Source organism: Peromyscus maniculatus, chromosome X (genome assembly GCF_049852395.1).
Source record: "Peromyscus maniculatus bairdii isolate BWxNUB_F1_BW_parent chromosome X, HU_Pman_BW_mat_3.1, whole genome shotgun sequence".
Classification (NCBI taxonomy): Eukaryota; Metazoa; Chordata; class Mammalia; order Rodentia; family Cricetidae; genus Peromyscus; species Peromyscus maniculatus.
Window position 1 is genome coordinate 38,934,759 of NC_134875.1, and position 72,089 is coordinate 39,006,847.

Below are 72,089 nucleotides of genomic sequence, written 5' to 3' on the forward strand. Positions count from 1 at the left end.
AGTCTCTGTGACAGGGTTGAAGACTGACTTCCCTCCCATTCGATTCTGAGAAAACAGACTACATCTCTGTCTCTCCTCTACTGTATGATCCAGCCCGAAAACAACGTTTCCTGAGTCGAATGCTGCTCTCCTCAGAAGGCACAAAATAGTTGCTTTATATCATGCTCTGAAATTCCCATAGTGGGGGCAACTGGACTGATTAATCTATTTACATTTGGTTGGCAGAGGTATTGGCGAAGTAAAGCCACCAATTTTCTACTTGTAGGCATAATGAGAATGTCTAGTTGCTGCAATGGGTTACAGGATGGGAAGAATGAGGACCCAAAGGGATGTATCTCCTGATCACAGAGGCTTAGTCTCTTAATCTGGGTAAACCTTCAGTTCCCTAAACTGTGTTACTAACTTTCCTCGTCACTTAGGCAGAATACCCAACACAAACAACTTAAGGGAAGGAGGATTTCCTTTGAACCATAGAGTCAGGAATATTTCATCCAGGCCAGGAAACAGCTGGGTGTGGCTCCAGGGAAACAGGATTTGTTTTTGTTTTAGTTTGTTGAGTTGAGGTCTCACTATGTAGCCCTGTCTGGACTGGAACTCAAACTCACAGAGATCTGCCTGCCTCTGCCTTCCAAGTGCTGGGATTAAAGACGTGAGCCACCATACCTAGCACAACGTGAATTTTGGACTCAGCTTGTTCATGTCTTGGTAGAGCAAGAAGCAGAGAACCCTGGACAGAAGTGGGACTGGGCTATAACCCTCGAAGACCTGTCTTTGGTGATCCACCTCCACCCTCCATGACCCCTCCTCAGAGGTCCCACTGTCTCCCTAAACAGCACCACCAGCTCGAGACCAGACGGTCAAACACATGAGCTTGTGGGGACATTCTACCTTTAGACTGTAACACAAGCATGGCATTTTTGTCTCAGCTACTATGCCTCTCTTGGTTTACCTGCAGGTTTGTTTTATTCTCATACATCACTTACTCCCCAAATGTAGTTGGGTTTGAAAGAACAAGAATGGACTCCTCCATTCCCCAACAAAGAGGCTTATGTCTTACCAAGGTAGCAGATCAGCACGGGGTCACCGGGTCTGGGTAGCACCACCGTTTTCTAGCTCAAATATTCAAATATTCCTTTCTGTTTTCTCCCGTTGTGTCCTTTGACTTCTTGGGGCATCCCACTGGCCCTCATCCTGGGAACACTGAGGTGAAGGTCCTCCTGACAGTAGGGCAACATGATGCAGCCTTGGCCCTTTGCCAATCCTACTTGCTTCTTCCTGGAGGAGTGGGTTGTGTGACCTTCACTTGGCTTGATTTCGTAACCGTTGGTCAGCCAGCTCCCATCAAGCTCTTCTCTGACCTAGTTGTGCCTCTCAACTTCAATGATTTCATAGGTTACAAGAGGTGTGGCTGGTAGGTTGCTATGGAACCCTTTGCTCTACTGACCCTTTTACCCCCGTAATGAAAAGTTTTACACACACACACACACACACACACACACACACACACACACACATATATATATATATATATATATATATATATATATATATCCAGCAATTCAACAAGGAATTGGGTATATTTTAAGTGTAATGTTCTTTTTCACTCTGGGGAGTGCTTGAAAGCCTATACTTCCAATTCAGTTTGTTTCCTTGGGCTTTTTGTTATGTTTTGTATTTTTACACTTCCAGCCAAATATTCTAATTGAGTTCTCCAAAAGGAAAAATAAAAAACCTGGGAATTCTCCCATTTGTATATGTCACCACTAAAGGTCTATCTCCATTGTCATGCCTACATTTTACAGCCTACAAAAAAGTCAACAAAAACAATTGACAGTAGTACATGCAGAGGAGAGCTGGAACTTGGCAGGTCTGAAGTCACATTTTAACAAGAATAAATGCTGGGTATGGAGCATGCCTGTAATCCCAGCCCTCTGTAGGTTGAGAGGCAGTACAATCACAAGTCCAATGCCTGCAAGTGCTACAAGAGGAGACCTTACCTAAAAACAGACAAGCAAACAAAACCAAAATACAAACATACATGCATACATACATGCATAGAAACAAATCAGCTAAGAGCTAGCTAGAGTCCAGGCCCAAGAGATGAGGACTCAAAAAGCCTGCACAAGGTTGCTAGGCAACTGAAAGTAAGACCCAAGCAAGTAACTGAGGAACAGCATAAATCTCTTCTGAGATGAGATTGGGAAACAACTCCAGGTGTGGTAGTATTGAGGAGTTGTTTGGGGGAATACATAGACATTTTTATTTCCCTAAGTCTCTGAACATAATCTGTAAATAAAAAACAATAAAGCTTTTTTTTTTTTGGCCAGGTTTAATGGCACAGATGTTTAATGCCAGCAGTTCAGGAAGTTAAGATAAGATCACAAGTTCAAAGCCTGCCTAGGCTACAAAGTCAGTTCAATGCTACTCTGGATTACTTAGTGAGTCCTTGTGTCAAAACAACAAAATGAAGTAAAAAAGAGGGCTAGGCACATAACTTAGTGGTAGAAATGCTTGCCTAGCATGCAGGAGACCCTAGGTTCAATCTCCAGTCCCTCTCCCAACACACAGCTTCTTCACGAGGACAGCATGTGTTTTATCAGGTAAAGGGCAAACAAATGATGTAGCACAGATTTTTATTTCTGTTCCTCTATTACATATCATCTAAAAAGAAATAATGTATTCATTGTGCAAACTCAGCTTCAAGATAGTCCCCTGACCACATCAGTGCCCCCCTCTTCAACAATCTCTCCACTTCTCACTGATAATCATGCACCCCTTTACTACTCTCAATGTTCTTCCTGTATATTCTAGAGCTTTCCCTGTGTCTCAAGCTGGCCTTTCAGTTCAAGTAATGGAAAATCATAGTTTACAAAGAAATAAAGTGGAGTTACTATCTTCTATTCTTTGTGGCTAAATGTGAGACTAAGGTGGCTGAGATGGGTCAAGAGGGACCCGTTTTGGACTCATTTTAAAAGCTTTCATTCCCAACAGAGTTCACACCAAGCAAAGATCACAGCTTTCTTAGTTCTAAGGGCCCCATGTAAATCCAAATAATATGTCACCTTTGGCTTAGTCAAAACATTAGCCAAGGGGCAGGAAAAAAGAGAACAAAAGGAAGGTGGGAAGTAAAAATTAAAAAAAAAATACATCAGCCTGGTTCAGCTGTCACCACTGCCAGCATCTCCGATGCATGTAGCACTGCTCAGAGTACCTTGAGTCCTGGGAACCCTGAGGTCATCATCCACCCCTACTCTGGATGCCCCGACTTGTGTTTTTAATGTGATCACTGCCAAGATGTGGATGTAGATCTGCAGCAAAGCAGTTGAGGCTGGACCCCATCACTCATGGAGTTAGGGAGAAAAGGAATCCATTTCAAGGTTCTCAGTAGCTCACAGAGTCCCTAGGAGAACTTGGAAACCAAGATGAAACTCATGCAAGAAAAATGACCAACCCCCTACAAAAGAAAAAAAAAAGCTGCCTGTGTCCCCTGTCTTCATCGCCAGCTTGCCTCATTTTACAATCACCTGGGAGACTAAGGAACCACTATGTATGTTTTTAAGGTTGCCATCAAGGATTAAGTGAGGAGGTTTAGTACACTGTGAATATGGCTGGTGGTACTATCCTATGGCCTGGGGACCTGGATGGCATAAAGGCCTAAAAGGGGAAGGGCATTCCTATTTATTTGCCTCCTGACTAACCATGATACAAACTGAAGTGCTTGGCCATGCCTTCCCCAGTTGGATGGACTGACCCCTCTGAAACCATGAGGCAGAATACACCCTTCCTTCAATAAGCTCTTTCTGTGAGCCCCTTTGCCAGCAAGGTGAAAAAGTAACTGAACCCTAATCCATTCGTGACACTACTGCAGTGTCCACCACTGGGTGTCACCCATGGGAGCCCCCGTCATGACTCTCGGTGTTGAGCCGGAAACTGCCTCTTGACACATCTGCTGCTGCTGCTGCTGCTAGAGAGTCTCTGCTTTCCACAATTATGCATCTGTGGAGACTTCCCCAAACTCTGAAAGAGGCTTCAGGTTCAGGGAAGTATATCATTATGCTAGCTTTTTTTTTTTTTTTTTTTTTGGTTTTTCAAGACAGGGTTTCTCCGTGTAGCTTTGCGCCTTTCCTGGAACTCACTTGGTAGCCCAGGCTGGCCTCGAACTCACAGAGATCCGCCTGGCTCTGCCTCCTGAGTGCTGGGATTAAAGGCGTGCGCCACCACCGCCCGGCTCATTATGCTAGCTTTATCATAACAAAATGCTGCAGACTGAATGGGCTTAACAACAAAAACTTATTTATTTTCTCACAGTTCTGAAAGTTAGAAGTACAAGATCAAGATGCCAGGTTTGGGTTCTCCTTGGAGTCTCTCTCTCCTCTGTCTCTGTCTCTCTGTCTCTCTGTCTCTCTCTGTCTCTGTCTCTCTCTCTGTGTCTCTCTGTGTCTCTCTGTGTCTCTCTCTCTCTCTCTCTCTCTCTCTCTCTCTCTCTCTCTCTCTCTCTCTCTCTCGTTCACTGTGTACTTATGTATCCCCCTAGGTTCACATAGGGGCACCAGTTGGATTGAATTAATGGCTTCGTTTAAACCTAATATCTTCTAAGGATTTATCTTCAGTCACCTTCTAAGGTACTAGGAGTTATTGACTTCAACACTGGATCTGAGGTTGGTGACACAATTCAGCCTATTACAAGGAACAAAATTTAGTTCCTTGTGATTGCTGCCCTGCCTTGGGCACTACCAGTTTGAAATGGCTCACTGCTTCATTCTCTCCACATCTGCCAAAGGCAAACCAGGATACCCACTCTCCTACATCTTATCCATTGCCAGTTACATTTACCTAGACTACTATGTGGCAGCATTTAACCAGATTAAAACATCTAGAGTTCTTAAACATCTAGATGTGACAACTTTTGAGATGATCTTCTGGACTTCAAATTGATCCATCAAATGGCATTTCTTTCCTGCATAAGTGTCAACTCAAGATCCAAGAACCAGCTGACTATCATGTTCCTCAGGATAAGCTTTGGATGAAATGATCCAGAATGTGGTCCCTTTGAACTGCCTTTGAGAAGTTCACAGTGGGTATGCGGCACTGTTGTTCTAGAAAGGCCAAGCTACATATAGGAGCCATGTTTTAATGATCAGAAATGCATTTTTCAATATCCTTCTAGGTCAGTGAGGAGTGTTAACCAAACAGTTCCTATTTTGCAAATTTCCTAAACCTTTTTTGGTAATTGATATTAATTTTTTTCAATAGATGGCCATTGGTAGAAGTGGGCCTCTCTTAACAATCTATTGAGATGGTTTTGTATATATATATATATATATACATATTCATTCTTTTCCTTAACTAAATAGATTATTCTCCAATTAGCCCTGCAGCTAAGGGACTGAGGAGTAGGGAAGAGATATAGTCCTACTTTTGAAGAAGGGAGCCACTGGAGGATAGCAGACATCACAACTAGATTTGTAACACATATTTTTTTCTGAGTTTGTGGGAGTGTTTTTTAGAGTGTCTTCTATTTGGAGTGGTTTTACAGAGCATAAATCTTCAAGGATCAGGTAGGTAACGCAAATGTACATTGTGATATCATAGGAAACTTTAGGATTAGATGACAAAGCCCATTCAAGGGCGATGTAAGGTGCCATCAGCAGGGACAGTCAGGGAGTACATGGGCATGCAACACTCAGAGATTGCAGGGACAGTCAGGGAGTACATGGGCATGTAACACTCAGCGATTGTCTGTGGGTGAATGAGCTGAAGACAGAGGCAAAGCAGTGTGATGTTGAAGAAGGCAGTGGGCAAAAGTAGTCTTATGACTGGACCCAAATGGGTGAGTCCAACTGTGGAGAGCCAAAAACAGTAAACTCTAGACAAAAAAAAGTGATAGGGAGAGAATATCCAATCACTTTATTCTAGGTTCTAGAGAAGGAGAGAAAGACTTCCCCAAGGGGCACAGATCAGAAGCCAGAGAGCAAATGGAGCAGGTTGCTGAGTGAAATGTATGGCAGGGACTAGAAGGACATTCCAATATAGCTGCTCATGTATATGGCTTTGTTTCTCTAAGGCAGAACAACCTACTATCAATGTTGTTTGTACAGAATGGCCCCTGAAAGAGTCAATGAATATTTTATATTTGATTGTTGCTAGGATTCTACCATGTCACCAAATAGCCAGCATATTTGGTAGACTAAACCAGAAAAGTGGGGTCAGTCCTCAAACTCGTCAGACTAGAATAGGCAATCATTTAAAGACACACCCAGATGTAGTACGCAATCTTGATATGCTGGACCTCCAGAAAAATCTCTGAAATATTATAGTGATCTCAGGTTAATACAACCTGAACTGTCTCAAACAATTGACTATAGACTTTAGTGTGCAGAGAGGCTTAAATAGAGTATATAAATGGGATCATTGATAAACTGCAGGTAAGGTACACGTGAAGTCTCATGTGTGAGCGTGTGTGTGTGTGTGTGTGTGTGTGTGTGTGTGTGTGTGTGTATGTATGTATGTTTAAGAGAAAAGATACATGTGTTCCACATGTGTGGTGATATCTGCTTAGGTACAAATAGTACAGGATGATGGGAGAAAGTCAAACCATTTGCTAAGATAACAAAAAAAAAAAAAACCCTTAAAAAGACACTGCCATCTCCTGGAAGGATTTTGGATTGGGGCCGGGGTCTTGTTTGTTTTATTTTGTTTTGTTTTGCAGAGTAGAAATGGAACCTAGGATTTTGCACACGCTAGGCAAGTGATCTGCCTCTGGGATTCAACTTTAAGTAGTCCAGGTGGTTCGACTCCTAAGAACCTCTATTCAGATAAGGCGGGGACCTTGGCTGATGTGGCAGAAAAAAAAATCAGGATGAGTCAGTGTGAAGAAAGTCAGGGTCCACTGAGTAAAGATGAGTTAGTATATACCCATGCAGGCTTCTCAGCAGAGCCAGATGGTCATGCCCAACTGGCTTTAACAATAGCTATACAGGGTTTGGGTTTTGGTTTTTGAAGTTACATTGATCAAAGGATGCAGTTATAACCAGGCTCAAAGACTAAAAGAAAGCTTAAACATTAGGCAAAATTTTAAAATTAAATAAAAAGTATTAGCTTGTTTATTTCATCTATAAAAATTTCCTTTTGTAGATGAAATCATGAGTTGGTTTATGAGGTACAGTTACATTATTAAGATTTATGGAGGATAGAGGAGTGCTGATAAGGTAGAAACTCAAAGGTCACATTTGTTTTGCTTCAGCATGGCTTACTCAATGTTTCGATACTCTTGTTTGTGATAAGGTCCAGAAAAAAGAGTATCGTGTCTGCAGGCAATCTTTTCAGGAGTCTTAATTTGGTCAGTTGTGTTGAAACTCAGCAAGAAACACAACCTAGATTCCAAACGGGAGGGGCGTCTCCTCAAGCCTCCTCCTTTTTTCCCTTTTTACATTTTAAATTGATTTTTGTGATTAACACTTTAATAGTGGACTTTATTAATATATTATCAGATGTACTATTGTTCCTAGCTCATATTCACCCATTACCATCTGTAGCCATTCTACCCCCACCCACCAGTCCCCTTGGCTTCCCCAAATAGTCTTCTTTTGTGCCAAAGATTGATTCTGCATATCAGTAAAATGTGATATTTATTTCTCCCCTACTATCTCAGTGATGAAACACCATGACCAACCTGGGGAGAAAGGGGTTTATTTCACTCACAGTTTCACATCACCATCATCATCAAAATCAGCAAAGACAGGAACTCAAGCAGGGCAGGAACCTGGAGGCAGGAGCTGATGCAGAGGCCATGGAGGGGAGCTGCTTACTGGCTTGCTTCCCCTGGTTTGTTCAGCCTGCCTTTTCTTATAAAACCCATAATAGTCTGGGACCCTCTACATCAAGCACTAATTAAGAAAATGCCCTACAGGCCTGCCTACAGCCTGATCTTATGGAGGTATTTTCTCAATTGAGGCTCCTTCCTCTCTGATGACTCTAGTTTGTGTCAAGTTGACATAAAACTAACTAGCCAACACATTTACCATTACACTCTCTCATTCACCACCCCCTTTTATACCTCTTCTTCCCTTCTCATAGTTTTCCTACTTTCATGTCATATAGGTATATCTGTATATATACATAAATATTAAATATTAAATCTACATAATCTTCTCTGTCTATCCTGCCTCACATACTCAAGGTGTCAGTAGACATCCCGGTAGCCTAAAGGGGCAGTTATCCTACCTCTTCCTGTGATTATTGACTAGAACTATACTAAACCTTTAGCATCCCTAAGAAGCCAGATATTTGTAGAATCATTGGATTTAGAGCAAATGAGCTATTTTGAGGACTTAATTTTGCTGAACGTTAAGCATTTAGACATTGTTGATACTTACTCCCAAGAAGGTAGGTAGTATTTGCAATGAGGTACGATTTTGGTGGCGCTGTGCTTCAATAGATGTAGGAAAAATTTTTCAGTGCTTGTCAATGCACCAGTGGTATGTGCTAGTACATATATGTGTAAAAGTGGAAAGGAAACAAAGGTGGCCAGTCAGTGTGACTGTAGGTCAGAGCGGGAAAATTGGTAAGTAAGCAAAAATCTGGAGAGTGGTAGGAGGTGTGGAGATGTTAAGGCTTCTTGACGAGGCTACACATCCACCTTGAGATGACCGCAGATGAGTCTCCTCCTTTCCCACCCTCCCTCAACCTTTCCTGGGGATGAAGAAATCAAACTGTTAGAAGGTGGTCTTGTGGCTTTGGGGAGCCCATGAGCTTAAGGCACTTTCCTCCATGTCCTGGGCCTTCATTTTGTCACTGGGAGAACTTTCTAGGGAACCATATTTGGCCCTGGAAAACTCAAAGGAGCCAGAATGGATCCCAGAGGGGAGGCAGAAGAAACTGACAGCTTTGGATATACTTGAAGCTTCTGGAACAACAACAAATAGGACTGGCTTTCCTTACAGATGGCCCAATCCAGTTCTCTAGAGAGAAAGCTATGCGGCCATTCTGGGTGGAAGAACCGCCTTAGAAAGGGAGCTTGCGCCTTTGGCTTAAGTGTAGTGTGTCTCCTGTGAATAGAGACAGTCAGACTGGACACAAGCAACCATCCCTGCTGGGCCTTAATGGGCCAAGAATTTTGATTTTTCTCGATTACTCTATAAGTCATGTTAGAACAAACAGGTTGGGCCCAAGTAGACAGAGTTTTCCCATCATTTTATTTTGTTGTTTTTAAGACTGAATCCATGTTTCCCAGGCTATCCTTGAACTCATGATCTCCATACTTCAGTCATCCTGAGTAACCAATATCATAGGTGGGTAACAGCATGCTTGGTTTTTTTTTATGCTATTCTCTACTTCCCTTTTATTGTTTTGAAAGAGGGGTTCTCGTTATATTGTCCAAAGTGGTCTTGAACTCAAAATCATCCTTTCTGGGCCTCTCTAGTGGGCATTAGAGCTGTGTGACAGTGAACCTGGACTATCAGTTCTTTTTTCTTTACTGGGAATTGAACCCATGGCCTTGAATATGCTAAGCAAACAATCTATCACTGAGCTATATCCCAGTCTTTCAATTCAATTTTTCGTTCCTTCCTTCCTTTTCTTTTTTTCTTAAAAAAAAAAAAAAAAGTCTCAAGAATCCCAGGCTACTCTTGAACTAGTTATGTAATGGAAATGACCCTAAACTTCTGATCCTCCTCCACCTCCCAGGTGCACCATGCCAACTTTATGTAGTTTTGATTACCAAACCCAGGGCGTCTTGTATGTTAGGCAAGCACTCTACCAAGTGTGTTACATCCCCAGCTTCAGCTCATTTTTTTCATCGTTTCATTCTTGTGTCCTTTTTTCAGTGGTAGAATAAAAGTTGCATAAATGCCATTAATTGCACACCACAAAAATCAGCAGTGCAGAGAAAATGGGACACGTTGCTGAAGCGCTCTTGCTGGGGCCAATTTGGCTAATATAACACATTGGCCCAGTGACTTTTTATCCGTTTTCCCATCATTCAGTTCGTGCTGGGCTGAGGATAAGCTCAGCGGTAGAGCACTTGTGGGGCCTGTGAGATCCTAGGTTCTATCCTCAGTGCCATAACACTGGTTCATGATTTGGCTTCACCTTTAAGCCAAGCTGGAACTCGCTCTGTAGACCAGGCCGGCCTCGAACTCACAGAGATGAGCATGCCTCTGCCTCCTGAGTGCTGGGATTAAAGGTGGGTAAGGTGGGTACCACTGCTTCCTGGCTTAAGCTATTCTTTTTTTAAAAATCATTTTGTTTATATCTGTTTAGTTAGTTAGTTAGTTAGTTAGTGTGTGTGTGTGTGTGTGTGTGTGTGTGTGTGTGTGTGTGTGTGTGTGTTTTGCGTGTGTGTTCCAGGGACTGAACTCAGGTCATCCAGCTTGGCAGCAAGTGCTTTTGCCCCTTCAGCCATCTCCTCAGCTCCCTTTAAGCTCTTCTTGATAAACCACTCAATGAAAATAAAAGCATTTACATTTTTAAAAAAATGAAGAGATAAAAAGGTTCATCAAAAACGTTAGCCACGGCATGAGAAGGTAACAGCAAATCTAGCTTTCTTTCGTGACAATGACAGTGGTGAAACAGCAGGCAGGTGATCTGCTTGAGTCAGCCACAATACAAGACTGTTGTGTTTACAAAGAAATTAGACCGATAATTGGAAAAACGCTTCAACCCTGAGCTGAGAGGCTGCTGACTACTGGAGGAGGAAGAATCATCTTCCTTTGGAGGTGTGGCCTCTGGTAGGTTTCCCATCCCTCAGTGGATGGCCCCACATCCACACACACACAGGCAGTCCTAATTGCACTCAGTGGGTTAGAGAGAGAGGAAAAAGAGGTAAGGTTTGACATTGGAAAGGAAACGTATCAGGGGAGGCCCGGGAGGAGTTGGAGGAGGGATAGGGTGTAGGGGACGGAAAGGGTCAAAACACAGTGGATTCGTCTATGGACTTACTGAGGAGTAAAAGAAATGCTTAAAACAAAAGCCACGAGATAAATGCACAAGTGGATAGCTGGAAAAGAAGAGAGAAAAATGCTTAAAAATAAGTCCTTAAATATAAGCAAACCTTTCCAGTGGGTTTTGGTTGTTGTTGTTATTTTGTTTTGTTTAAAAAAAAACACTCCATTTATAGCCAATGTTTCAGAACGTATTAGTCATGTTAATCCATTCACACCTGCCTCATTGCCATGCATGTACGTGTTTGCTGCTGGGGTGCAGACCTGGTTCCATAAAGAGTTGTTTGACTTTGCATTGACTTTATAGGGCTGTGGGTTGAATTACGGACCTGACTCATGCTAGGCAAGTGTTCTACCGCTGAGGTGCATACTCAGTTCTTTAGAGGGTCTGTCATCATGATATGCTACAGTGCTGCTGAAACCAGCTGGTTACTTCTTTTTCTTTGATCTTTCTGTGTAATTTGAATGGAAGCCAGGGCCTTGTGTATGCTAGGCAAGTGTTCTGCCTGAGCTGTATCGCCAACCCTTTTTAATGGTGTTTATTTATTTACTTACTTATTTATTTTTGAAACAAGATCTCACAGCATTGTCAAGGTTGGCCTTGAACTCACTCTGAAACCCACACAGGCCTTGAACTTGCAACTCTTCTGCTCCAGCCTCCAAAGTAGCTGGGATTACAGGCCTGCACAACTAAGCCCAGCTTTTAGGTTTTGAGACAGGGTCTATATTCCCTAGGTTGGTGATGAACTTGTGATCCCCAGCCTCAGCTTCCCATGTAGCTGTGACTGTAGCCCTGGAACACCAGGCTCAACCTGGCCAGTTAATTACTTTTCTAGGATAGAATACACTTTGGTAGATACAGAGACAACAGGAAACCTTTGTTTAATGAACAAACAATTTTCACAGAGACTGTCTATATCACATTGCGATTACAACGTAGATGAGCTGAAACTATTTTGTGCAGATTTAGAAGAAGGGAACCCCTAAAAAGAAACCAGGCATATAGAGGTAGTTGAGTAGCATTGGTGGGGAGGGAGCGGCATCTTAATTTCCCTTCAACTCATGACTGTGCAAAAGCAAAATGGCTGCTTAACAAACAAATGGAAAGCCAACACATATCCACACTGTTTTAATCCTGGCGTTACAGAGAACTGCATACAATAATGAGACTCATTTATCTAACATCAGCCAATGGTGCCACGATGAACTATTTGCTCTTCTTTTTATCTCATCAGTTGTCCTCGTCACCTGAACAGTAGATGAATGCCAGTGGACTTTTAAGATAATGCACAAGGTACAGTGTTGCTTTGTAAACTTCTGTTAATCACATTTGTGGCTGCAAAAGGTTTTTAAATGCTACAAAGTCATGAAGCCAAAGCTTTAAAGTGACACCAGGAACAGTGGTTCCAGGCACTTCTCTCTGGAGGTTAACTTAACATGTTTGGAAACACCCACTTCTAGGTGAAAAGTTCTTCATTTCATCTGTGGATGTGTAAACCCCAGAGTATTAGGTAGTTAAGCAGTGGAGTGGGTGGGATCTGCCATTCTAAAAGGAATTGGATGTGTACACTGTGCATGGCTCCTTTCCCTTCCTGCTCTCTGCATATTAGAAATGCCAGAAAGCAAAGCTTTTAAGAGCTGTCTTCCATCCAGAATCAAAACCTCGTTCTTTAGGCCTAAGAATGAACTTAGAGCCTGCCCGTTTCTACCTGGATGAGTAGAAATGGACACACAGTCAACACGCTGGGAACCCAAGGAATGAATCTAGGGCGAAAATGCTGGGAATGGAGTTGGCACAGGGCATTCAGGCCCCAGTGGGTTGCAGTCCATCAACAGGACACAACCTGTTGGCAGTAAGAGACCTCTGGCTTCAGTGGCCCAGCCATGGGAGTTCTGAGGCTTCTGTGGCTAATCACAGGGGGTTATCTGAACCCAAGTCAGCTCCACAGGCAGAGATGGCAGCACCACACGTGCCAGAACTCAACTCTGCTACTGAGGCAGTACTGAACTTGAAGCAGTTGGCCTCCAGAAAGGCAAGCTATTGGAATAGTTCTCTGCTCCTCAAAGTGAGGAGCAAACACCCCTTTTTTCAAATTATCCGCTGAAAAGTAGTTTCTTCATTTTTCACTTTCTACATTTTGCTGGTTTTTAGCTAGCAGCAGTAGACGGTACAAAGCAGAAAGGCATAAGGTCTGCTTGCTACCTAGTGCATGTGTGTGTGCACGCGCACACACACACACATAGATACATACACACAGAGAAAATAATCTACAAGGAAAGGACTGGGTCAGCTATGAAGTCACGGTAGAAAGGAAGACTAACCCAAGAAAGTGGCACTGTCTACAAGGGGGAATCTTGTCCTTCCGGTTGAGACTTAGCTTTCATCTCTATACTCATCCTTACTGTGCTTAGAAGCAGAACCAATCAATCTGTAAGTGCTAAAATGGTCAAGTTCAACTGATTATCCCACTCATGTACATCCTGAAGAAAGTTAACGCCTACTTTCCCACTTCCTGCCATCACTGAAACAAAAGCTGGCTGGAGAACAACCCCAACATGGATTCAGGCTGCTCAGAGGAACACACTATTTAGGCCAGCCAAGATTTCCATGTGCTCAGATTGGGTACCCTCTTATCAATGAGATTTTATTAAGAAGCCGAACTTCCTTTTTCTCTTAGATTAAAGGGAGATGTTTTAGGCAGTTTCACCTGGAACTTCTCATTTTGAGTTCTTAGGGTATTTTGTGATTTGGCTGCCATATCTGTTGAATAAAACATGCATGACAAACTATTCAAAATGTTGAAAGATCTGCTACATGAAAGGTAAAGAACCAAGCTTGGCCACTCATTGGATGAAAATGTTACATAGGCATAGTCTTTAAAATTGCTGAGCCTCTGTTTTCTTATCCATATGTGGGGTTAGCAATGCTGTCTAAAAGGTTATTTCATTTGTTCAGGTAAATGATATCACTCAGTTTAGTACCTGGTACATGTTCTCAACACATCATTGTAGAGCCTGTTATTTGGGGCAGCATAAAGAAATAACATTAGCTATGTGCAAAACTCCTAGATGGTGAGATCTAATTATTCTGGTATAGTTGAAATTTTCAACACATTTTGAAGAATAGGGAGGGATGGTTTGGTTATGCTCATGGAAGCTAAAACTTAAGGCTTCCATTCTTTCAGGAATTCTAGATGCCCCCAAATACAGCATTACTTTTTAGCCCTTATTAAAATGGAAATTATTTTCTTGGCATAGGAATCAGTCCCTACTTCTAACATTCATTTGTTCTCCCGTCCTTTCATTTTCTCATATTTTTACAGTACTGAGGCTAGAACCCAGTGACCCATGCATGGAAGGCAAACATTAGCAACTGAGCTGTATCCCCAGGCCTGCTTTCCTAGTTTTAACCACAATAGGAGTTACTTGCAAACCATCAAGTTGTGATCCAAGAATCAGTGGTTTCGATTTTCCCAACCAAGCTTAAAGTGGCTACAAATGAGTATTGTAAGCAAAGGCAGCGCTTCATGTAACTGTAGGCCATGGATAATGTTCTACAACATGGCTGATAATAGTTACAGTTTATATCTCCCATCATCAAGGTACTGCACTAAGTAATTTCTGACATGTCCCATTTAACATTCCTAGGAAGCCTATATGCTATTAATACCACCACTATTCCATCTTTTAATAAAAATCTAGAATGCTATCCAAATTTGCATACCATCCTTGCAAAGAGGCTGTGCTAATCTTTTCTGTGTCATTCTGGTTTTAGTATATGAGCACCAGTACCATTTCATACATGAAGAAACTGGAGCTCAACGCAAGTTCAATTAATGCCAAAGTAAGACATGTAACAAGTGGAGGAAGCTTTTGACTCTTTTCTCTGTTGGGTTTGTACTATAGAATTAGGAAACAATCATACTAGAACACTTTGCCATGATCGTATGGTCGGGTGTCAGGTGTGAGAGGAAAGCATCTTCATTTCCTGCTCTCTGAGCCCTCTAGACTTAACTCAGATAGCACTCCATCCTGTATTTCCATTCCATACACTTGCATTCTTCACCTGCCCAGATTATTCCAAACTTCAAAGCTGGTAATGCTCTGACAACACAGCCTACATAAGCAAGTGCAGATGATCATTTACTTTCTGCTTACATGAGTCTCTTTTACAGCATCTGGAGATCACCTCTGTCTAACACAAAAACCCCACCTCCTTCAGGTTTCTTGTGGTTACAGAAGAACCCAGACTAAACCTTGAATCTCTCTCTCTCTCTCTCTCTCTCTCTCTCTCTCTCTCTCTCTCTCTCTCTCTCTCTCTCTCGTTAACAGAGTGGAGGGGCTACACGTGACTAACACACCTTAGCTGTCCAAAACCACCTGGGAGTAGTTTGAGTAAGAGACAAATGCGACCATTCACTTTTCCCGGCTCTAATTTTCCTCTGCCATTATAACACTCCCACGATCTATTTTTCAGCTTTCTCTGGCGCCAAAGGCCTCAGACTAGCGCTAAGCAAGGTAAGCGGCCACTGCTGCCCCTTCTCTTTCCTTTCTCCCCCTGCACTGGAATCTTTGGCCCATTGTTAGCAGGAGGGAAGGCAGTGTTTACATGAAATCATGGATGCAGTCTCTGGTTCTTTTATAGAGATTTAAAGGGATTCTAACCTTTCTGATTTCTTTACACCTTTAAGAAGGAATAGTCCCTCAAGTATTTCAGCAGATGCTGGTACAGGTCTTGATGTCATTCTCTCTGAAAAACCAGATAACTATTAATCTTATCCTTAACTGCACTGGAGAGAAATTAATACACTTCTAACTAGATTGCCTGAAACAAATACCTCTAATAGATTGTAATAAAAGACACTTCTAATTCATCTCTCCATTCCTAAAGAATTTTTTCAGCCTTATTCTGTATTACACACAGAAAATGGATTATTTCACTTTACTCTTGCACACACCACAACTTATGCCAAATCAATTAAGTATTTTCTATCACTTAAATCAAACTGAAAGAGTGGAATCTGTGAAGACAAATTACCTTAGAAGCCTTCCAAAATTCCTTGAAACTTAGTTCACTAGGATAGACACGAACTATATAAAAATGGCCCAAGAATTGGGATCAATTCAGAAAAAAAAATTAAAGAACATTGCACATGTTTAGTACTGTTATTCCCCCTACATACATAGTCAACCACATCAATAAATAAAGCAACGGACTTTTCAGTAATGTACACTTAAATAGTTACAAACGTACATGTAGAAAAAGGATACAGTAGTGCAAAAAATAAATTATTAAAACAGAAAGAAGTATGAACATTATTTTACACAATGCTCTATAAAACCTGAACCATTTGAAACGAGACCTCAAGTCAGTGAAAGAATGCAGTGATGTTAGCATCTCTGCTTCACATTTCAACCACACAGTCACTCAGTTATGAAAGACAGGTCACATTCGACTTTCAGAGAAATTGGTGCTAAACAACTTTTTCTGGGCTCTTCCACACCTCTGGTTGTTTGTGTCAAAAAGCATCTAAAGACAGAAAGTCAAACAGGTGACATTCTTTTGGTCTTCCTACTCAATTTCTGTGTGGTCAAAAAGCAGAGTAACATCTCTCTAGGATACTCTCTTCTGTTAAGGTGTTATTGCAATTAGATATATTTACAAGAACATCGCCCCAGGGCAGTAGAGAGGGTGGAAATGCCTCTTCCGCAATCTGCTTCCCACTAATTTTGGTTTCTGGATATGAAGGCCAGGATCCGCCGAATACCGTTGAGTCTATCCTTTAAGGACCTCATTGCTAGGAAGGGGAGCTGAGCTCTGCTTTCCAGGGGAAGAACCGCTAATGTCCACCAGCACCAGGCTGGACCATTTGGATTAACCTGCAACAGAGAAACACAGTTCATTGATCCTATTCCCATGCGGTCCACGTACAGATGTTCACATGCATCGAGTAAACACCCCATGTGGAACTGCTTCTGTGTGTGGCAGAGACTGCTGAGAGTCTCCATCAGTTTTTCTCCTCTTTTGTTTCAGCTGAGCATACAGCCACATGGTAGTAGGGGGTAGGTGACATTATTATTTCCCAGTGTTTCTTGCAGCTAGGTGAAGCCATAGACAAAATGTTGGCTAAAAAGATATAAATAGAAGTGATATGTGTAAGTTCTGGGAAAAGAGTATGCAGCCTCTGCCTTCCTTTTTCCTCCCATTTCTTTTCTTTTGTAGTTTTTATTATTTTATGTGTATAGTGTTTTTGTCTGCATGTATGTCTGTGTGCCACAGAGGCCAGAAGTGAGTATCTAATTCCCTTGAACTGGTGGTTATGAGTCCCCACGTTGGTGCTGGGAATTGAACCTGGGTCCTCTGGAAGAGCAGCCAGTGCTCTTAACCTCTGAGCCATCTCTCCAGCCTCTCCTCCTTTCTCTAACAAGATTGAAGTCATGGTGAGGCTCAATCTTCTTCAATCAAGAAAAACGAACTCTCTAAAGACGGCTGAGCTCTGTGATGGAAGAACCTGGGTTGCTGGATGCTCTCTTGGAAGAGAACTGCCTTAGTCCTCCAGGACTGGGGTCTTCTCTCTGTTGACTCTCAATCATCTTTACTACTTGTTAAACCAAGCGAACCAACATCTTAACACATACACTGTGCTCCCTAGGCAGTGTGCTTTTACAAGCTGGAGTATTCACTCTTTTGTCTCTTCTACTTCTAAGGTTCTGGTCAGGTCCTTTGGACTGATCCATTTCAAATCCAGGCCTTTAATCCTACGACTCTTTGGGCTTGGCATGCCTTTTAACGCCCACCATTTTCTTACTTTGGTGGAAGGCTGTAGTCTAAATATACCATGTCACAAACAGAGCCATAGTTATCATCTCCCCTGAAGGCAAGAGCTATGATTTCCAGTTTCAAAGAACAGCAACCAAACATTCCAATTAGAAAACACATTCCTGTTAACCCTCGGGTTTTCTTTTTGACACTTCTCATCCCTTACCAATCCTTCACTGAAATGCTCTTTGTCATCAGCTTCCTGAGCACACATTTTAGACATGTATTACTAATCCTCAAATGAGTTTTCTTCCCACAACTTTCAAAAGGAGTCAGCTTTCCACTTGTAGAGAAGCCCATGCTGGTCTGAGATTATTTGACTCGAAACTGCTTTGTGTGTTTCTCCCTGAATGTTCCTGAACGACACTTGGTTTTTCTGTGCCTCTGGCTTCATCTGGACACCCCTGCCCACCCCACCCCCTCTCTCTCCCTCACTGTAGTGTGCAAGGTATTTTCTCTTACAATCACTTCTGGATACCAGGTTGCTATTCTGAACTTTCTTTCCCAAGATCACCAGCAGATACTTAAACTGATGATGTTAATACTGTGGCTGTTTCTAAGAAACCTCCCACCAAGTTATGATACTCTTATTCGTGGAACTACTACTTGGGGCTGCAAAATTAGATACAGCAAACTGGATGAGTTTTTGCTGCTGCTGCCACGACCAAGGCAACATGATAACAAAACTAATAAGAAGGGAAATGATTTGGGCTTGCTATGTCATTAAGGCCCTATGAATCACACTGAGGCACCTGGGTTTTCTCCTGTGGAAGATGTGGTTAGCACTGTTGATCTCTGTCTGTTTGCCTGACTGGAAGAGAATGTTCCCCGGCATGTGAAGGGGAACATTAAGCTTGAACATGACCTTGTTCTGAGTTATGCTGTCTTCTTGAATCACCATAGCCAAGAGCTGGGTCACCAGGAAGCACTTGCTGGCTTTGCCTTCCTTAGAACATGTGAGTCCTGCCTTTGTATGGAGGGAGAAGAGCCACTCTGTGGGCTGGAGGAAGCAAGACTCTTCAGTCCATTTGGAAACTGACAGGTGTTTTGAAACCTCAGAATGGAGGAGGAGGAGGAACTTTAGACTCCTAATAATCCTGTCTGATTTTAGAGAAAAATTGAGAGGGGGAAGGGATTTCCCCAAGGTCACACTGCCGTCTTTAGGCAGAAAGGTCAGAATATGTATATATATATATTCAGATTTTTCTATTGTGATAGAATCAGGAAGCAGAAACTAAAAAAGAAATCAAAGAAGTTCCAGGAGTGATTCTGTGGGACAGCCAGCTTAGAATATGGGGAAAGGTAGCATTAAGAGAATAGAGCTGCCCCGGCCTTCTGTTCTCCAAACTGGAATTCCCCATGAACACTGCCTGATTGAAACAAGGCAGGCAAAGTGTGGTGAAAGCAAACTCTGCCCACTGCCTAGTGGACTCTGGATCTGCAGCCTGAGCTCACAGAGACCTGTTCCTCAAGGGAGAAGAGCAATACACTAGAACCTAATGAACCATGTCCTGAGGGCCAGTTTTCTCGGGACCTGCTCAAGCTAGGAACAACGGTGAGGGTCTAGACTTGCAGGGCTATGCGTAGATGGGCTGGATTTGAAGGTTTCTGCAGCTGGACTCTTGTCGTGTAGGTGATCCTACCTCCCAGCTCCTGCAGGACTGGAGAAGGGGACATGAAGCTGGCAGGAAGTAGCAGCCTTAGTTAGCGTCTCTTACTCCCTGGCCTTTGTATGTATCCTGTCGCCCTAGCATTACCACGGCGCAGGTCTGGGCTCCCCCTGGAGGTTCTTTGGTCACTGCTGTTGCTGTCTTCCTTGCACCTCACTTATTTCTCAGTATTTGTCTTAGTTCCAAGTCCCTGCTTGGACTACAGTTAACCCAATTCTGACTTGGGATCCTGTTGGTCTTACCCATGCCACTCACTGGCTAGCTACACAATCCTGTATTGGATCTGTCCTCTTCTCCGCACTGACTTGATGGATGACAGCCACACACCCACCTAATCACAAAGCCTGGACACTCCCACCTGCTGGGGCCAACTATTCTGCATAGATATTCTTACATACCTGGGGATCTTCATCTTTCTCTGGCATTGGACCGAAATGATTTAGTATCCGATTCTTCAGAGATGTTTTGAGCGAATGAAACCATGAGGATGCTTGCTCATACACACAGTTATGTAAGCCCATGAGTTCAGCACAATCTTCTCCCTGAACCTGAAAATGTCAAAATGAAAGTGAAGCACTCTCTACCTTCTCCATCCACCTCAGAGTTGTTTTTGACACCTGACCTTCTTTTGAGAATCTGACCTGCTTTTCCTTCACCCATCTGGCTTTCTCCCGTGTAAGATATGGAATACCCAGCAGCCAGGTGCTGGGTGGAGTACAAATGTGGCAGAGAGAGCAGGAAGACAAAAGGTTTAGCTGAGAAAAATGCCTGAAACAGTAAGCAGAGAGACAGCCAGAAGCTTGGGCTAGCTCAGGTGAAGGCATATGAATAAAGTGCATTGTGCTGGCTTATGCCCCTTCTCTTTTTATCTTTACATCTTTTTCTTTCCTTATTTTTATTATTTTACAACACCATTCAGTTCAACATAATAGCCACAGATTCCCCTGTTCTCCCCCTCTCGCCCCCCCTCCCCCCAGCCTACCCCCCATTCCCACCTCCTCCAGATCAAGGTCTCCCCCGAGGACCGGGGTCGACCTGGTAGACTCAGTTCAGGCAGGTCCATTCCCCCCCTCCCAGACCGAGCCAAGTGTCCCTGCATAAGTCCCAGGATTCTACTCACTGGGAAGGTAGGTGTGAATATATCTGTGCCTCAGTGCATCTTCAAGGTCAAATTGTTTTATCTATTAATCATGTATTAATCTACTACATAAATAATATAAATGAGCATGGGATTACTGACCTCTTCATCTCCCCATTAGCTCAGAAACACCAAGGATTAATTGGACATGTGACATTTTTTTTTTTTTTTTACTTTTGGGGAGGGTGAATGACTCTGATTTAGGAATAGTGTTCTGGGGCAAGTTGCACATTTTTAAAATGCAAATTTATATTTAAATCTACCATAATCTCAAGAGAAATGCATTGGAAAATATAAATCAATCCATAGTTAAAATACTTATGTGTACACCCCTTTCTAAATCAAGCCCCCTTGGGGAGGGAGGAGGGGAGGGGCGGGAGGACTATGGATGCAATTGGGCAGCAGTCCCAATAACATTCATCCAGTAGCAATTGGGTGAGAAATGCCAAGGCCCCAAGACAATTCTGAGAAACCCCTTTGCAATCATCTTGGTATATCAAACTACCGTGATAATTTGGCTGTTAGGTTTGTTGGCACTGGCCACCCTCACCTTTTGATCTTCGATATATTCAATATCAGCTGTGTTGTAGCCATCCCGCTGGCCCTGGTGGAGCACCTTGAAGCGCCTCTTGCCTATGCTGTCAACCACCGATCGGCCATCAGCAAAGAATTGGACATTTCTGATCTCTAAGATGCAGCCATATTCTGCAAACCTGTTTGTTGAGAATCAAGTCAAGAGAGTAGATTGGTGATGAGTTCTATTGTTCCCGGCCTAGACCCCAGCCATTCCTAGCACCTTGTGCTGTTTGCTAGAGGACTTCTGTGCCCTGATCTACAACTGCAGCTATACAACAGGCAGCATCTATGAAAACAAAAAAAAGAGAGCTGAACATAATGGTACACCTGCTACCATTTGTTGAGCACATATTATGTGCAGTGCTATAGTTTAAATGTTTGTCCCTCTCAAAGCGTGTGTTGAAATTTATTGTCATTTTAACACTGTTAGGAGGCAGGACCTTTAAGAAGTGATCAAGCCACAAAGGAGTGATTACTGCAAGAGTGTGTTCATTATTAAGAGGAAGGTGGGACTTCCCTTCGCTCACTTCCTCTTTGCCTTTCCACCATGTTATAACACAACAAGGCCTTATCACATCCTGAACATGATAGCATACAATGATAGTCCTAGCTATAAAGGAGGCTGTTAACAGGTGAATCACAAATTTGAGGCTTGCTTGGATAACTTAGTCCCGCCTGGTCTCAAAATAAAACAAAACAGGCTTAGGATATAGTTCAATGGTAGAATACCTTCTGTAGTAGTTTGAATGTAATTGGCCCCTATAAGCTCATAGGGAAGGGCACTATTGGGAGGTGTGGCTTTGCTGGAGTAGGTATGGCCCTTTTAGAGGAAGTGTGTCACTGTGGAGGTGGCCTTTGAGGTCTCATATATGCTCAAGCCACACCCAGTATCTCAGTCCACTTCCTGTTGCCTTATGATCAAGATGTCTGCCTGTATGCTGCCATGTCTTGCTACCATGATGAACTAAACCCCCCGAAACTGTAAGCAAGTGACCCCAACTAAATGTTTTCCTTTATAAATGTTGCCTTGGTCATAGTGTCTCCTCATAGCAATAGAAACCCCAACTAAAATACCTGCCTAGCATATACAGGCTCTGGATTCAGAAAAAAAAAAGCCAAAAAAAATGACTATTACGGCACATTGGCTGTAGACTTCACAGTAGGCATAAATTTCTAGTGCCTGTGGTAGTTCACATCTGTAATTGCTTATAAATTACTTACTACACAGCATTATATTACAGTATCCCAAATGGATGCATTTAGACAGGGACTGTGTTTAGTGCTTGGAGTACACCAATAACTCATAAGTTCTCCCAATAAGGAAGACCAGTTAGGTAGGCATACCATCATGTCCACTTAACAGACAAAGAAATTGGGGACAAAAAGGCTATATGATTTGCCCAACATCAAAGGTGCTCCAAGGTCAGCACTCAAATATAAAAGTGGGTAGTTTAGCTCTAGGGCTAACACACTTAACAAAACAATTTTGTTTGTTTGTTTCTGACTTTTGTTTTTAAGACAGGCTCTCACGTTTTTCAGGCTGTCCTTGGACTTCATATGTATTCTCTGGCCTTCAACTCTCCACTTTTGGGATTGTAGGTGTGCAACACCACTCCAGGTTTATATAGTGCTGAGGATCGATTCCAAGGCTTTGTGACTGGTAGGCAGGCTGAGCTGCAACCCTAGCCCACAAGACAAGTTTTATAATGTATGCCCCCTGCTTAATGAAATATTACTTCTAGGGTTATTTTAAATAGGGAGCCTTTCCTACTGTAAAACAGGCCCCAGAAGGACTGTGATCTTCACAGATGTTTTGGTGTTCTGAGCTGGCTAACCTCATGAACTTGGTTGACCGCACCTCTAGAACCCCTCCAAAGTAAAAAAGAAATCCCTCTCTGCCTAACTTCCCTATTCCCTACATCTCCTCACTTACCCTTTGACAGGATCTCCAAGGCACATGCCAAACTGTTTTGTGCCTGTCTCAATACATCTCCGAATCATCAGTCGGTAACAAGGCTCAAAGATGTGCAGGGGACAAGGAACGGTGGGATAGGCCATGGTACACACGAAAATAGGCACGTTCTTATTTAAGCTGTTGGGAAGAGAATACGAGGTGGATCTCAAACCAATGGGGTAGAGCATAGATCAGTTGATCAAATGTCACAATATGATGTCCCTTGGAGTAAGACAAGGAGTCATCAAAGTTTAATGGATGATAGAAAAACACTGAGGTGCAGTTGATGCTGTAGGCCAAGTTCCATGATCCAATGTGGAGACTAGCCAAATCTGAAAGCCTAAACTGGCATTGCACACATTCTAAGTTTATTGATTAGATCTCTATTACTATGAACAGTGGGTGACAGCCATGCTGCCCCTCCCTTTCTTCCTCCCTTTCTCTGCCCAAATGGACCAGTTCAGGCACTTTTCTTGAGACATGAAGAGTGGCACTGATGGTATAAATGCACCCAGCTTTCCAGAGGGGCAGTAAAAACCTGCCTGCAATGTCCTTACATGCATTTCAAATTTGCCAAGCCTCTCAGAGACTATTCAGAGTAGACCCAGCTAGAAGGAGCACTCATCAAGAGGCCAACAAGACAAATGTGTCCCAGTGATGTTCAAATGCTCATGGACATGAGAATAATGGGGGACTCTCAAATCTAGAGACTCAGCCAATACACCTTCAGAGATACTGATGCATTCACTCTGGAGTTGCAATGCAGGAATCTGCTTTTCAATGAATACCCTTGAAAACTCAGGGACATGACCCTATGGGAAACCCCCAACTGGGCCAGCTTGTCAGAGAGCCCGGTCATCTGAATCATCTAGTAAAGCCAGTGAAGGAACAAAGCACCTAAATGGGCCAAGAAATGTAAGGCCATCTGTCTAAATCTTAAAAGGGGTCAGGCCTGAGATGCCTTTAAATAGAAAGCCCCTCAGTATGTACTATTGATTAGTACAATCTTAAGTGACAGTGAAAAAAGGACTCAGAGAGGTGCAGCCATTCTCAACCTGTGGGTCATGACCCCTTTGGGGGCCAAACAACCCTTTCACAGGGCTTGCATATCAGATATTTACATTTTGATTCATAACAGCAGCAAAATTATAGTTATGAAGTAGCAATGAAAATAATGTTATGGTTGGGGGTCACCATGACAATAGGAGCTGTATCAAAGGGTCGCAGCATTAGGAAAGTTGAGGACCACTGGATTAAAGACTAAGTGAAGAAGCAGGAAAGAGATAAAACTGTACAGAGTAATTTCGATGTAAAAACCAATGAGAACCAAAGAATTCTAGTCTCTGAGAAAAACATGCCAAGTGAAGGCACATCCAAACCGACGGATGCGCAGTTCAGAAATGCTCTCTCCCCAGAGGGCAAATAAACTGAGGCGATTTTCCCCTCAGGAAGCCTTCAGAATGCTGTGGGAACTCTTTGGGAGGGCAGGGAGGAGGGTAGCAGTCAGAGGCACAGGACTTCATTATTATGTCCTGCTTTTTCTGCTAAGTGCAGACCAGTCAGAGCCCTTGAAGATCCAATTATGTCTCCATCCTGCCCCTTCACCTCTCACACCATGTGTGGCAGAGGAAATACACACCAAGTATAGGCACCATGGCCATTCATTAATTGCTTGCTGTGCACCAACTCATTGGGGTCTCCAGAACAAGTCCATAATGTAAGAGCTGTCATCTTCAAGTCACTGGCAAGGAAACTGACCCCCAGAAAGGTGAAATAGCATGCCCATGATCACGAAACATACTCAGATAGAACTGGGTCTTAACCCCAGGTATGGCTCACACCACCATTTAAGCCACTTAAAGGCATCTTCCAGTTGTCTCATGAGGTCTCCTAATTAAGCGACTCCTTAATCCACTCCTTCCCATAACATGCACTTACTAGTGCTGAGATGGGTCACGTGGCTCTGTGGTTTGGCTGGTGCACTCTTCAGAGACCTGCTGGTAAATGTTTAACAACTGCTTCCGAGAGGGATGGGAGGGGGCTTTGCTGACTTCCATGATGTAAATAACCTTACCATGGCCATTTCAAACTAGGAACATGATATCACTGAACAAGGAGCTAGTAAGAAGTGTGTCAGTTTCCGTGAGCTGAAGTGCATGAAATGGAAAACAGAAACATGCATGTACATACTTAGAGAGTTCTTCCATTTCCTCTTCGTAAAGCCTCCTTCGTTCCTTGAGTTCTTCTGGCAGGAATTTAGCTATTAGTTCTTCCATTATTACATTTTTGCTATACTTTCTTGATGGCAAGCACTAGAAAAGGAACACGGTAGTGGAATATTGTACAGTCCACAGAAAAACACAGAGAATTGTATAGCCCAGAGTCTGATGTAGTCCAGATAATAGTGAAATTACTCATGTGTTGTAATTTGGACCCATAATTTGGAAGCTAATACATCCACAATATATGTATCTTTTGGATGTTAGAGTTTTGATTTTCTTTAAAAACATGAAATTGAACATTTATCATTAAAAATATTTTAACAAAGAAACATTGCATTAAACTTTTGAAAATCTTGCAGTCAACCTAAAGCTTTAGATTTGAGATGTTCATGACTGAACTAAAGAGGGGTGAATCATACTTCCTTTGCAGTTTATTGCTGTGCTTACAAGCCCTATCTGGGAAGTGCTGAAAGAATCTGGTCAAAGGATTCAGAGAATCAAAAGGCTATGTTCATGTATCCTGCCCTGCCCTACCTCCACTCCAATTGAATGTCTGGCTCCTAGATATTGCCAAGTCTCTATGTCTTAACTTTAGTTAAAATAAAAACCACACATACACTAACAGCCAAATACAGGTGACTGTCTACTTGCTAGTTTATGACACCATCTAGTTATCACTGAAATTCAGAAACAGACTTAGGTTAAAATGTCACTAGTTTGTCCTTCCCAAACATCCATACCATATGTATACATAGAGATCTATAAGTAGTGTGTATTTAATAATATGGACCAAACAATGAATGTTAAAATATATGCTCATGAAGCAATGGAACTTAGAGGAGAACCTATTACCTCCACTTTCCTAAAGCAATATAATGTATTTGTAATTGCATTCTAAATAATTATCCTTACACTCACAGATAAGTGTAGCTTTCAGCCCTCACCAAAGAAGCTTCTCTTTGCAGCAGAGACCATTACAGAAAGCTATAACTGGTCAAAACGTACATTAACAATCTGCTGTGGGGTGCTCATCCCCAGTTGATACAACTACAACACAACCCCTGCATGTAAGACTCGGGACATCACAGAAGAGAGGGCGGAAAGATTGTAAGAGCCAGAGGACCAGGATGTGTGCTTCCTTCTCTATATGATAGAAAACATGTACCTCCATGAAATCTGAACAACACAGTTCTTTAAACAAGACCTAAACAAAGGACAACACCTGAAAATTTGTCAGTGTGGGAGGAGGAAATCCCATGAAGCCCTACGCCTAGATGAACAGCTACAGGCAATTAACAGCTGCTGGGAGAGGAAGAATCAGTCTTCCCCAGGGAGAAGCCCCCTAATTGGTTATCCAGTATCAGTGGCCAGCCCTAAGAGCAGATGCATATGAGCAACACTAAACGGACTTGGGAAGTTGTATTTATATATTTATATGCCCGCATATATGAAACACTAGTTAGAGAATAGGAGATCACAAAACGGAGAAGGAGTGGGGAAAACACAGGCAGGGGTGTGTGGAAAGTGAGAGGGAAAAAGCAAGTAAATACAGCACGCGTATGAAATTCTCAAATAATAATAAATAAAAAATAAATAGCTACAGAGAATTGATTGCTGTGGGACTCAGCAGAGGGAGCTCCTGAGTACCAAACTGCTGGCTTCAGACAATTTTGTTTCTTCCCCAGGAGTCTCTATTCTGCCACGAATATGATTGGAATATGTATCACTTTGTTAAATGGTAGAAGTATGGCCTTGTATGAATACAGAGATAGATGAGACTATCTTCTAGCCTCTGAGTCTGAGATCCCACAGCTTCTGCCTACTGGATGTCTTATCAGCTACTGCCATTGCCTGGCAACAGGAAAAAAAATCATAATGTCCAGTGAAGGGCTTTAGGGAAAAGCAGTGACTCAAGAGATAGACAGTCTAAGTGGGAAAGTGATCCCTCTGCTGATGCTAAAACAAAACTCCAAGAAGCAGACACCCTAAAATGGTAACGGTGCTTTTCTCTAAAGGCTGAGCATATGACAGACTTTCTTCCTTCTGTTGGTGTGAACTCTGTAGTGTTAACACAGCATGAATGTCTTGTTTAAATAGAAGGACCATGGAAATCTTATCAACAATCAGGTTGCAAATCCCACCTCTTTATCTAAGGGAAGCCATTACTTTAGCACTTTCCCATTCTCATTCTCAAGGCTACTCTGGATGATGGGTTCACTCTAGCTCCTTATTGTCAAAGTCAGAGTTAAGGGAGGCTCGGCATACACTTCTCTGGACCTACAGGAGCATATAAATAGTCCCTTTTATTCCTGAGAGACAAGATCTTACTGTCTCAGGTAGACATTGAACTCACAATGCTCCTGTCTCAGCTTCCCAAATCCTGGAACTACCAGCATGCATTACCATTCTCTAGAGATAACCCAGCACCTGAAACCTGTCTTCAAGGATGATAAGGGGGAAGCAATATTAATATTGTTTGTAAGCTGAGATACCCAAGTATCTGAAGGAAGGAAAGCAAGACATATTCCTTTATTTTGCCACAGGAAAGCCCATAAGGCCCACTTGAAGATGTAAGCTTAGGTAGTTAATTTTAAAGAATCTGAAGTCTTCAGAGCTTTACAAGCAGCCAAGTATCTGCTAATAGAACAGTGGCTCCTGAGGAGTTGTAGAAAGACCACATTGACAATCTGAGAGGGTTCTTGGGTGGGGTGGTGGCTGGAGCCTTAAGCAGCTGACCTTTTTAAGCACAAATAAACATCATTGTATGCAGAAATCAGAGCTATCTAGTTCAAGGATAGTGGAAACAAAATTCACTCAAGATAATTGTTTATGAGGTACCACAATGGGACCAGAACCAAGATTTGTGTTTATTATCTATTTCGTGTTTTTGCCTCTAACCTAAATGAACTTCATTACTGACAGTTATTGAAAAGCTACATGTTGCCTCATTTTCCTGAAGGACTTTGTGGAGAGAGAAAGGATGTCTAGGAGACAGCAGAAACAAACAAGGGTGGGGGTGGGGGGTGGTATTTTGGTCAAGCACAGTACAGTGGTTTAGGACCCACTTGGGCACTGAGTTAGTACAAAATGAGTTAATGCAACCAAGGAAGAAAGAGTGGTTTACCTGTAAAAGAACGTCTTTGCACAGTGGACACTTTGCATTATGATCTAGGCATCGCTCAAGACATTTCAAGCAAAAGGTGTGCCCACAAGGTGTTGTGACTGGCTCATAGAATAATCTGAAATTTAGGAAATGAAATAGGAGAAAATTGTAAAAAGATTTTTAAAAGATAGGGGAATTCATGGTTAAGGTTTCATAGAACTGTTCGTCAAAACCTGTGGGACGGGTACTCTTTTCCTGTTTCATCACTGGTACTCTTACACCTAAGGAAAGCATTTTCTTTTCCATTTCTGAATGATATCTAGAAAGATGCATAGGTTCATATTTAGGGCATAACTAAATCATTTTGTAACAGTGGTTCTAGCCTTTTCCTGTTTGGTCCAAGAAAAAAATCAGATTAGAGCTCAGAGTGTCTGAATAGATTCCATTATTAAAAAGTATTTAGCCAACCTGTTTACCTGAGTATATTGTAAGCACACAGATACACACAGAGAGATACACACATGCAGACACACACAAAGACCCTGTTCATCATATTACTACAGGGAAAAACTCAATTTGTTTGCTAACCTTTAGTCTTTTCTTCATTTAAGTAATGTTTGGTGCCTGAAGGCTCTTACAACTGTGACAAACGTGTGCCTGTCTTTTGTGTGAATAGATAATTCTCCTAGCAGTAGTAAGTAATATTGTTACTGTACTTACTCCTATTAACATATACATATATGTGCATATATCTATCTATATACTCACATATAAAAATACGTTCACATGTACCATATTTCCAGTAGATCTTATTTTAATTGCTTTCGGAAGGGAGGATGTTTTTAAATCAATCTGGGGACCCTTAATAAAAAGTGTTCTGCACATTCAGAGATGCATAGATTTACTTTGTATAAAGAGAGATTCACCTGAAGCAGGACCAGGAGTTAGGGTCAGCTGGTGATGACTATTAAGGAGTGTGGTTCACATTTAACAAGATGATGAGCACAGAAAGAAGGAAGACAAATCTTGATCAGCTTCTTTTGACTTCCCAAGAGTGTTCAATTTAGAGCAAGAAGTTGTCAGCCTCCTATTATATGGTACCACACATACTTAATTAGAGGCCAATAGAAGAAGAGGTCAATGATTTGAGAAGGAGGAGGAGGGGACACAGGAGGAGTTGGAGGGGGGAAGGGAGAGGTGAAAATGATGTAAATACAATACTCAGATATGACATTCTCAAAAACATCAATTAAAAAAAGAACTATAAACATTTGGTGAGTCTCAATACATCCCAATGAGTTACATTATTGGTTGATTTGTTTGAGAGAAAACTTGGCAAGTTGCTTTCTAAATGCAATAAGGAAATGCAAAGGGCTGAGAGCCAAGACACATCTGAAGAACAAGGATGTGGGAGGACTTGCTCAACCAAGCATCAGAACTTATTATAAAGCCATGGTGATTAAAACAGTGTGTACTAGCACAAGGACAAATAGACTCATGGAACAGAATAGAAAGCTCAAGAATAGACCCAGGCATGGATTCCTGACGTATGGCAAATGGAACATTTTTAAACAGGGCCACACGAGGACTTTTAATGCACAAATAGCATTCCCTATAAATGCTATAATGGCTATCTGTATGGGGAAATGAAAGTGGACTCTTCTACATCATACACAAAAATCAATTCCAGGTGATCTGAAAAGGTAAATCTGAAAAGGAAAACAATACAGTTTTCGGAGCATATAAAACAGGAGAACATCTTTTTTTTTTTTTTTTTTTTTTTTTTTTTGGTTTTTCGAGACAGGGTTTCTCTGTGTAGCTTTGTGCCTTTCCTGGGACTCACTTGGTAGTCCAGGCTGGCCTCGAACTCACAGAGATCCACCTGGCTCTGCCTCCCGAGTGCTGGGATTAAAGGCGTGCGCCACCACCGCCCGGCAGGAGAACATCTTTTATGACACAGAGATTTAAAAAAATCAAGAAAATTCAGAGACACTGAATGTAAATGAAAAGATTGCTAATTTCGACGGTGCTAAGATTAAGACTTTTTAGGTTCATTTAAAAGCATGACTATCAGGCAGACAAAATACATAGTAGGAGAGAGTGCTTGAAATGCACAGGTAAGAAAAAGCTTGTATCTAAATTCACCTACAGCTTGTAAGAAAAACACACCTAAAGCAGTAGGAAAAAGAAATAATCTAGTAGAAAAATGGGCAAACACTGGCACATGCAAAAACAGTGACCATTCGTGATATTTCCTAACTAGAGCCAACCCGAGCATCCATCTAGAATAGAATAAAGAGACTGTGGCACACGCACACAACGAGATGCTATGTGCTAATGAAAATGAACAAACTTCACTTACATGTTGATATTGAGTTCAAAAAAAGCAACCCGGTTGATGAAATACATTAGAATTCAAAGTTTTAAGATTTAGGCCAAACTAGATGATACCATTTACATATTTTTATATATCTATATAGTAAAATTATAAGGAGAAACAGAATAGAACTCAGGATAGTAGCTTGGGGGTTGGGTTAGTTACTTTTATATTGCTGTGAGAGAACACCATGACCAAGGCAATCTTTAGAGAAGACAGAGTTTACATGAGGCTTATGGTTCCGGAGGTTAGGGTCTGCAAGGACAGCACGTGACAGACAAAGTGGCTGGAGCTGGAAGCTGAGAGCTCACCCCTCAAACCTCAAGCAGGCAACAGAGAGAGTAATCTGGGGATAGCAGGAGGTTTGGAAAGCTCAAAGCCTACCCCCAGGGACGCGCCTGCTCCAGCAAGTCCACACCTCTTAAGACTCTCCAAACAGTGCCACCAACTGTAGACCATTCAAATGCATGAGGCTATGGGGATCATCTCATTCAAACCACACAGGAGTTGTGCTTAAGAATGGTCCTGATTGAGAAAAGGCATATGGACAATTTCTGGGATCTTGCTGATGTCTTAATTATTAAACCAAGGGGTTACATGAGTTACAATGTTTTCTTCAGAACATATATGGTTTACAATACAAGATGGGTTTCTGAAGTATGATTTCAGGGCAGGTTCAGGAAGTGCTGAGGTGAAGTCTGTGCATCTGACTGTTTTGTGGTGTGTGTGTGTGCGTGTGTGTGTGTGTGTGTGTGTGTGTGTGTGTGTGTGTAAATAAAACTTAAGGCCTTATACGTGTGAGGAAAGTGTTCTATCACTGAATCATATCTCCAAATCTTTGTTTGGGTTTTTTGTTTGTTTGTTTGTTTGCATTTTTTTAAATTTTTTGAGACAGGATTTTTCTATGTAGTCCTGGCTGTCCTGGAACTCACTTTGTAGACCAGGCTGCCCTCGAACTCACAGAAATCCACCTGCCTCTGCCTCCTGAATGCTAGAATTAAAGGTGTACACTACTACTACCCATTCTTTGTTTATTGTTTGTTTTTAAGATAAGGCCTTGTTATATAGTCCTGGTTTGCCTTAGACCCCTGGCAATCCTCTTGCCCCAGTTTCTCAATTGCTGGGATTAGAACTATGTGTTCCCTCCCCTAGATTCCTTGGTGTTTTTCAAGGGTAGGCTCTTACTCTGTAGCTCAGGCTGGCCTGTAACTCCTAATTTACCTACATCAAACTTCTGACTATTGGTATTACAGGTACATACCACCATACTCAGCATATCTGAATACTTTTATATATCATTTGATTATACATATGAGGATGACTGATGAATCCTATCTACTACTAATATGCAAAACTTTTTTTTCCTGAGAACTTTATGATTGAGACTACTGCCCTTTTAAGAATATAAATATATTTTCTTGCTATATTTCTGGCTGTGTGCAACGCTGTTTTTCCATTAAAATTAACTACATATTAATAAGTGGTAATTATGATTATTTCTATTTTACTGCTGAGGAAATGAAAACTCAGACGGGATAACATGCAGAAGATTATACAGCTAGCTGGTACACAGAAAGCTTGGAATGTATAATCAAATTTGACTCCACAACTAATCTTCCTCCTTCAGTCTACAAGACAGCCAGGACTGCATGCATCAATACATTATATACATCCCAGTCAGCCAGCCGGCCGGCGATCCATCTGCATACACACACCCTTCCACAAGCACTTTTCTCCTTCCCTTTCAGTCACTCTCCCTCCTTCCTCTGCTCTCTAGAAAGAGACACAAAGATTCTTACCTAAGAAGACAGAGGTATATATGAGGATGTCTGTCCTTTTTCCATTTAACAGAAAGATTTTGAAAGTACTTCAGGGAGACAGTTTTAAATCAGAGCAGGGCCAGCTTGTCTCACAAGAAAGCATTTCACATTATCGGAGTGATGGGGTCAACAATAGGAAGAAAAAAATGCCTTCCGTTAGATGTCCGTCCAGATCAAATGTCTGGCTTATCTGGAAAGAGCTATCTTTTCCCACCAGTGACAGCCTTGCACTGTGTTCTTTTGCTATCAGATTACAGCACAGAAAGAAAAAGAAGGGGGAGGGAGAGAGAGAAAGAAAGAAAAGTAAACTACCTTAATACTCAGTGACTTAGGGAGCTATAACTAGATTACATATAAAGCTATCCTTTTGCTTATCACCAGTGCCACTGGGTCATCGGAGAACTAGTCAGATAGCAAGTATTCTCACTTCACATCTCAAAATATAGCATTATCCCAAAGGTATCGCTTTACAGCAGCCCAGAGATGAGCCCCAATGGCTAGGGTGATATGTGCCAGGTAAACCTCCAGGAGAATTTCATGCCTCTCATGATTGCAGGGCAGGGTTCTGAGGTGTTGGGCTTAGGGGGAGGCTTCCCTTAATGGAGTTCCTCCAGTTCAGCAATGGAGACTTGGAGATTGAGAAAGATTTCATTTATGTACTCTCTAATTACTCTTTCATTAAAAAAAATAGGGCCTCATGTAGCCCAGGATGGCCTTGAACTCACTGTGTAGCCAAAAATGACTTTGAACCCTTCCCCTTCCTACATCTAGGTCCCAAGTGCTGGGATTACAGTGTGTGTCTGTACCACTACACCTGGCTTCCAGTCACACTTTCTGCCCTTTCCCTGTGAAACTTAAAGCCTGATCAATTTTCTCTCTCAAATCAAAATGTATAAATTCATGGTTTGTCTAACTTTTCTCTGCCAGGGCAATACCACAGGTTTAGAATTCAGTCTAGAATCTTGTACAGATGGTACAAATGTCTAATTCATGACCAAGCAGCTTGAACTTATCTGTGATTTTAGACCTGTGACGATTAATGCCAATTGTCAACTTGACAGGATGTAGACTCAGCTAAGAGACAAATCTCCAGGACCCTTGTGAGAGATTATCTAGATTAGTCTGAGGTGGAAAGACCCATCTTAACTGCGGGCAGCGCCATCCCATGGGCTAGGATTTAGACTGACTCCACAGGAGCCAGTGAGCCAAGAACTACACTCATCACTGTCTGTTTCCTGTGTATTGTGAAAGCAGCAGGACTCCTGATCTTACAGCCACACTTTGCCCACCTGCTGTTAGGCCTTCCTCACCATGAGAGAATGATCCCTGCCAGTGGTAAGCCAGAATAAACACTTCCTCCCTCAAACTGCTTCTGGTCAAATATTTAGTCAGAGCAACAAGAACAGTAACCAAATACAAAGGCTCTCCTCCAAAGACACATGAGGGCCCAAACAAAAGCCAACAACAATCGTGACAAAAATAGCAATGGCTACACGTGGGAAAAGGAACTTTTCATGACTAGAAAAATACAGGCAAAGACATCCACACAAAACCAATTCGATCAGCATCTGATGTGCAACTTACAGACAAATCCTGTTGGAAGGGAATCCACATGTTTCTTTCCAAGGGCTGAAGTGTTAAGGGCTTCAGATCAAAAAGCCCTTGAGGCTAGCCAGGTTCCTTACACCACAAGGCAGTGAGAGTCTAGCTATAATTTAGTAGCCTACATAACAGCTACTCTGGGCAAAGATGGAACAAGGGGTCAGGAAGAGGGACACAATGGCTTTTAAGCTCAGGGGGTGTGAACTAGAGGGGGTGCTTATCCTCTGTGTGTTTATTTCTTGGACCAAATTCCTAACTCTTCTACAAAGTCCCTTGTGATTAGGGACAAAGAAGATGAAAGAGGAAAAGAAAAGGAAGAGGAACAAAGGAATTTCAACCTCAGGATTTTTATTCCGCAGGGAAAACACAAACAGGATGAGTCTGTATGTTTGATTTTGGGTCGCCTGGATTTTGGCAGGAGTGTTAAGGAGGGTTAAGCAGAACAAAGAGCTGCTCTTTCTGAGTAAGCTAAATTAAATCGACTTCACAGTGCCTATCACGGGCTTTCGAGCCACAGCACTGCTGTGGTGGCAATCGGGCCCAGTCTCTGCGTGAAAGCAGGTGTTCGCTATCTCACATCTTGGCTTTAGCGTGCTGCACTTGGCCCTCTGTTGGGAGGGGCTGGATGAAGTGGTGCACAGGATCTGTTTCTACAGTTCATCCCACTCTGGTCCACACCACTTAAACAGACTCCTGACAGTGTGTTTGAAGCTTGGTTTGACGATATCTGTGCTGTATCTGCTGAGCTGGCTGACACCTGCTTATGCTACTACAGATTTTTTGTGTATTATTATCTTACTGTTATTGTTATTTTGTTGTTATTATTATTATTATTATTATGATGATGATGATGATGATGATGATACTGATTATTGAATCCAGGACCTCATGAATGGTAGCCAAGTGCTCTGCCACTGAGTTATTGCCCTAGACCCAAGTATATTTTCTCTAAGAAAAGTTCATATTTCAGGTAATAGTTGGTTTATTCTTATTCAGATGATAAAAAGTCACTCAGAACATAAACTCACATGACCAATAGGAGAGAAATAAGGGCTTGCAAAAGACAGGCCAACATTTGTTCAAGTGTCTCAGTTCCATCTTAGTACTTTTGAAGAAAGTCACCACATTTGAGAATCTAATGAAAGCTGTATGCTTCTATCTTAGAAACACACACACACACACACACACACACACACACACACACACACACACACTTTTACATATTACTTCAGTGAATTCATGGATCTATTTGAATGTATACATAGAGATTCCCCAGAAGACTATGGATCTAACATTAAAGACTTCTGGGTAAGAAGAAAAAAGAGAATTAATTTTTTGGAGTACTTACTGTTTTCCAGGCATTACTCTAGGCATTGAATGGTTTTTCTTAATTAATCATCACAACCCATGGAGTACGCACTATTGGTTTCTACTTTACTAAAGAAAAAATAGTGGAGGCAAATGTCACTTGCTCTAGGACAGGGTCTGTGGGCGGAAAGAGCTAGGGTTCAAACACTGTCTTCAGAGCCCCTTCTCTCAGCCACTAAATCACAGCGACGAAATGAAACAAACTTCAATTTCAGACCACAATCACGGAATCTGTCTAGTTGTTCTTGAAGAAGGAGAGACAACATACACAACCCAATTTAGGCTACCATTTGGCATTGATATTAACCCTTGAGCCTTGAGTTCTTAAAGGAGTGGTTTAGATTCAAAGTCACAAATTCAAGTAGCTCTAAGGCTCAAGCAGTAATGTGAGACAGGCTGATACAAGTCAATAGGATCATGACAGGCTGGAAAGCATATATCCTGTTTCAGCACAGTCATATATAACGAAATCAAATCTAATGAGGACCAAATAGACATGTTCAACTTGTGGTCCATCAGTTTTTGACCTTTGTTGCCTTGTCACTCCCTAGGTCTTTCTAAGTCAGGATTTAAGGATGTGAAGAACACCATTTGTAAGCTGGGGACACCAGAGGTCTCATGATAATGTGGTTTCCATTTCATCTGTGCCATGATTTTACACACTAACTAATTCAGTAGTTACTAGAAGAAAGGCCCAGATACCAAGGAGAAGGAAGTACCAGGCAGTAAGTGATGGCCCATATCACATACCTCATACACAGTGAGCATTCAAGGTCCGAGGCATCAAAAGATGCAAGCGGAATACTGAGATCTGGTTTGGCCACTTGATGAGCTGGAAGATCTGTGATTTAGAAAACAGTTAAGTCAGAGCTGGATCAACTTGGTTTTATAGTCAGTACTTCTGAGGGAAAAAAGTTTTTCAGATTTTCAATTTCAAACTTCCCCCAGAGTTCAGTTTAGTGGCTGCCTGAGCAATTGCCAATGGGATTCCCTAAGTAGGCTCCCAGGGGTGTTTTAGCAGTTCCCCAAAGACAGAGCAGTCCAAGGCTAGAGCTCCTGGGGGATGTTCAAATTCGGAAGGCACCTCACTCAGCAGTAGCAGCAGTGGCAACTCCAAGGACTGAGCCAGGCCTTCAGAGCTGACACTGAATCTTGGTGCTGTCAATCTCTCTTGGAAAGATAGGAGGCCATAGCTACTGCTTCTCTGAATACAACTGGGTGAGACCTGACCGTACCTCTCCCAGGCTACATTCCCAGAACAGGGATGAGGGCAGGAAATAGTTGGTCTGGAAGAAAGTGACATGATGCAAAGCATGGGATGCCTGCCCCAATGTCTTGACTATGAATGCTAATTATCATATGTGATGGGTACCCTGTACACTCTCATGAAAACCTCATAGCAACCCCTGGGGTTTCATAGCTGGAAAGTGCCAGAGTTAGGTCATAAACTCAGAGCCAGAAGAGCCCCCAGACAGAGGGTAAGTATATATGTCAGTGAGCCCAGTCATCTGCATTAAGCTACTTTCTCCCTGGGTAGAATTAGTACCTTGTTTGGAGACTTTATTGTGCATGTCTGTATCTTCTTGGTTTTCGTCAATTTGGCAATGGTTCCTTTTTTTCCCCTGGCATTTGCCAGACCTGATGGAGGCCGCATCCTGCTCGTCTTCTTCCTGATCTTTCACACTGTCTTCTTGACCACCCACCTTTACTTGAGTTGAATTCTCCATGTTGCTGCTGTCTCCCCCAGCTGCTGCTTCCTCCTGACTAGAACAATGTGGAAGCTCTGGATTTTCCTAGATGAAGCAAAAGCCAGACATCAAAATCTACTTGAGACCAATATTGTCCTTCAGTAGTCTTACCCTGAGGGGACAAATAGGAAGTAACATAACCGGGACCTTCACTCCTGAACACTCAATGGATACACAACTCAACGGAGGGGCAGCCATGAGGCTGATTGCTCACATCTAATTTATGTCAAAGACGTGCTTAGCTTAAGTAGAGTTAGGGGACTTCCCTAAGCAAGGACAAAGGGCACACGGGAGGAAAAGCTCCCTGGGCAGGGGGGAAGGAGGGACTGCAGGGGAAGCACCACTCTGCCCCCCTATCCAAACCATTCCCCAGTGGTCTGTGAGGAAATCAAAGCAGTCTGGGAGGGGATATCCTGTTACTGGATACTTCCTCCCCCCCACCCCCCGTCATTCATAGCCACTTTTCAAAGGGCGTTAGGTAAGGCTTTGGGCCAGCTTTGTACAGGCCTGCCAAGGCAACCTATGCTTCACAGCTATATGCTATTTCCATCAGAGGGACAGGAGACAATCCATTCCTTTTCCTCAATTTTGAGTGAAAAGTCTGAAAAGGAGACAAAAATAATTTGGCTTAATAGCTTGTCTTTAGCCTTTTAGAGAATTTCATCCAGGAGAAGGATATTGGAAAGTGGCACTAGAAATAATTCCGAAGGTGGGCTTATATATTTGACAGCAAAATGGTCACCATCATTGTTTCCCTCTCCACCTGCCAGAACTTCTAGTGGACACAGGCGAGAGGACACAATGAGCTGGAGAGGAGAGGGGAGGATGTGGGTTTTCGCAGTCCATATCCCAGGATGTTCAGGGGGGTTCAAGGACTAAATAAAACAGTCCTACAGCCTTGCCTTTTCATGAGCCCAGAGCACTGTCCACATAAGAACCCAAGGCCTTGGAAAACAAAGTGTGGGTGGAAATGCACTCGTGGATCCCCAGTTGGCTTACATCGGATCACCAGAGGTTCTGATTCCTTCATTTCAGACTGAATTTCAAGTAGAAGTCCTCATTCCTAGTGTTAGCTGTCTTAATCATGTACTAATGACCACTAGGGGCTCTCTGATTTCAGGAGATACTCCAAGTTCTGCCTTTACCAAGAAAAATCACCCGCCTTGCTTTTCCTTATTCCTTCTCTAGAACAGGGACAAAAACTGGGAAGATGTGAGCATTCAGGGCTTATATGCAAGTGAGTAACTTCAGGTAGAAATGGAGAAGAAACTGCTCCCCAAAGGTGCCCAGGAATTCAGCGTTAAACCTCTCTTTAAGTCTAGTCCTTTTGAGCCCCAACTTCTGCCCACTTACCCTGTGGCAAAAAGGCCAGCTCCCGAAATCCACCCCTCTGTGTTCTGTTCCCTTGTTTTCAAAGAAAACCACAAATACTTGTTTTCATTCTCAACTTAACTCTCGTACCCCTACTTTGCTATAAATGTACATGAGAAGCCTACTTATGTGGAAGGTATAAACAAGAACAAGAAATCCCCTCCATTTGTTTCCCAAATGGAGTTACCCTTGCACAAAGTTCTCACTGATGCTCAAAGGCCATGAGCTTGAATCTTCCCCAAAGCTAAAGCCAATAAGCACACCCCAATTACAGGGTTTCAGGGGAAGTGGGTCAATCTCTTTCTACTTCTATCAAATCTCTCAGTTTTCTGGATCTGACCAAGAGTACAAACACATTAATAACTAAATAAACTTTTGACCATGCCTGAAATTCCCAGTTGTAGCTTTAAGCAAAGGACACAGCCATTATCAACTCCATCTTTCTTTTTCCCTCAGGAACCAAAGTAGGAAAGGTCGGGCTCTCTTCTCGTGTGCCCACAAAAGAGCCAAACGAAGCATCATGAGCGAGCTGGGTGAGTTGAGTTTTACCTGTGACAACTTTGGTAGATTATGGCTGGTGCCTTCAGTAGCCATTGACTCTACGTGTTCCTTTAATCTAGGGTGAGGTGCCAACAACTTCAGGATATCAGGAGAATGTTCCTGAGAATCCCCCGGGACTGATGGTGTAAAGAAACTAAAGAGAAGCTGTGACATAAAACAGAAGACTTCACTACTCAAGTTTCTACAGGTGCTAGACTAAGGTGAAGGGGGTGGGAGGGGACCAGAGAGCACACAGCTTGCAAGGCACAACTCCAATGAGGAAGCCTTGGAGCAGTGTCCCTAGACACACTAAGGAGAAGTTGTTACATCAACACACATCAGAACCATCTAGGAGTGGGGGGGGGCGGAAAGATTGCTTAGTTATTAAGAGCACATACTGTCCAATTCCCAGCACACATGTAAGGTGGCTCACAACCACTTGTAACTTCAGCTCCAGGGAGAGCTGACCCCTCTAACCTCCAGAGGCACTCATGTGCAAACACCCACACACAGATTCAAACACACACACATATTAAAAAAAATAAAATACACCTTTTTTTTTTTAAAAAAAAAAAAAAAAGGAGTCACCTAGGAGCTTATGAAAATGTCAGTTCCTCGGTCCCACTCCAATCTCCCCAGGTCTGAAAGTATGACCCAGGAATCCGAGTTTTGAGAAGACATGACAGATGCCTTTGTTCCTTAGCCAAGGTTAAGAGCCATCTCTATGGTGGCATCACTCTGTAGAAATACCTGCAGCGGGGCTTTAAAATCCATGTGAACCAAAGGCATCTCAGAAGAGATGCGTCCTGCACTGCTTAGTTTTTTTGTCGAGTTGATACAAACTAGGTCATTCTGAGAAGAGGGTGCTCAAACTGAGACAATGCCTCTATCAGATTGGCCTGTGGGCAAGTTTGTGTGGGTATTTTCTTGATTAATGATTGATGCAGGAGGGACCAGCACACTGTGAGTGTATGAGAAAAGCAGCTGACTGTGACCCTCAGGCTCAAGCTAGTAAGCCTCTGCCTGAGTTCCTACCTCCAAGTCCCTGCCTAGAGTTCCTGCCCTGACTTCCCTCACTGATAAGACTGTGCCCTGGGGTGTGTAAGGAAAACAAACCCTCCCTTTCCTAAGCTGGTTTTGGTCATGGTGTTCATCACAGCAACAGAGAGGCAAACTAGGACACTTCCGTTGAAGAATGCAGAGTCAAGTCTGCAACAACTCAGTGGGCAGAGAAGCTCACAAATCTCCACTGGGTTCCTTGCTGCTGCTTTTCTCTGCCTATCTGTTTTGCACCCCCCCCCACCATCATCACCCCTGTATTTTAATCCCTTTGGAGCTGGGGACCTGAGTACTTATATGTTAAGAAAGCAGAGCTTAGACTTCCTCTCCCCTTCCAGCCTCTTCTTCTTCTTCCTGGTCATCAATACAGAAAACGTCAGGTTAAGTTCAAGTACCTAGGGGCAGGTAGGTTCACTTCCAATCGGATAAATGGAGAAGGGAGAAGGGAGTAGAAGAAAATGCTCTAGGAGTCAAAGACAAGCATCTGAGTGCAGGCTGCACCGTTAGCTGTCCACGTTCTTGTTTCAGCTCTCCTCTATGCCATCAGGGGTTAGGGACTGCACGTAAGTATACATCTACCTAGCCATCTGCGTGCGTGCATGTGCATATGTGCGTGCGTGCATACGTGCGTGAGGCACCAAGAGGGAGGGCATCTAAAACACAGTGACATGTTTGGAGCCCACTATAGAATGTCCGACAGTGTTGTTCAGTCTACACAGTCGAGAGTGTTAATTTGTCAAGAGAATTTGAAAGAACGCTAAACTCAAAATTCGGTTTGTTCTCTTGCTTGTCCTCCGAAGTTTCTCCATGATGTTCCTTCCTGCGTCAGCACTTTCCCTGCACAGAAGCCCTACTCAGCCTTTAAAGTTCGGCTCAAGTGCTGCCTCACCTCCAAACTCCCATTTCCCTGACCTCACCTGTCCCTTCACCTTCTCTACAGACCATCATACTGAGCCTTAAACGACACCATCTTACTGTGCACTGTGTCACAAAATAAGTCTTCCTCTCTAGACAGAGATAAATGCCTAATAAATATACATCATACTCATGGAAATGATGAAGGCATTTATATATCGAGGGGATCAAGAAGAAATCTAGCACTCAGGTGTCTCAAATCCTCAGAGAGCTGTTTAGGTTTCCTAGCATTGCTAAAGCCCGTGGTTTCCAGGTTTCAGTTGGCAAAGGTGGGAAAGGCACACAATGCCCAGGGTCATAAGTATCATCTTTCAGAGCTCACTCATCCCCAGGAGTCAATGTTGGTTCTCAGAAATGCTACTCAGGGACCCCAGAGGGGGATATCCACTTCTGCGACAGTCTCCCTGGAGGGGCCATATAGGAGCCAGGTACAAGGTTGGAAAGACAGAAGGTAGCATGAGGAAAAGGAGGCCGGGGTTAGAATAAAAAGAAACAAGGCAGGGATAGCAATTAGTCCATCCTTAAAAGCAAACTGGAGAGAGAGGTTAGTTCAACTGATGATACCAGAACTTCTTGGGCCACCTGAGGAATGAAAGAAAGGTAAAGAAGCATGTGGCCTCAAGAAAGTCACTGAGCCTTAGATGCCTCGTCTATTCATCTCATCTATAACATGGCAAGAAATTAAGTGAGGTTATGGGGACTAAATGGAACCTTCTACAGAAAGTACTAACCAACTGACTGGCACATAGGCAATGCTCAGGTAATGTTATACCATGGGCTGACTACACTTAAGTTTTAGAAAAGGTCCATAGATTGCTAATAATTCTGCCTGAGTCATGCCCCTTTCAATAGAACCTTATCCACATACACAAACCAGGTCAAATGTTTTTCCAGACAGGAAATTCCATGCCAGAGTCAGAAAATCCTGAGTCCAGCCTCTGCCAGTTTTATCAGTTTTGCTAAATATTCCATTCTAGAGTCTTCAGGGACCAGTTCTGTCTCGCTTTCTTCCTCCTTGTCCCAGTCAAACCATTACACATGGATAGGAGGGCTTGTGGCCTGGTGTTAAATGGTTGCTTGGGGACAGGAAACCAAGTACAATCACTGAGTGTCAGCATCCAACTTCCAGACACCAGAAGAATATATTAGAGTAAATGACGAAGCTCATCAAATCAGGATGTTTGAGCCTTCAGTCAAGATCTTGGTATTTCTCATGATATTTGTTTTACAACCACAATCTCCTGGCACCCAAGAGTTGGAAGGACTAATTAGATTGTTTCATAATGAACTTCGACTTTGCATTTGGGAGATACTGGGTTTAGTTTTCTAGCAGAAGAGGTAAAGATTTGAGTTCTGTATGTGGCAAGCAATATGGAGACCATCAGTATCCTTTCCCAGAAGCTAGCCTCCATGTGTGACTGGTGAAATGTGCGATTCAGCCAGAGAAAAGTTATACAGTGGTAAGCAGTCCCCACCCCTGGCCCCTGATCTCATCAACAAGTAGACTGTCCTCAGTGAGCCTTCATGCCCAGGTTAGCTTACTTGGTTTAGTTTGGTTTATCTCCCACTGATTCCAAGTCAAAGCATTCATCATTGGTTCCTACAAAAAAAAGTAGGACCTGCCAATTTGATAGTACATACCAGAACAGCGGGGCTTCTGGGCAATTAGTTGGCATCTCTCTCATGCCCTTTAAACCCAGAGAACCACCCATTCAGCATCACAAATATTGAGGAGGGTCACATCTTCATCCTTCTCCCTAGAGAAGACAGAGTGGTGGGGGTCCACTAGGTAGCTGACCCTGCGACACTCAACTCACCCTTTGAGCTTCCGCTCTGGCTTTCTTGTTTTTTCCGTCAAGGGATACACAGTAGAGAAATTCTCTGAGTGCTTCCTCCACCTTGCCTAGGGTGGCTAACGCTTGTGCTTTTCTGAAGTGTGCCTGGAAGAAAACATTAGCAGTCAGTCACATCTTCTTCATCTTCTCAATGTAGCCACTACTAACAGCGATTGCTGGGTGCTTCCTGAGCAGTCACTCTCGGGTGGAGTGTTGTCCAAAGACTTGGATTTTCATCCCGGTAACAATGGCTAACTAGTCTGAATCCCATTTTAAAGACAACAAAAGGGGGATCCAGAGAAACAACTTGATCCAAGTACAACAGCCGGAAAGCTGTGGAGTCCAAGTTTAAACCTGGGACTGACTATATACAAAGCCCATACTCTTAGCTTCTATGCTTACTACCTCCTCTCCACCCCACAGCTGAGGATCACAAACACGTCAGAGCCTCCATTTAACCACAGACTACAACAGTTCAGTTTCCACTGCTCATCCAGAGATGACTTGCCTCTCTTTGAACTGGTCTGCAAGACACTCAATCACTTTTACAGAGGCCTCAGAGGAAGACCGCGGCTCCTCCAACATCTCAAAGGTCCCTAGCAGCAATCTAGAACTGGAACTGTGCCCTCAGGACTTCCAGAGCACTCTTCCCCTCAAAGGAAGACCACCTTCCACAAGTCTGACCAGTGAGCGAGCCAATGCTTTTGCTTCTAGAAACTTGGCTGTCTTTTTCTCTGTTGCTGCACATTTTACAGTTATAAGGAAGTTTTATGGCCCAGGATTCAAACCCAAGTGCTCTGGACTAAATTCTGTAGAAGGGCCTGAGCAGTATCCTGAAATGGGCAAGAAAGGGGAAAAAAAGTAAAGGGCTGCTTTCTCTTTGTGCCTAGTATGAATGAAAAGGCCCAGATGTCACTTGTCAGGCATTCCCCTGCTTCCTCTTCTAACATGTGTCTGCATGGTGTCAGGGCCTGGCTAGGAGCTGCTTTCTTGAGCAGTGGCCACAGCCACAAACCTCTTGGGGACCTCTATCCACACCCTCACTTCTTTCTGGATCCTGAGCTTGGCTGCCACATTCGCTTGTTGCTCCTGCCAAGAGCAGCCTTCTGGAGAAAGGCTAGCAGGACATTGCAGAGCAGCTTTAGGGTGATAAGTGCTGGAAAACTGGAGAGGCCTCTGGCTTCCTAATAATCAACGCAGTAGCAACTCACACGGCCCACTTTCTCACGGTGGCCAGCTTACCCCACTGACAGCTGTGCTACCAGCAAGCTGCGACGAGTGACATTAAGCCCGGGATAGATGGATGAAGTTTGGCTGCCTACTGGACTCGCTCTCTTATGGCATTTCACCCAGAAATAGTGGGAAATACAAGAATCAGAATGTAGAGGTATATGCATTAGACCCCAAGACAAAAGAGTTCTCTGAACTTTCCCTTTTGTCCCAACTGTGTGGAAATGAGACCCCTCAAGTACTCACACCAATTCTTCCTTCGCTGTAGAAACCCCTTTTCTCATCTAGAACATGTTTCTCAGTCCTCCTCCCACCACAGTATCTAGAGTTAGTGTTCCTTTTAGTGGAAAAGGCTGCAAGAGAAACCCCTCACCCCAAGGCAGCTCCCTGGCTTGCATGTTAGACAGCCTGTCCCCATGGCAACTTAAGGCATTGGTGACTGGTATTAAGCTGTAAATGTGTTCCTTGGGAAAGAGAACACACTGACCTATCACCGTCCATGAAAACTCTCTCATGAAAGACCAATAAGAGTTACTTGAATATTATAAGCTTACTGTAATACTCCAGGCTGGCCTCAAACTCATGATCCTGCTTGGATTACAGACACATGCCACCATGCCCAGCTTAACAAGACCTTATCTGAAGTTTCTAGATCTGTAAAAACTTCTGATTATCCAATGTTTTCATAGGATTAACATCAAAATTCATTAGGCAGCAACATCTGAACTAAACTGATGTAAACTGTTTTGTAGTATTTATCCTATTCAGTGTTGTTTTGCATGTAAATTGCTGCAGAGAGTGTGTTTAATTAGACCGACTGGGAGGCTGTCTAGAGATTACTGAAGGTACTGCCCAATCCAAGGTCTTTCTACCATCAGGAACATTCTGGATTCAGAGGACGCCTGTTCCCATGAGATTCAGATAGCCACAGTGACCGTGGTCTTGGAGACACTGCTTTTCCCACCCTCAGGCTGAACACAGAGGACCTTAAACCAAGATCTTGTAACATTTATAGCCATTCTCACCCGTGAAACAACCATGGCAGATAGCAATAACGCCATTTAACAAAGAAGAGCACTCGAGTGTCAGAGAGTGTAGCTACTTCCCTATGGTCACACTTTGCAAACATTGAGCTCCAGACCCAGTTCTAATCTTCTAAACAAAATACAAACATGTGGAGGAGGCTGGTCCTGAAGTCAGGCAAGGTTGCCGAAAGTGGTACTTTGTATTCAGGTATCCTCTAGCTTGATGTCTACCCTGTCTTCCTTCTCACCTCTCCCTTGTGACCTAGATTTTTTGAGGGTATACATACTGACATGTCAAATGACTGTATTAATGATTCAAAAATGGCACAACCATTGTGCAAATAGGAAGATCTCTTTAAAGAAACTGTTTAAGCTCTCAAGAAGCCTGGCTATCAGTAGACATTCTTAAGGACCAGGGCAGCAATATCTTTCTCAGATTCCTCGGCCTATTGTCCCTAGGAAATTATGAGTGATGGTGATGGCAGCAGTGATAGCAAACACATAATGCTACACACATTGTCCCAAGCATCTTCCCTACATGATCTTGTAGGATCCCCACAAACAACCCTATTCAGTAGTTGCGTCGAATATAAGAATATTATAGATGAGGACATCAGACACAGAGAAATTAAGTAATTTTCCCAAGACCGTACAGTTAAGAAAAGTTACAGAGCTGAGACATGAAGTCGGGCTGTCTGGCTACTGATTCCATATTTTTTTTAAAATATGAAGACCAGGCTATCCTGAAGGTCACCAATTGAAGGTAGATTTGAGACCCCTTGCAGACTTAGACCTCCCTTGACCAAGGGATGCCGTGCACTGTCCAATCATTTAGAAAAGCTTTTCCCTGTTCTGTCCAAGTTCTAGCATCTCCTGCCCCATAGGGACAGCCCTTCCTGCCAATCCTTGTCTGCAGTATAGTCCCTTCCCATCCCTCCTGTCCCACACTCACCTTAAAACCCATTGGCCGAAGTTTACATGCTATTTCTGCATCATGCAGTGCATCCTCATGAGACTCCAAGGTGAAATAAATTTGAGACCGATTGCTATAAAGCAAATGATCATTTGGAGCTGCCAAAATGAGAAAAAAAAAGCCCTCATTAATGGCCCCCAGCACAAGCATGTGATAAGTCCTGTATGAAGATGGATCTTGAGGAAAGAAAAGTTTCCTAAGCTCTTTCTACTGGATCCAAAGGGTTAAGTGTCATTTCCAGTCCTAATATTGTCCTGACTTTAACACCCTAGCTTCTCCGTGCAAAGGAGTAATGCTGCCCTCCTTTTTCAAGTGGGTCCTAGGGGGTGTGGTGTCCATAATGCATTAGAAACTTTCACCTAGAGGAAATCCCGGCACTGCCAGATGGATGATGCACATTGCTAGGGTCCAGCAACCTGGTGTCTGAATGAGCTACTATCAAAAAAGAATGCAGCCAGGGAACAGAGAGGCAGCCAGATGTGACCCCTATTTGGACCCCCCAACAAGACAAGTCCATGTTAGCATTCTAGGCAGGATTATCTGTGGTATTAACACCACCTCTCCCTCTTCCCAATGGCCAGTGAATATGAAGCTTTCCTGGAAGAAGCAGATATGCACTTACAAGGTCCACCCTCCTATCGATGGCCAAATGAGAAAGTACCTTGACAAGGCTTTTAGGAGTCTTACTCTCACCACCCACTCTTTAGATAAGGAAAACAAGGCCAAGGAGATGAAGTGATGGGGCTAGAAGTCACACCAATGCTAGTGGATGTTAACATTTTGAGCCTTAGGGAGAGGGAAGCTCCTTCTTCTGAGTGTGGGCACAGCATTTAGAATAAGAAACCACTAGCCATTCCCAGGATAAATACAGTCTGTTGAAGAGGCCTCTTTGCCTCTTAGGAGGGCGAAGGTGGTATTGACAGTTTTGCCTGCTCTGAGGAGATTAACAAAGGTATAGGGAAGATCCTCCTGGGGAAAGTGGTAGCAGTGATAGAAGGGGAATGCATGGGAAGGGGCTTTCCTGCCCAGCACTTGGGGAATGGATGAAAAGAATACAGCCTCCCTTAGAATTCCATGCATAAGTGGCCAGAAACTATTTCATTCATATTGCTGCATTCTTCCTCAGGTTCTGGGCTACAGCTTCTATTGCTTGAAACAGGCTTTGGCGTCTGCCTCTACTCCATCCCTCAGACGTAGGCTCAGGGATGATCTGGGTGCCCATTATTTGCTCTTGCCTTTAGCACAGAGTTTACAGTCTTCTCTGCCACGTTGCTGAAACACACAGCAGCAGCTCACAGTCTGTTTTGTATAGGCACGACAGGATATGTGTTGTGAGTAGGTTTGTGTCCCTCAGTCCTCACTTCCTGTCAACCCTGGTTTTCTTCCCTCCAGCATTACCTGTTGCTGGCTTGAGTGGGATTCACCATGTGGAGACTCCATCCCATCCCTCCTCCATCCCTCAGAGATTACCTAGGAGACCCTAGGATCCCACAGTCCTGTCTGCTTAGCTTCACTGCCTCCTCCCCAGCAAGCTTATCTGGACACTGCGCCCTGCCTGCCTGCAGAGGTGCTGGCACCAGCTTGTGGTTCCAAGGCCACTTCCTGGGTCTGAGTGGGAGGAGGCGGATGAAGCAAACAGGTCCCTGGGAGAACTCCTGTGCTCCAGTCCAGGAGAGATGTGGGACTGCCCGGGTTGCCCTTGAAGCTACAAAGCCCACCCTACCTCTTCAGGCAACTCTTGGAGAAGGTAGACAGAGGCCCCCCCTTTGTAGACCGGCCCTTGTTTCCTCGGGAATCCCGAGAAGTTACCTGGTCCTGGCGCCCATTGGGTTAGAGGGGTCAAAGGGTTCGATGTCAGGGCACAGGCTGTCTGACTCCGGCGGCGGGTGGAGGGGGGTGGGGTGGGCAAGTGCATCTATTTCAGCCAAGGATCGTGTGATAGGAAGCAGTGACAATGAGTCACAGGGCAGCGGGGAGCGAGCCCCCCCTTCCGCCCCCCGCACACGCTCGCGGGATGGTTTCCGAGGCGAGCGTGGCCCACTTCGGTTACCTCAGCGTTACACAATTCCCGCCTGCCCGCCTGCCCGCCCGCCCGCCCGCCCGCGCGGAGGAGGGGCCGCCGGCCCGGGCGGCTCGAGGTCCTTATGCAACCAGTGCTCTCCTGACCTAATTCCAGGCCGGACCCACCCCACAGGGAGCCGCGGCCCCGGAAGGGGCAACTCCCAGAGACGGGAGCCGCAGACTCCGGCGGGCGCCGGCGGCGGGCCACCTCGGGCTGGCAAAAGCCAGGAGGACCGCGCGGGAGTTTGAGAAATAGTGCCAAGTTCCTCTCCCGGCAGCAAAGGTGCCGGCAGGTGGACGAGGGAAGCTCTGAAGCGTCCAGGAAAAATAAAGAAATAGAGACGCCGACACCCAGCAAGACAGAAACAGTGACAAAGATGAGAAGACACGCGCAAAAAGAGGGGAACAGAACGAAACTGGGACCGGGAGGCGTAGAAGCACAAAAGCAAGCAGGAGAGACGGGAAAGACCAAAAAAAAGCAACAGAACCGGAGAGACTGAGGCACAGCTAAAGTAGAGAAGACAAACTCCTAGAAATGTCCCTCCTCCTCCTCCTCCACCTCTTGGGCCACAGGCCATTCCCTTCCCCCCCCCTCCCCCGTGCGCACCCAACTCTGCCCTGGTCCATCCCCCATCTCGCAGCCCGGCTCATTCTCCCGCCCCCTCGCGTCGTGACCGAGCCCTCGCGGCCCGGTAGCGGCTGGAGGACTCACCCAGCCGAACTGCCTCGTTGTATTTGAGCAGAGCTGCCTCCACCTGGCGCTCGCGATACAGCCGGTTGCCCTCGTGCCGGAGTTGCGACGCCCGCGCCGGGCCCGGGAACAACTTGCCCAGGAGGCCGCTGAGTACCACGTTGACTCGCAGTTGCAGTGGCGCCGGCTGCTCAGCCCGCCGCGTCCCGCGTGCCCTCCCACTGGCCATCATGAGAGCCGAGAGCTTGACCCCGCACAGCGCACAGCGCCGGTCGGCGGCCCGCCCACGTTCCAGGCACAGTTTACAAAAGGTGTGGCCGCACCACAAGGACACCGGGTCTGAGAGAAATCCGTGACACTTCCGGCACTTAAAGCCATCCCATACCTCGGGGGCCACGGCTGCAGCCTCCCCTGCCTCTTGCACGGCCACCTTGCAGCAGCTTGAGGTGCCGCTCTGGTCCGAGGGAGCTGGCGCCACCGGCTCCTTTTGCGGGACGCTCTCAGCCAGACAGCGCACCAGCTGCTCCAGCTGCTCAGCCACGAGCTGCTGCCTCTCGGAGAGCTGTCTGTACACCTCGAGGGCTTCCCGAAGGCGCCCCCCGGATGCCAAGGCATCTGCCTGTGTGAGCAGGACTTTGCACTCGGACGGCGTCGAGGTCCCCGGAGGCTGTGTTTGCTCCAGCTCTTGGGTCCGGGGAGCTTCGGAGCTCTCGGGAGACTCGTCTGGGTGGGCCTCCGAGTCTCCTCCGGACACCGATGCCGCCCGCTCTTCCGGCTCCGCCAGCTCCGCCAGTTCTAAGTTGTTGCCGCCGAGCTCGGCGGGCAAGCTCAACATCTGTGCAGTCTGAAATGAATCCATAGAGAGAGGGACCTGCGGAGGTTGGGGCGGGGGAGGAGGCGTCTAGGAACAGGGAACTAAGAGGAAAGAGCGACGGCTGGAAGCGAGCTGCGCTGCCATGAACGCGGGATCGCAGTGCGCCCGGCTCTGCCTCGCCTCCTGGAGCTCCATGCCGGCTGCCCCGCGCCGCCTAATAACTGTCTTGTCTCAGCAAAGTGTTATATAAAACGTCACCACGTGACGCCCCACCACGCTGCTCATTGGCCGGCAGCGGGGAAATTGTTACAAAACCAGACAGTTTTGTAACAGCGTTGTGCTTGCTTCTTTTGGCTTAGGGTTTCTTGGCTTCTTTTTTGAGGTTGTTTGTGTTTACTCTTTATTTCCCACTCGCGACTTGGATCATTTATGAACCGGGGAGAGGAACGCAACCTCTTCTTCCACGCTTTTCCATCTCTAAACTCTATCCCATCCCACCTCCAAAGTAGCCAGCAAACAGGTCCGCTCTGCCAGCCGCTTGCTAGAGTCCCCTGCCCCGGAGAAGCCAGTCCCAATGGGCTCTAAGAACAGGATCTGCTGGAATGCCAGGCTCGCTCTCGTCCGGGGGGGGGGGGTGATGGCTGCTGTATGCAAACGGAGTGGATAGCTGAGGGGCACCCAAGAAGTCCTCACCCTTTGTTCCCTAGAAGTACTAAGTGCCTCCACTGAAGCTCCTGAGTTTCCTGGGGGAATCCCCTCAAAGAGACTTAGGGCAGTTTCGGGAGAGCTCTTTGTTTCCCACTTAGACTGCGAATCCCAAGCAGCGGGTCTAACGGATGAAAAAAGTTGGGCAGCCGGTGCTGGGCAGCAAGGGAAGCACGAAGATCGGGTTGCTGACTCGGACGGACCCCAGAGAGGTGCCCTCTGGCCCTCCTCTTTTTCTCTCCTAATTCCGGAACCAGTGCTGGAGCGAGCAGTGGGCACCCAGCTGGAGATTCACGGGCTTCAGGACCCAGAGACCAGATGGGCACACCCTGGAGAGCTGAGTTTATTGAGTTTGGTGGACACTGGGGGCGTGAGAGAGTAGCGGGCGGAGGATACCAGCCCAAGGCACAGCAAATCCAGAAGAAAGTCCGAGGGTGCAGACACAGCCCAGCTACCTAACAGCCTCCAGGTTCACCAGAGCTGACTTCTGGCAGTGGTGCCTCGCCATAGGGGTTGCACCCTTGGACTAGGTTGGACTCCAGGAGTAGTGCCTGGCTTGGGCGGGCAGGGGTAGGATCTCGACCAGGCAAAGTTTTAAAAAATGCCAGACTGGGTACAGACCACACAGAGGTTTACTGCCAGCCCCTGCATTTCAGACAAGAGCCATGAACAAAATGAACAGACAGGTTTCCATACATAAAGGAATGCTATACTTCAGGGAGAGTTGTGCTGCTCCAAGAAGGAAGGCAGAGTTCAGGCTTGCTCTCAGTTGGCCTACCCCCTCCAGCGCCTAGAGGTCCTGGACAGTGCTCAAAGTAAGAGTCCCAGCAGAGTGCCACCAAGTTGACTCCTGCTGTGGACATTTAGCTGGGGGACTTGGGGCAATATCATCTAAAACTGTTATTTTCACTTCTAAACAAACAAACGTCTGGGGTGGTTTTAGCTGGGGTGAAATCTTGTTTCAGAGCTGGGATGTCTGACTCTCTCCCAGCACTGAGGTCCTTAATCCAGCCTTAAGCCAACAAACACCAAGGTCCTAGAGAATAAGTACAGATACTGGGCAGCACACTCCAGAGCCCCTCTCTCGGTCAGACAGGACAGTAAGCATGGGACAGAGAAGAGAAGGAAGGCAATTTATAGACTAAAAAGGGGCAAGAAATCAAAGTAGGCTCAGGATCCAACCAGGAAGGCAGCATGTAGGAAAACTTGGTCTAGTCTTAGCTGTCAGACAGACCCTGAATAAATCCTTGGGGGTCCTAAGGTTTCCTCCAGCCCTAATCTTGAGTGTTCTTGATCCTAAAACCAGATTTCAGGTGTTAACTCCTGAATCCAAAATAACTATTCCATATGCTATGGCGGCAGAGGGCAGGGGGATGCTTGGAACTTCAACAGTAGCAAATGCTTGTCGTCTATCAGAGTCCAGCCTGAGCTGGATATTGAAGATAGGTAGCCCATCAGGAGATGGAGAAGATGGAGATAAGTCAGAAGGGAAGAAGCTGCAGCTTCTGGTGGCTTGCTCTCTGGGACTGGGACATTCCTTTCATCCCTTAGTTTACTGTCAAATGGAATTCCCAGAACCAGTTATATGCCTACCGATTCTGGCATATAAGAAAGTTATATGTATAACTGTTTTTCTTATAAGGAAGGACAATCTGTAGGGCATGAAGAGATTCATATGAAAGGGCCATGACACCAGTAACAATGAAACCTCTTAATTTAAAAGCATTATCCGTTTGACATCTCCAAAACATTACACCAGATTGTTTTCCAAAGATGAAGGGGGGGGGGGAGGTGTGATTTGCTTCTCAGACCACTCTGTCAAGTAAGCTCCTTAACATTATCTCTCCTTAACCTGTTGGTGATGGGGAAACAAGGATGTCGGACAGGCTGGCCAGAGGGTCACAGTCCTACAAACATGGAGAAAGATGTGCTCTCTAGGGAGACTTGGACACGTGCATGTACACAACGCTGACCGTGAATTTGGTTAGGAATATTTCTGATTGTCAGGGTAATGTAGGGTGCTCTGATGTAAAAGGCAGCTGCACCTAGCTGGCTGCTGACCATAGCAGACTCCACAGGGTAGCTTTTTACACTGTGGTCCACTGAAGTTGACTATACCCAACAAGCATTCTACTGCATGCTGGAGAAACTACCACACTATTTTCCTTTCCTTCTTATTTAAGTTAAACAAACACTAATCTCATATACATTTGTGGATTAAGGTGGAAATCTCCTACTGAAAACAACTTCTTCCATGCTCTTAGTAATAACTGGGGGATCCCTGGAGTGAGGGTGGGTGGAGGGAGTTGGCAGCATTTTCTTTTCAGATACACATGTCCCCACTGAAAGATCATATTCTATTTATTTTGTTAAGATTGTACGTGGCCAAAAGGAATTGGGAAAAGAGCAAGAATTGAAACATTTCTCATTTCTCCTGGATACAAGAAAAGTTTTCCAGTTAGGCTCCGAGGAACCTTCCTGGGACCTAGAGGGGAGAGCAAATAGGACTGTTCCCGAGCTTTCCTCAATCAAGACAGTATCATATCCAACTCATTCATGTAGTGAACAAACAGGACTGGTCCCTAGCTTTCCTCAATCAAGACAGTATCATACCCAACTCATTCATGTAGTGAACTTAAGACACAATTGCCTTAAAGATGTCTCTTTAAAACAAAAGGTTTGAGAGGCATGGACATTTTCATTCACTTTCAGATATTTATAGTGAGTATCACCTGTGTAGTAGCAGACTCTGTTCTATGTACTGGAGCTTTCTGTAAGCAACCCTTAGTTCCCAGGTAGTTCTTTATGGACAATAGCACATCCCCATGTCTGTGTACCAAATTTCTGAGTAAATCAGATGCTCCATGAAAGAAAAGAATACTGGTGTCTTGTGTCCTCCTTGTCCTCCTTAGAACACATTACTTGAACAGGTTTTATCAAACATAATAACAAACATTTTAGTCCAGACTAGAAACATGCAGAGGGACAAGCAGAAATCCAGCTGGGATGAACCTCTACACCAGCTCATTCATAAAAAGACTGAACAAGCATGAAGATAGTGAACATTTCACATTCCTAGGATGGAAGTGTCCAGTCAAAGCCAAGAACATGGATGAAAAGTGAGCGACATTCTCCTCTCCACACACACAATGCATAGAACCGAGGCCAAATCACATACTTTGATCTCTACCCAAGTTTCTCATTTCGGAACCTGGAATCGATTTACACTTTTAAAAGACATTCACACCTTCACATGAGAAAAAGACTGCCCATTGCTATGCAGAATAGCCCAAGCCCAGCGCTAACATGAAGCTTACTTATCAGCCCTGGCTTCACATATGAGGAAATTAAATGCCAGAGAAAGCTAGTAACTTACTACAAGTCACAATGGGAGTTTAGGACACAGCCAGGATCGGAAGCCAGGGCTTCTGTCTATGAGAATTTTCCCATGTGATCATTTTGCTTCCAAAGGACATGGAGCTTCTGTCCAAATAAGTAAGAAATTATGTCAGATTTCCCATCTACAAGACTTCCATCATTTCAACTCATGTGCACCAAACATGCGCTGTGTGCTAATGAAGCTGGCATTTTGGAGCAATATTAATAGGATATGGTGTACATACTCCTTACTTTCCAGTAGCTTTTTGAGGATATGAGAAGCAGAGATCTGAAGCAGTTAAGTAAAGACAACAGGCAGTATGTAATAAGTGCCAAGACTGGAGGAACGATGAGTTTATGGGAATGCTCAAACACAACAGACCGTGGCACTTCCCATCTCACAAAGAAGATGCCTGTCAGCTAAGTGACAGGGGCTTTCAACAGCTGCTTCTAAACTCAAGGGGGCTCCATATTGGGGCTGGGCTCCCTGGGGAGAGCAGGGGGTAGGTAACATTCCAAGCTGAGCTGGCCAAGCCCCAGGGTATCTTTTTGTGATGCTGGGGCCTGAACCCGGAGCCTTACACATGCTCAGCAGGTGCTCTCCCATTGCGCTGCACTCCTAGCCCAAGCATTCTAGTTTTAAAAGTTCTCCAGGAGACTGTGCTGCTCCAGTTGGCCTGATATTCACCTGTGGAAAGGATGAAGCAGATCCTTCTTTCCCTACTTCGTCCTCAGTATCCCCAAAGGATCCCAGGGATATCAAGAGTTCTTTGCTACATTTGAGTGGAGGGTAACCTGAAGATCTAGTGATTTTCAATGGTGAGGCCTCCTGCCAAGCAGGAAACAAAGCGAGATCATAAAATACCAAACTGAGGAAGGTTTCCTTTACTTATCACCAAGACAATTCAGACCTGCTTCCATAGCCAGTGAATCTGTTGTACAAAGTACAAAAAAAGAGAGCAAGGTTGTGGAGCTGGCAGCCACATCGGAAAGCCCGGGTGAGGTTTGTTACAGGGAGCATGCTGTTTCAACTTCACTGTGTGACTCAGCCCAAGCCACTTTCCCCTTCTCTTTATGTCTCTTCTTGACCTATTAATAATGATGTCCAACGTCACTGTCAGGATTAGCTCCCAGTGATGGAAAAGGCACAGTGTAGCTAGTCCTGATGTCACTCTTGGGAACAGAAGGGATCCACAGCCATCTGCCAATGGTTATGAGTAAAATGTGTGTGTGCCGCCTTCAGAGTAACCATCTTCTTCCTAGGAGGAGAATGAACTAGACATCTAAGTTTGGGTCCCACCTTAGGACACAGTGGAACACTGACCGATGTGGAAGGTCTAGAGGCCCTGGCAGGGAGAATTCTGGCCTTAGGAGAGAAGAAATAAAATCCAAATTAAAAGATTTATCAGGAGTGAATTTTCTGACATTGGTAAGACTTGGAAATGGTTAGAATTAGGGGTTAGCTTTCCCAATTGTACTCAAATCAACATTTAAAGTTTTATACATTAACCATTGGAAGGGCATGGTATTAAGTATATTCACACTGCTAAGAAAACATGGCCACTATCAATAGCTAGAGCTCTTTCTTTCCCACTGTGAAAAGTACTGCACATACCATTCAAAGCTAACTCCCTATACCCCATCCCTCACTGCTGCCACCACCCTTCTACTATCTGTCTGTGTCTACTGCATTATGATAGTAGCTCAAATAAGAGGATTCATATGATTTTTCTCTTTTTATGGCTGAATTATTTCAGTTCAGTACTGTGTCTTTTGGTTTTATCCATATCATGGTATATATCAAGATACCCTAACATTAAAAGAATGAATGATATTCCATTGACTGTCTACACATTTATCTATTCCTCCATTAATAGACACTTAGACTGCATCACTATTGAGCTATTGCATATAATACATCTGTAAATTGCAGTGAGCAAATGTCCCTTTGAGATTCTGTGATTAACTCCATAAAGTATATACCTAGAGGTGGAATTGCTGGATCATGTGGTGGGTACTTCTATTTTTAAAGGAATCTCCATACTGTTTTTCACAACAACTGAGGCATTTTACATCCCACTAGCAATGCACAAGGGTTCTAACTTCTCCACTTCCTTGTCAACACATTTTAAAAATAGAAGCCACCCTAATGGGTGTGAAGTGTTATTTCATTGTCGTTTGAATTAGCATTTTGTGGTGATCAATGATGTTCAACATATTTCCATATGCTTTTTGGACACTTGTATATCTTCTTTATAGAGATATCTACTCACGTTTCTGTATTCATTTTTAATATCCTGTTGGAATTGTTTGAAATCACTGAGTTCTAGTAGTTCTGTGACCTGTCAGTAACTCAGCAAACACACAATTGACAGATGATTTTCTCATCTTGTGAATCATCTTTTCACTCTGTCAGCAATTTCCTCATTTGAAAACTTTGTAAGGACTAGGATTTTGAACTTGTAATCTCTACATCCAAAATCTGTCTGTGAAACTAGGCATGGTGGAACATGCTTGCAATCAGAATCTGTAAGACTGGGCACAAGGACCACTCACTGCCAGTTCAAAACCACCCTGGGTTTCAGAGTAAGTTCCAGGCCAGTCTGGCCTGCAGGGCAGATCTTGTCGAAAAAGCAACAATAAAAACTTAGCTATGAGACACTGGGTAAGATCCTCAATGTTTTTAAACCAATATTTGTAGACTTACTTTTTTTTTAATCTGAAAAATTAGGATGATTCTTATAGGAGAACCTAGTTTATAAGATTGATATAATGAGTAAGTGACATCATCACATCAAATCTTATCTCAGTCTCAGAGTCCACTTTAAATGTTCACTAACTGGAAAGCCTTATTAAGTAATCAGCTTTAAGAAAGAACAAAAATGACATAACTGAAATGTGATATTAGTTACTATCAAAAAGTGTTATCCAACAATAGTAAATAGCCAAGTTGAACACGGTAATATTATGCAACACTTAATGCTAGTACAGCAAGTTGCAGTTTCACAAAACATTTAAACATGTATCATTCATTCAACAGGCTCTGCTGGGAATATGATCACGACTAAGACACATTCGGGCAGAACTGAGTGGGAGAAATGAACCAGGAAAAGGGCAGTTTCAATCAGGCTGATGAATGCTAAGAAGACAGAAGCATGAAGAGGAGGAAGCAGAGAGGAAAAGCAGTTCAGATTGGGGGAGGACCTCCTGCGAAGATAATAAGGGCACAGAATTCTGCACAGTTCAGTAGCTAAGGGAAAGAAAGGGCAAGCTGGAAAGACTGAGTGTTCTAGGTACAGCAAGAAACTAGCACAAAGGCTAGAGGTCAAAGAGACTGCCTTGGGAAAGAACCATTAGTTTGCTCTGACTGTAGTCTAAAATTTAAGCAAAGAGAGGTGTGGGAGAACCTAGAAAGTGCAGCACTTGTCAGTCATGAAAAGTGTTTAAGACTAGAGTAAGGGGTTGCAATCTTTTCTTTTCCTTTAAAACAAAACAGTAGCTCAGGCTGGCCCTCCAACTCATGGCAATCCCCCAAGAGCCTACATGAGCTACTACATTCAGCAATAGGAGTTGGAATCTTTATCTTGTAAATGACAGAGAGGGATTAGAACAGAGAGGGAAATAACCACAGTGGAGAGATTAGAATGTAGAAAAGGAAGAAGCACAGCATTTGAGAAACAAAGAAAAGGGAGCAGAGGTGGGGACTGAATGGATGACCTTGATTGACACTCTGCTGGTTAGACACTTAGGTGTTCCCACAGTTTCCTTCAAGCTGAGCAGTTGGGGTGGAGGACAGCTAAGCAGATTGTACAAGGTCCTTCAGTCATATAGGACTCTGGCATTCTGCACTGACATCTCTCACTCACTTCATGAGATGAAGCTGGGAGACAAGTTTCTATATCTACATGTACAAATCCCTTTAAGGTCTCCAAGCCCTGTTTCCCTGATGGCTGCTATGCAATAGTAAGTCATTTCAGAAGTGATTTATTATTTTTCAGTTGGTTATCAATGCACTAAGGCTTTAAATCCTTAACCTTCAGATCTCTTCGCTTCCATCCAACAGAGTGTTAAGGGGGTAAGAAGCCTACAAGAGAAACTTTTCATCCCCGGGAGGCTCAGAAAGAGTCCAATAACGTCATCTGCAGGAAGATGGATGCAACTGGAAATAATTGTATTAAGTGCAATTGACTGCAGACAAACACGTTTTCACCAATTTGTATATTCTGGATTTTAATATCACACATGCATATAGAACCTGAAAACAGAAATGAGACTGCTTAGAGGAAATGACTAGGAATAATAGAGGGAGAGTGGAAAGGGAAGAGAGAGAAGAAAATATAATCAAAGTGCTTGATGTATGAAAAAGTCTTTATGAAATCCATCACTATGTACAATAAATAGATACCAACACAAAAGATCACTTGATTGTAGCCAAAAGGCCAAGAAGTGATAATGAGAATTTTATATTAAAAAAGTTGATGTCAGCCACAAATAGCTGTGAGATACAGCTAGTCACATTTATCTTATAAATTCCTATCTGAAAACCAAGGGAGAATAGACAAAATGTACTCAAATTCAATAACTTTATGAATACCTCTTAAAAATAAATGTGCTTTCAAAGTAAGTAAACACTCACCTAACAGTATGCTCAGCAAATGGATTTTCTGATCTAATGTCCTTGGAGTTGATAGAGATTTTCTCCAAAACTCTACTGTTTGTTCACTTGGGAATATGTCCCCGTCCTGGAATTGCTGAGCATGGTGTTATCAAACCCAAACTGTCAACCAAGATACATAGGTATGTTTCTATCTGGGACACTTGTATTAAGAAGATTTTATTTTGGCGAGGATGGAAAATTCACTGGGAGAAGAAAAATGAACAGGGAGGTGAAGTTACAGCTAATGCACCTACCCCGAGGCATCAAGATGATGGAACAGTGTCTGAGTGAATGGCAAGGCACTGCCCGTGCAGAGGGTGATGATGACAGCATTATTCTTTCAAAGCTAGGAAAGTCTCTGAGTGAAAAGGAGATTTGGGTGATACAATGCACATGGGCTACAAGCTGCTGGGGTAGCAGTTCCCACTCAACAGGAAGGGCAGAGTGGTTGAATGCAACTACGTTCCCAGCAGTTGAGTTGCGTAGGTCACAGAGTCTGTGAAGGTGAATGTCCTTGGAATATGAAAGTCAAGGTTGAGTCTTGTGAGAGGCCAGTGTTTCTTATGGTCTGCTGCCCTTCCAAGATTTGCATGATCAGCAGGAGAGGCAGTTTGAGAACCCCGGGCTCTTTACTCTCTTTCTATGGAGGAGGTGCCCTTGTATAGGTGTTTCTTTTTGAGCAACACCCTATCCCTGCAGCATGGTAACTAGGAAGTCAGCAAAAGGCCAAGGGATTTTTTTCTGCCATGTGTGTGAAGTAGAGGCAGGATCACATATCAAGCATGACATCCTCCTTGTCTCAGCATCCCAGGGCAATCACACCTAGCCACAATGGTGGTCATCTCACTTGATGCCCCTGAAGGTTATCTAAAGAAATAGAAGAAGTGATGCAGAAAGGCCTGTGTGCACAGTTAGGCCCTGTGCAGGTGGAAGAGAAACAATACTAAGCGTGATAGGGGTTCCAAAGCCCCAGATTTGTTAAAGGGACATTTTTCAAATACTCATCCTGTGCAGAATACCATAACAGGTGCCACAGGTGATAAAACCATGATGAAATCTTTGGCATGACCTTTCAAAAGGCTGTGATTTCCAAGAAAAGCTGAACATTGACCTAAGCACATCTTTCTTAGTTCAACATAACATGAAGGAGTGAGCATATGCAGAAAAGAAGTCTACCAAACATGGTCCATTTTCAGGCAGGATATAAAAGAGAGGCTTGAAATGTTCCCTATCTTTCCTGGCTCTATATGTAAAGTCCTTTGGGTGGTATGCTCTGGGGGGGGGGTCTCTCCCCTGCCCCACCCTGATCTGAAGGTAGGTCTGCATTTGGCCACTCCTACGCATAGTAAAGGGAGAGGAATGGGAAAGAATACCCTTCCCTAGGGAAATCTGGTATTGTATCCCTTAGTTCACATCTTAGTTCACATCATTGAGACTGTGAACTAAGACAAGAAGTAAGTCTTAGGCACCAGTGGGTTCTTGATCCATAGAAAACTCCAGGAATATAGTAAGTACTCAATATGTGTTTCACCACATGATTGAATTGCTAGTGTCTGAAGTGTCTGTCCCACTGCTTCAAGTGGACAATGGAGCTTTTGCTAACCTGCAAAGATTGTGTGACAGGTTAAGAAGGTTCCCCATTTGTCACTCTTTTCATCACCATAGAACTCCCACCGAATTCTCTGTTTGCCTTTTATCCAGGACAATACGTCCATCTTTCCCCTACAACCAAAGACCCTTCAAGGACCTATGCGTACCTTACTATGGGCCTGCAGAGATGGTGACCTGCCTTACTTCCTCCCTTAAGTAACACTGCTTTTCTTTCAAACCCCAGTTGCTTCCTCCTCTGAGGAGCCCTTCCTGAGAAAAGCTTGCATGCCATGACCCCTTCTGAATCCCTTAGCTGCACAGCTGAGTGACTCATGATATTACAGGAAAATATGCTTGAGTCATTTGAGCCACAGATATGGTTTCATATGCATTTTTCTTCCAAATAGACTCTGAGGCCTTGGTTGTCATAGATTGTAGCTGGAGTTTTCTCCAGTCCCGCTAGGGCCTGCAGCCCCTCAGACCCAACCAAGTAAACACACAGAGACTTATATTACTTATAAACTGTATGGCCATGGCAAGCTTCTTGCTATGTAGTTCTTATATCTTATATTAACCCATTTCTATTAATCTATAAGTTGCCACATGGCTTGTGGTCTACCAGTACTTTATATCTTGCTTCTCATGGCAGTGGCAGCTGGCAGTGTCTCCTCACTCAGCCTTCCAATTCCCAGCATTTTCCTCTCTGTTTATCCCACCTATACTTCCTGCCTGGCTACTGGCCAATCAGTATTTTATTTATCAATCAATCAGAGCAACATAGTCACAGCATACAGAAAGATACCCCCAGCAATAGATGGTACCAACTGATTCTTTATCCTCAGGAATAAGGCACTGGCACATAGATAAGCAGATTGAAATGACAAGAAAACTGATTGGAACCTTTCACGGACTCATAAGTCAAAGATGTTTACGTTGTATAATCATGGTTGACTTACCTTTCTGCAATCAATTTGCCCCAGAAGATGCTAGACAGATAAGATATAACTTGTGGGCCAGAGAGATGGCTTAGCCAGTAAAGGTACTTGCCACCAACCCTGATCACCTGAGCTTCAACCCCTAGAGCCCCACATAGTGAGAGGAAAGAACTGACTCCTGTAAGTTGTCATCTGTTTCTACACGTGTGCAGTGGCATGTGAGTATCCACACATACATATGTATGCCTGAATAAGCATACATGCAAAAAAATGTAATAAGTTATTCTCCTTCTTAAAAAGAAAGCACTTATTTCAATTTCAAACTAGAAATGTGCAATTTTCAGCTACTTTCCTGAGTTTGCCAGCAACTTGTGTGGGTTTTCTATAAACCAGTCAGCTGCCTTTGGTCTCAATTTCTTCTATTTAAAAATTAGGAAAACGCCGGGCGGTGGTGGCGCACGCCTTTAATCCCAGCACTCGGGAGGCAGAGCCAGGCGGATCTCTGTGAGTTCGAGGCCAGCCTGGGCTACCAAGTGAGCTCCAGGAAAGGCGCAAAGCTACTCAGAGAAACCCTGTCTCGAAAAACAAAAAAAAAATAAAATAAAATAAATAAACAACAACAAAAAAAATTAGGAAAACTTCTACTTCTAGCTAAGAGGGAGTAACAGGGAATGGGTTTACATTCCTATATGAAAACAAATAATCAAGTAAAATAAAAAGAGAAATGACACAAATCAAGAATTCTCAAGACACTACTGAAGCAGGAGGATGGTGACTCTCAGTCTAGCCTGAGCTATATGACATTTTGTCTCAAAATAAGTAAATAATAAACAGATACAAAATAATCAACAGTTTTCAACTATAGACACCACATGAGTTGTGGACTCAAGTAGGTTACCTGAACCCTCTCCTCACTCTGCTCCATTCAGGTTGCCCAAGTTCTTTGAATGCTTTCCAGGAATAGTCACATCCTCTCCCTCTCCACCCATCTTCCTTCTTCTGGGACTCATCTGATTCCCACATCATTTGCTACTCTGGGCCTTGTAGCCACCACTCATAATGAGGACCCAAGTATGCTAGTCATGCTCTCCCTCTTGATTCCCCACCATTTGGGTCACCCAAGTTCCTCAGCTGCTTGCCAGGGATAGCTTCCTCATCTCAGCCTGTCTACTCCCTCTAGGACTCACCATATCCCACCCCTGGTGTTCACTAGGGACCTTTCAGCCATCATATGTTACCCAGACTCCCAGAACAATGCCTCTTCCTGACTGAGACATGCTAGTTACCCTATCCTACAGGGCCTTGAGTATACACTGCCAGGGGAAACTGGCTCTAGGCTCCTTAATCAAACTGCTGAAGGCATCCAACTGTAGCAGAGAAACAGAACTGAATAGAGGCTATATCCCCAAATACTAGACAAACAGAAGGAATTGGGATCACAACCCTGCTATGAATGTATGAATTACCCCATCCTGAGCACTGTAAATACCTCTGCTGAAGGAGGAAAAACTCAACCAACCAACTAACTCGAGATGACAAAACCCAGTACAAGGGGGAAAAATGAAAAACCAAACCAATGTCATCTAAAAATCCACAAGTCTCATAGTAATGGCCCCTTAATGAAAATGATCTGAAAGAACTTAAAAGAATTCGAAAGAATAATTTTAACTGTGGTAACACAAGTCAAAGAAGAAATTCTCCACAACATATCATAGATAAAACATTAAAAACACAGAATAAAGGGCATTGAAAGCTGCATGGGAGAAAGGTGCAGTCACTTATGAATAATGCCTGATTATTCAACAGAAATCTTTAAAGCCAGAAGGGCCTGAAAAGACATACTCCAAGCCCTAAAAGACTACAACTGTCAAACCAGGCTATTAACCCCAGCAAAGCTATCTATTAAAACTGGAGGAATAAAGACATTCCATGATAAAAACAGATTACATAATTGTATGACTAAAAAGCTAACTCTCTTAAATAGGAACCAAACAAGAAAACACCAATAGGTGTGCTGTCATGGAAATGGAAATCTCACAGGACTTCACCCCTACACAAGGAACTACAGGCAACTAATGAATATTGAGAGTGGAAAAAATAGTCTTCCCCAGGGAAAAGCACACCAACTTGCTATCAAGTACCAAGCGGTCAAACTTGAAATCATATACATACAATTAACAGATTCATTCGATTTTATTTAAATATTTATACATTTATACATATATGTCACAATAACAAAGAAAAAGAGGCTATGAATTACAGCGTGGGTGAAGGAGTACATGCAAGGGGCTGGAGGAAGAAAATAGAAGGGGGAATGCTGCAATTATATTATGATTAAAAATATCTTCCACTGTGATCAAAGTAGCTTAATCCCAAAGATGCAAGGATGGTTCAACATATGTAAGTCAATAAACGTAACCCACCATGTGAAAAGACTTAAGGACAGAAACCATCATTAGATGCAGAAAAGGCCTTTGACAAAATCCAACACCCCTTCATGATCAAAGTCTTGGAGGGACTAGGGATATAAGTGAAAACACCTCAATATAATAAAGGTGATTTACAGAAAGCCTATAGCTAATACCAAATTAAATCGAGAGAAACTCAAAGCAATTCCACTAAAACCAGGAACAATACAAGGTTGTACACTCTCTTCATACCTAGTCAATGTAGTACTTAAAGTCTTAGCTAGAGCAATAAGACAACCAAAGGAAATCAAGGGGATACAAATTGGAAAAGAGAAAGTCAAAATATCATGATTTACAGATATGACAGTATACCTCCCTATTAAAATTCCAACACAATTTTTCACAGAAATTGAAAAATAATCTTAAATTTCATATGGAAACACAGAAGACTTGGGATATCCAAACTAATCCTAAACCATAAAAAGCAGTTGATACCATCCCAGATTTCAAGTTATACTACAGAACTAGAGTAATAAAAACAGCATGTTATTGACATAAAAAAGAGACCCATTCATCAATGGAATAGAAAGGGAATATGCCTCAACTCATTGGTTCAGAAAATCACTTTCTGAAATAGGATCCCAATAGTTCAGGCATTAAGACCAACAATTAATAAATAGAACCCCATGAAACCAAAAAGTTTCTGTATAGCAAAGAACACCATAATTTGAATGAAGAGGCTGCCTACAGAATGGGAAAAAAAATCTTTACTAGCTATACATCTAACAGAGCATTACTATTTAGAATATACAAAGAACTAAAAAAGACCCTAAATATCAAGAAAAAAAACAATTAAAAATGGAACCAAATAGAGTTTTCAAGAGACAAAATACAAATGGCTGAGAAATGGCTTTGTTTTGTTTTGTTTTTAATGTTCAACATCTCTAGCAATCAGGGAAATGCAAATTAAAACTACTCTGAGATTTCATCTTACCCAAGTCAAAATGGCTGAGATCCAAAAACAAATGACGACAAATGCTGCCATGGATGTGGGGAAAGAGGAACACTTACTCACTGCTGGTGGGAGTACAAACTGGTGCAGCCACTATGGAAATCAGTGTGGAGGTTCCTCAAAAAACTAGAAATAGATCTACCACATGATCCAGCTCTACCACTCTCGGGCATATACCCAAAGGACTCTGTATCCTACTATGGAGACACTTGTACCTCCAATCTACTGCTCATATCCTTTCTGTCTCTACAGATTTTCCACCCATGGGAATCTTAAAAAACATAGAATAATATAGTACATGGTCTTCATATTCGGTATAACATTTTCAAGGTCTATCCATGTTATGGCATGTACTTACTTTATTCATTCTTATGGTCAAATAATATTCCACTCTAAGAATAAAGCATCATTTGTTCATACATTCATCAGCTGATGGATATTTAGGCTGTTTCTACCTTTGGATTATTATTGTTGGCAAAGAGCTTTGAACCTACAGCCTCATTCCTCTAGGCAAACAGACTACTACTTAGTTATATCTCCAGCTCCCCTCCTTCTTAAAGTTTTTGTAAGTGACCCAGACTGCTTTTAAAATCACTCTTTATCCCAGACTGACTGTGAACATGGATCCTTTCGCCTCAACCTCTGAAGTAGCTACAAGTATGAGCTTGAACCACCAGCTCAGGTTGATGCTGAGTCTTTTTACATGTTCACTGTCTATCTTAGGGTTTCTATTGCTGTGAAGAGACACCATGACCACAACAACTCTTATAAAGGAAAGCATTTAATTGGGGCTGGCTTACAGACGTTTAGTTTCAGATGTTTAGTCCATTATCATCATGGCAGGACATGGCAGCATGCAGTCAGACATGGTGCTGGAAAAGGAACTCAGAGTTCTACATCTTGATCCTCAGGCAGCAGGAAGTGAACTTAGACACACTTTCTCCAACCATGTCACACCTACTCCAACAAGGCCACACCTCCTAATAGAGCCACTTCCTATGAACCTATGGGGGCCAATTACATTCAAACTACTTGTAGACGAATTTCTAAATAGTCTTATTAAATAAACACAGAGCCAAATACAGAGGTAATAGAGGTAATAGCCAAAGAGATCAGAGCAATAGCCATGACTAGCCTTAGCTTACCACCAGCAGTAGCTTCCACAGAGAGCGTTTCTTCCTGCTTGACCTGTGCTTTTATTGCCTCCCTGTTCTACCTTCTCATTGGCTGTAAGCTCAGCCACATGACTTCCTCATCACTGCCTATTTATACAGACCTCCAGGTCTCTATGGTTGGTACTGGGATTAAAGGCTTGTATCACCATGCTTGGCTGTGTCCTTGACCACACAGAGACTCTGGCTGCCATGTAATTGGATTAAAGGGCATGGGCTACCACCGCCTGACTTCTCTTTATGGCTATTTGACCTCTGATCTCCAGGCAACTTTATTTATTAGCATACAAATAAAATATCACATTTCAGCACAAATAAAATATCACCACAACTACCACACTGTCTATCCGTATAACTATCTTCCTTAGGGAATGTCTATTCAGATTCCTGGACCACTTTATATTTTTATTATTGAATCCTTAGTGACCTTTATATAGTTAGCACTCCCTTACATTAATGATAAGTTGACATTTTTCTCCAATTCTATGAGTTGTGGTTTCATTTTGATCATGATGTAATATTAAGTAGGAGCTCAAGGCAGCAGCCTGGAAGCAGGAACTGAAACAGAGACCACAGTGGAACACTGCTTAGTGGCTTGCTTTCCATGGTTTGCTCAGCCTGTTTACTTATGTCATCCAGGATCATCTTCCCAGGGGTGGCACCCCCAACAGTAGGCTGTGCCCTCCTGTTCCCATATCAATCACTAATAAGATAATGCCCCACAGGCTTACCTACAGGCCAATCTTATGGAGGCAGTTCTTCAAGTATAGCTTCCTTTTCCCAGATAACTCTAGCTTGTATCAAGTCGACAATAACTAGCCAGCACATTTTTATATGTGGTATAAGACACAGTCCAACTTGCTCCTTTTAGCATGTGGCTATCCAATTTTTTCAGATTTATTTATTCTTTTCCCAGTGAATGGTCTTGATACCCTTATCAACAATTACTCATATATATATGTAGATTCTTAATTCTGTTTTATTGAGTTATATAGCTATCCTTATGCCCTTGCCACACTATTTTTATTACTATTGCTTTATGGTAAAATTTGAAATCAAGAAGTGATACTTCTCTTTTATTTTTTCCTGAAACAGAGTTTTGTGTCATTAAAATCAGAAAGAAGCCAGGTGGTGGTGACATACGCCTTTAATCCCAGCACTCGGGAGGCAGAAGCAGGCGGATCTCTGTGGGTTCAAGGCCAGCCTGGTCTACAAAGTGAGTTCCAGGACAGGTTCCAAAGCTACACAGAGAAACCCTGTCTCGAAAAAAAAAATCAGAAGGAAAAGAACATAAGTAGAGAATAAAGTACACACAAAAGAGTGGGTATGGGCTCCCCAAAGAAGAGCTGTACTTCCAGTGTGCTGGTGGTAACTATATATAGGATCTAGGAAAATCTTTCAAATTTCATTGCTGAAGTGATTTTTAATTAATCTAAATTCTTATTATCACATTAAATATACTTAACAATGGGTTTCATTATGACATTGTCACAAATGGTTATAGTATATGGTCACATTCACTGTTACCTTCTTTTGTCCCCTTCCCACTCCCACTGAATCCTATTCTCTTCACAAATAGTCCTCCTTTTTACTTTCACATCTTTTAACTTATTCCTTTATCTTGGTGACCTACTGGGTTTAATTAGAGTTGCTTCCATGAGTGTGAGCAACTTTCCAGTGGCTACACCACTGAAGAAAGTCTCTCTCTCTCTCTCTCTCTCTCTCTCTCTCTCTCTCTCTCTCTCTCTCTCTCTCTCTCTCTCTCGCCATTAATGGCTGACAGCTCCTCAGGGAAGGATAAGACCTTGTGATCCCCTCTCTCAATCATGATGAAACCCTGAAAGTTCCCATATTGTGCAGGCATTTTGCAGATAATCATAGCTGCTGTAGGTTCACAAGTATAATTAATGGCAGCATCCACAACATGCCTCACCTTGCTTTTGCTCTTACAGTCTTTCCGTCCCCTCATCTACAATGTTCCTTGAGCCTTATAGTTGGTGATATATATGTCCTGTTTATGGTTGAGCATTCACTAGTCACTTATTCTCATCGCTTTGATCAGTTATGAATCACTACAATAACTAACTCCCACAGGGGAAAAAAAGCTTCTCTGACCAAAGGTGACAACAGCACTAATCTATGCACATAACATATACAATTAGTGCAACAACAGTAGCCACTTCCCCATTAGGATTTATGACCTATTCAGTTACAGGCTTACAGGCTTATCTTTGACCAGGTTTACAGTATTAGTAATGAATTCCCTTATGAGGAGTAGGTCTCAAATCCACAGAAAGTGGCAGCCATGCCACTATTTCATCAATAGGCACATCTTGCCTGTCAGGTCAGTGTTATAGCACAGGATCCACAGTTGGTTGAGACTGGTAATGCCTTTTATCCCCTAGCAGCTATGCAAGCAAAGTGTGTGGTGTCTTCAGCAAAACAGTCTTACCACCAATTTCTGTTGAACAGCCAACAGCAGTGGAAATAGCCTGTATTGATTTTGGGGCCTTGGGAGCCTCATTGACTACCAACTCACAAAGAGATAGCCAAACACTAGCACTGGGATTTTCATTTACCAACGTATGACTTCTAGGTGCTGTTTTCTTTTTCAGGCAAAGCGAATCTGTTTAAGATCTTCCTTGGTTTGTTTTGTAATAGGTTTACAAAGTAACAGATTTACTTATAACTTTTTCATACATCCTTAGTTTGGTTGGCCCAGCTCCCTACCATTTCCCTGCTCCTCCGTAGCAATTTAAACCTTTCCATTCCTCGCATAACCCCTACCACTTTCATAACATATATGTTCTACTGCCCTTTCTAGCCTGTCTCTTTTCAAACCTCTTATGGTCCCTTTCCCACTTCCTGGCCTCTACATACACTCATAGCTAGTATCTCCATATGAGAGAGAGAGAACATGTGGTATTTGTCTAAGCCTGAGTTACCAATGTAATATGTTTTCCAGGTCCATCCACTTTCCTGCAAGCTTCTTAATTTCTGTTTTTGTTTACATCTGAATAAAATTCTATTGTATATATTTATCATATTTTCATTTTCCATTTGTGGATAGGTCATTATCTAAGCTGATATAATTTCCTAACTAGTGTTATTAGAGCAGCAAGAAACATGGATATACAAGTATCTTGAGAGTAGAATGCAGCATCTTTCAGATACATGCCTGAGAGTGGTAAATCAGGGCCAAATGGTAGTTCTATTTATAGCTTCTGAAGGAACTTACATACTTATTTCCATAGTGGCCTCAGCAATTTACACTCTCACCAACAGTGACTAAGGGTTCTCCTTTCCTCAGAACCTTGCCAGAACTTGTTATCATTTGTTTCTTGATAATGGCCATTCTAACCAAGGTAACATGAAACTTCAAAATTCAGTGTGTGTGTGTGGGGGGGGGTAATGGAGGCAAAGAATGGGGGATGAGAACATAAGGAAATGGGAGGGTCGAGCTAGAATAGGGACAGAGTGGGAGAGCAAGGAAAGAGATACCATGATAAATGAAGACCCCATGGGAATAAGAAGAAGCAGGGTGCTGGGGAAGTTCTCAGGAATCCACAAGGTTGACCCCACCTTGGACTACTGGCAATGGTCGAGAGGGTGCCTGGACTGGTCTACTCTAGTGAATACCCTAACAGTCATCATAGAGCCTTCATCCAGTGACTGATGGAAGCAGATGCAGAGATCCATGGCCAGGCACCAGGCTAAGCTCCAAGAATCCAGTGGATGAGAAAAAGGAGGGAATCTGTGGGCAGAGGACATCAAGATCATGATGGGAAGATATGAAAAGATGACCGGCCACACTAGTGGAAACCCATGAACTGTGGACTAATAGCTGTGGAGCCCCCACAGGACTAGACTAGGCCCTCTGGATACAGGGGACAGTTGTTTAGCTTGAACTGTTTGGGAAGAACCCAGGAAGAGAGACCGAGATATGTCCCTGGTGCATGGGTGGGCTTTTTGGAGCCCAGTGCCTAGAGTGTGACACCTTGCACAGCCTTGGTGCAGGGGGGAGGGGCTTGGACCTGCCTCAACTGAGTGTGCCAGGCTCTGCTGACTTCCCATGGGAGATCTTGACTTGGAAAATGTGGGGATGGGGGCGTGGGTCTGGGGGAAGGCTGGGGGGTGGGAAGATGGAAGAGGGAGGGATCTGTAGTTGGTATATAAAATAAATAGAAAATTTCTTAATAATATAAAAAAGAAACTTCAAAATTCAAAGTAGTTTTAATTTAAATTTTGTTGATGACAAATGATATTAAGCACTTCAAAAAACTTATTGGTCATTTCTATTTCTTCCTTCGAGAACTTGTTCAATTTCGTAGCTTTTTTTTTTTTTGCATGTATGCTCATGTATTACGTGTGTGCATAGTGACCATGGAGGATCCCCTGGTCCTGGAGCCACAAACATTTATGAGACATCATGTGGGTACTGGGAATTGAACATGGGTCCTCTGCAAGAACAGCAAGGTGCTCTAAACAACTGAGCTATCTCACCATCCCCTGGACTTAATTTATGTATGGGGCAAGTGATAAGATCCAGTTTTATTCTTGCACACATAGGTAGCTATCTTTTCCAGCATTATTTGTTCCATTTGGGCATCTTTGTGGATATTCTAGTCTGTTCCCGTGATCTGCACATCTGTTTTTATGCCATGCTGTTTTGTTGCTATAGCTCTGTCAGACAACCATTGGAATTTATGATTGTTTTTCAGTCCCTAGCTTCCCCCAGGACCACACAAACTTGCATAAACCAGTACTTATGTGCAGCCACAGACATGTGACCTCAGGTTCCCTCCAGTTCTCAGTTCCTCTTGAGATCTATGAAAACTCAAATCAGCCATAGCACCTGTCTGAGATTCAAAAAAAAGCTATGACCCTAGATCCTTACCCATCCCCATATTTCTGTGTAAACTCAGACTGACCCTGATTACTGTCTGTGGCTATAGAAGAGTGACCCAAGGATTCTTCCTGTCCTCAGTTCCCACTGTGACCTTCATGAATTTTCATTAGCCCTAACAATTAGCAGACACATTACCCCAAGGGTCTTCCCTTCTCTAAGCTCCTGGTGAGATCCTCAAGTTACCTGTACGCGGTCACATACCCACAACCCAAGACCTCCACTAATGTACAGGCTTCTGTCATACCAGTCAGGAACTTAGACAGCCAAGTCACCTGTCCAAGGTCACCAGTGACCTCAGACCTTGGCCTTTTTCTGGGTTCCAATCACAACCTGTATATCTTCTGTATGCAAGTTAGCTCAGCAAGCCAGGATCAGTTCAGCTTTCCCACCCACAGTCAGCACCAACCTTCTTCACAAATGAATCCCAAGCATCACCAACAGATCCAAAACCAGATAAGCCTTAGGGACCCCAAGCATAGATTCAAACATTCACTCAACGCAGGAGGCTAAACACTTACACCCAAACAAACAACAACAACAAAAAACTAATCCTAGATGTGCATGTTCCAACGCAAAATAAATAACAAAGAAATACAGTTCCCTACAAAATTGCCAATCCTTTAGTAATGATTCCTAATGAAAGTCACTTAGAAGAAATTCCAGACAAAGAATTCAAAAGAACACTTTTAAATATGTTCAAGGAAACAAAAGAGGACATGAGCACACTTCTGAATAAATTTGAACAGGATAGGAATAAACTACTGAATGAATTCTAAGGAATATAAACAAACAGCTGAATGAAATAAGGAAATCAATTCAGGACACAAAAATAGAATTCATAAAGAGAAATGCTGAAGAACAAAACAAACTAAAATGAAGCTAAAAATGAAAACTTTGTACCCAGTAGAAAGCCTCACCAACAGAATGTATCATGTAGAGGACAGGATATCAGCTTGTCTTAGTTAGGGTTTCTACACCATGATCACAGCAACTCTTATAAAGGAAAACATTTAATTGGGGTAGCTTACAGTTCAGAGATTCAGTCTATTATCATTATGGTGGGACATGGCAGCATGCAGGCAGACATCATGCTGGAGAAGTAACTGAGATTTCTATATCCTGTGCAGGCAACAGGAAGTGGCCTGAGACCCTGGGCATGGCTTAAGCATATATGGGACCTCAAAGCCCACCCCCACAGTGACACATTTCCTCCAACAAGGCCATACATACTACAACAAAAATCACACCTCCTAATAGTGCCACTCTCTAAGATCTTATGGGTCAATTACATTCAAACTACCACACAGGTCTTGAAGAAATGTAGAGAAATTATATTATTCAATCAAGGAAAATTATAACTTTAAAAATGCATAAACAGAACATGTGAGATTTTGAGACACTGTGAAAAGACAAAAACCTCTGGATCATGGGCTTAGAATATGGAAAAGAATCCCATTCCTATCGCCCTGGG

General features: G+C 43.3%; 1 protein-coding gene and 1 non-coding gene across 3 annotated transcripts; both read right to left on the reverse strand.

Moving 5' to 3' along the window:
• Positions 1-11,797: 11,797 nt before the first annotated feature.
• Lonrf3 (LON peptidase N-terminal domain and ring finger 3) lies at positions 11,798-50,085 on the reverse strand. Of its 2 annotated transcripts, XM_015986473.3 has the most exons (12): positions 49,060-50,042; positions 46,266-46,384; positions 43,041-43,163; positions 39,259-39,414; positions 37,137-37,383; positions 36,341-36,431; positions 28,445-28,559; positions 25,289-25,410; positions 23,078-23,236; positions 21,119-21,281; positions 19,829-19,978; positions 11,798-16,820 (listed from the first exon to the last, which is right to left on the reverse strand). In XM_015986473.3, the coding sequence occupies exons 1-12, from the start codon at positions 49,895-49,897 to the stop codon at positions 16,665-16,667; spliced, it is 2,439 nt and encodes an 812-aa protein (XP_015841959.1). In that variant the 5' UTR covers positions 49,898-50,042; the 3' UTR covers positions 11,798-16,664. The 2 variants fall into 2 exon arrangements, with proteins under 2 accessions (XP_015841959.1, XP_006993020.1); XM_006992958.4 differs by lacking the exon at positions 39,259-39,414 and having other exon boundaries at positions 49,060-50,085.
• Positions 14,633-14,734, reverse strand: LOC121825910 (U6 spliceosomal RNA). The gene has a single exon (XR_006068280.1). It is a non-coding gene; the product is annotated as a U6 spliceosomal RNA (small nuclear RNA).
• Positions 50,086-72,089: the final 22,004 nt, after the last annotated feature.

What these genes read in the sequence shown, in the direction of transcription:
- Lonrf3 (XM_015986473.3), bottom strand. Translation starts at nt 49,897, where the DNA reads ATGGATTCATTTCAGACTGCACAGATGTTGAGCTTGCCCGCCGAGCTC. An exon ending in CAATAAAGTCTCCAAACAAG is followed by an intron (nt 36,432 to 37,136) that starts GTACTAATTCTA and finishes TCTAAATCACAG; the next exon opens with ATCTTCCAGCTCATCAAGTG. An exon ending in AATATATCGAAGATCAAAAG is followed by an intron (nt 19,979 to 21,118) that starts GTGAGGGTGGCC and finishes TGACATTTTCAG; the next exon opens with GTTCAGGGAGAAGATTGTGC.